The 72,089-nt window shown below is 37.4% G+C and overlaps 2 non-coding genes and 2 gene segments (V, D, J or C); 2 read left to right on the top strand and 2 right to left on the bottom strand.

The window, feature by feature from the left end:
- Positions 1-1,704: 1,704 nt before the first annotated feature.
- LOC119532283 lies at positions 1,705-2,538 on the bottom strand. The segment is given in 2 exon segments: positions 1,705-2,005; positions 2,453-2,538. Coding segments are annotated over 2 exon segments (336 nt in total).
- A 13,700-nt stretch (positions 2,539-16,238) lies between these two features.
- On the top strand, positions 16,239-16,378 carry LOC119533754. Its single transcript, XR_005216861.1, has one exon. It is a non-coding gene; the product is annotated as a U4 spliceosomal RNA (small nuclear RNA).
- A 7,845-nt stretch (positions 16,379-24,223) lies between these two features.
- Positions 24,224-25,111, bottom strand: LOC119532282. The segment is given in 2 exon segments: positions 24,224-24,524; positions 24,979-25,111. Coding segments are annotated over 2 exon segments (336 nt in total).
- A 6,005-nt stretch (positions 25,112-31,116) lies between these two features.
- LOC119533755 lies at positions 31,117-31,261 on the top strand. Its single transcript, XR_005216862.1, has one exon. It is a non-coding gene; the product is annotated as a U4 spliceosomal RNA (small nuclear RNA).
- Positions 31,262-72,089: the final 40,828 nt, after the last annotated feature.

Raw genomic sequence — 72,089 nt, 5'->3', positions numbered from 1 at the left:
CAAAACCAGCTTGGTTGGGTGCCACAATCCATTCCAACAAGTTTTCCTCTTGTTACTGAATTCAGGAAGGCAATAGGGAGGGGTTTGCACTAAATCCTAAGGAGGTAGTGAACTATTAAACATTTTGAAAATTGTGTGTTTTACTTTTAACACGGTTTGATAGTAGTTCTTACTTTCCAAGGTTGTTATGAGGATTAAAAAAGGTAATGAAATTGAAGATCTTAGTTAAGAGTTTGGCATGTAATAAATATTAAAATTATTTTGGTTACTTATCATCATCATTATTATTGACAGGGCTCACTCCATTTCTGGAAAATACTCCTTGGAGGGTAGCAATAATATCATCATGTTCCAAGAAAATCAAGAAAATAGAATAAAAGTCCAACAATTATAAGGAGGTATTGTCAAAATACTGATTCCCCACACTCAGACTGACTAAATGAACATACATTAGTAGAAGCAAATATAGGAGTTTAGGTTTATCAATTTGGAATGGGGATAGTCTTACTTAGAAGGCTCAGATTTGACAACATAAAAATTAAGGATCACACCAATAAAAGTTGAATAAAAAATTTAAAAGATACAATATACTAAGAAAGAGTATGTGCAATGTATATAACAGGCAAAGTAATATTCATGTTATTAAAAGAAATTTTCCATAGAGAAAAAGGCAAAAAACCTAATAGGAACAAGTTAAATGATATTATTAGGCATGCTACAAAGGTAGAATCACAAAGGGCCAACATGTATGGGGAAAGCTGTTCAACTGCACTAGTAATCAGGGAAATACAAATGAAATACTTTAAGTTATCCAAAATATAACGAGATTGAGAATAGTGCTAACCAAGATTCAGGAAAATAGTTTCCCACATCCTGATGTTGGGTGTGGATTGTTAGAATCATTTTGGAAGCAACTTTTCAGTACCTATAAAAATGTGAATAAGGCTTATCCCCTGAACCAGCAATCCCCCTTCCAGGTTTCTTTTTCATAACACACACACACACACACACACACACACACACACACACACACATACACATTGAGTTCTTTTACAAGAAAGGATTGTATATTTCTTGTGCAATAATAAAATATTTCAACATAACTTTTAAAAATCAAATTAATTTCCATGTATTGATCCCTTTTTATCTCCTTCCAAATATCATGTATATTCCAAGTGTATGTGCTAGAGATGAACAACAAAGAGCATTTCAGACTTTCTCAAGAGAAAATGTATCTGTTTCCGAAATTCATTTCAATTTTAGAAAGGTTGGAAGGACTAACATGATGGACAGTCTGGAGCCTGGGCATTTCCCTGGGTCAAATGAAGGAAGCCTTTGTACAATCAAAGGGTGTTCCCTCCCCCCCCTTTTTAAATTGAGACCTACACAGAAGGCAACATTTGGTTAACACAAAGCACCATAAGTTTTCATTTGCTTTTTCTGTTATGGAAGGATTATAATTGTGATCCTTGTTCTCCATCAAGCTTCTCAATCCCTTCAACAATGAAAGTCCTTCTTCCTCACTCTCCTCATCTTCTTTGTCTTATTGATTTCCTCCCTCTCTTCTCTTTCTTTTTATTTCTCTTCTTCACTTTTCCTTCTTCTTCTATTGAGCCTCTGTGCATTTTTGTGCAGTGACTTCTCTGAGTGGCTGTCACTGCTCCCTTCTGCCTGCAGGGAGATACTGCACAGGTGCTGCCCCGCCTGGGTCACTGTGTGTCTCTCAGGATGCAGTAGTACACAGCAGTGCTTCTCAGAGTAACACGGGGCAGGACCAAGGTACTGGACTTTCTGTCAGCAGGGATGGTTAACGAGGCCATTTCATTAGTCATATTGGTTTTAAAACCATGAATCACATACTCCGGGCCCTGGTGGAGAATCTGTCGATACCAGTATATGTAATCTCTTCCACTGATTGTGGGGTGATTACAAGGCAAGTTCACGGTTTCTCCTTCTGTGCTTGCCATTGAATCTGGCTGTGTGGTCTGGGCATCACCCATAATACCTGAGGAGTTGAGAAACAACAGATTAGATCTTACCTGTCAAATCAGAGTGCATCTAAAGGTCAGGGACACATTCCCAGAACTCTCCTCTCCAGCCCTGCCCCATATTCAAGTATATTCATGTGTGTTACACAGGATGAAAGAAATATTACTGGTACCTATTACTGAGATAGCCAGAGCTAAAGATAAATTGCCCACTTTCTGTGGGTCTTGGGCTCAGTGGACCCTCAAACTCCTTACATCCTGGGAGCCATGAGACTCAGAGTTTCTTCTGTGACGGTGGGTATGACTAGCCCTTTACACAGATGCCCACACTCCCTAGAGAAACACATAGGTACAAACTCTTTCTAGCAGTTTGGTAAAGCACACTGGGAGAAGTGGAGATAACAGATATCTTTCCTGTGTCCTTTGCCACAAAAGCCATCCTTTCTTAACCTCACAACACTTACCCAAAGTTAAGAGAACAGTCATCCTTGTCAACAACCTCATGGTGCAAGCAGAAACTGGAGTACCAGGCCCAGGAGCTCAGACTCTGTGCTTGATCCTAGGCTAGGGGAGGTCCCAAGCTACAGAGCAAACAGCAGCCAACAGCACAGCCCTCACCAGGCAGCTTTCGCTTTGTGAGCTCCACAGCCAATCAGTCAAAGGCAGAGGAGCCTCTTGGTTGGGTTTACCCACACCTCCAGGTTTAAACATAAATTTTAAAAGAGAGTAAGAATGCTTATCCAATGTCCAACCATAATTCAGAGGACTTATATTGAGATCATTTTCAAGTTTCAAATTCAAACAGGCTGCATATGAATGAGAAGATACCATACATACAGACAAGGGAAAACCCTTCACTAATTAATTGGTTGTCTGATGTTCCATTGAGCTGGTAGGAAATGTCCTTTCATATGTTGGGACCTGTGCTGTAAGGGAGGAGGAGAATTCCTAGCCACATGCCCAGCCACAGCAAATAAGTCTCAGAAGCAGTAATAAGTAGCTTAACTCCAAAAGTTACAAACTTCTTTATGGAATTTTTTTTACCATGATATAAGTTTAAAATTAAATGACATTGTGGGAGAAAATATTTGCAACATATATAACAGAAAAAGAAATAATTTCATAATTGTATAATATTGCTGTACTTGGTGTGACAGGAAAAGATACAGCAAAACTCAGGCTAAAAGCCAAGTTGCCTGGTAGTCAGGTCTCCCACCTGGGCTCCTGGAATTAAACGTCTTCTGCATGTGCATAGTTGGATGCCTCTTGTCTTGAGGCAGGAACCAATGATTTGGATGTTACTTATTTCTGTCCCATTTGAGCCCCTCTTTAACACATATTTTCTCATCTCCATGTCCATGCCTAATGGTGGCATGCACTGGGGAAACTAAGGAGAATAGAAGAAAAGGAAGATATGGGAAGAGAAGATTTGAAAAAGGAAATTTAGGGAAGCCATTCAATGAGAGAGGTAAAAGTAAATATGAAGGAATTTCTCCAGTTGTTTTCAAAAGTGGTTATTAAAGAAATGGAATGGGAGGCAGGGCAAGATGGTGGAGTGGTGAGGAGCAGAATTTCGTCTCTCCTTTAGAGCAGCTGGCAATTACCCAAGAACTATATGAAACAGTGTTTTCGGGGTCTCCAGTAACCAGTCACACATTGGACACAAGTTTGGAATTGGAGGAAAAGCTGAGATTACAGCAAACATTGTAAGTTCCCTGGACCAGGGGTCTGGCGCCCCTCCCCACCCAGGCCTCACAGACTGTCTTGCTGCCGGCTCCCTGAAAGGGGGGAAAAAAGAACCAAAAAACAGCAATCTGCTGAGGGCAAGAAGGGAGGCTCAAACCAGCCTCAACTGCAGAATTAATTAACAAATTAATTAACTAACTTTGGGAGCTGGGGTGCTAAAGAAGGGCTGGGCTCCAAGAAGTGGGGGCACGTAAAAGCGGGCACCCATTTCCAGACTCCAAAAAAGCCATTTTTTTTTCCCTTACATTTTGTCCCTTCTGGCTTTTCACTGATCCCTTATCTTTTTGCATTTCAATAGCCCCCGGAAGGGGTGGAACTGAAGCGGTTGGAGAGTAATTATCAGACAATAGCCCAAAGCATATCTTTAAATGCTCTATTCTGACACTGACAAAACTTCCAGGCTGGGGAAAGACGTTTAAAAGAGACTCTTTTTTTTTTTTTTTTTTTTTTTTTTTAAATCTAAAAGTAATATATGTGGTTATTTTCTATCGGAAAGCCCAGGTTGAGGGACTAGTCTGGGCTTGAGGGGAGACAGAGTACCCACAGTGTCTTTGAATTCCTTATTCACTACTGAAGGCCTCCACCCCCGTCTTTAATTGGCAACTCAGGCTGACCAAGGAATCTACCTGGAGAGGCCCCAAAGAGGAGAGAGGAGAAGGGAATAGTGCCCCTGAGAGACAACTGGAATTCTGAGGATTGGGAGAGTGGAGGGAGGCCCAGCTCAACTGTCAGTCCTCCTTCTGGGAATTCAGACCCCAGGGGCTGGAATTCAGATTCCAGCTTCAGTCAGCCATGCCCCTGACAGGATCAGAGTTACCAGGAGAACTAAAGGCTCCATACCTCCTTACACTGGTGGGGGAGCTGCGGGTTGGCCAGCGCCACCTGCTGGACAGGAGAGGAAAAGCACCAATTCTAATGGCCTCATAGGAGGGTCTCATTCTCAGGAAAACTCCATACCCTCCCAATGAGACCTGGGCCTCACTAGACTGGGAAAATCTGACTAGGGTCGACCATATCTGAGGAGACCCACTCACAAAAAGGTTACATAGAGGCAGAGCAAGGAACAGAAAAAACAAGAGGGGAAAAATTCCGATCAACTAAATAGAACCTAAGTTAGAGGTCTAGAATAAGTTGAATGGAATAACAGAGGCCAAAAAACAAAGCCAACCAACAAGAAAACCACTAGGTAAAAGACAGAAAACAAGCTCCAAAATAAACTAATCAAGAGAATCAGATGCCTAGACAACTTAAGATAACAAGCCATACCAGGAAACATGAAAACATGGACCAGCCAAAGGAACAAACTAATAGCTCAGCTGAGACACAGGAGTGGAGGCAACTAATGCTAAATAAATTTGATGAAATGAAGGAAGATATAGCAAAGGAGCTGAAGGATATAAAGAAGACACTGGATGACCATAAAGAAGAATTCATAAACTTAAAAAAACAAAGGGCAGAACTCATGGGAATGAAGGCCACAATGGAGGAGATGAAAAACACAATGGAGGGACACAACAGTAGATTTGAACAGGCAGAAGAAAGGATCAGTGAACTGGAAGACAGGTCATTCAAATTCATACACACAAAAGAACAGATGGTGAAAAAAATGGAAAAATATGAGCAGGGTCTTAGGGAGCTGAGTGACAACATGAAACGCACAAATATATGTGTTATGGGTATCCCAGAAGGAGAAGAGAGGGGAAAAGGGGCAGAAAGAGTAATAGAAGACATATTCACTGAAAATTTCCCAACTCTTATAAAAGACAGAAAATTAGAGATTCAAGAAGTACAGTGTACCCCAAATAGAATAGATCCCAATAGACCTACTCCAAGACACTTACTGGTCAGATTGTCCAATGTCAAAGACAAAGAGAGGATTCTGAAAGCAGCAAGAGAAAAGCAATCCATCACATACAAGGGAAAGTCAATAAGACTATGTAGAGATTTCTCTGCAGAAACCATGGAGGCAAGAAGACAGTGGCATGATATATTTAAGATACTGAAAGAGAAAAACTGCCAACCAAGAATTCTATATCCAGCAAAACTTTCCTTCAAAAATGAGGGATAGATTAAAACATTTTCAGACAAACAGACACTGAGAGAGTTTGTGAATAAGACACCGGCACTACAAGAAATACTAAAGGGAGTGCTACAGGCTGATAGGAAAAGACAGGAGAGAGAGAGTTGGAGAAGAGTGCAGAAATGAAGATTATCAGGAAAGGTAAAAGGAGAGGAAAAAATAAGATATGACATATAAAGTCCAAAAAACAAAATGGTAGTAGAAAGTACTGCCCTTACAGTAATAACACTAAATGTAAATGGATTAAACTCCCCAATAAAAAGACACAGACTGGCAGAATGGATTAAAAAACAGGACCCATCTATATGCTGTTTACAAGAAACTCACTTTAGACACAAGGACAAACATAGACTGAAAGTGAAAGGTTGGAAAAAGATATTTCATGCAAACAACAACCAGAAAAAAGCGGGAGTAGCTATATTAATATCAGACAAGTTAGACTTCAAAGCAAAACAATTAAAAGAGACAAAGAAGGACACTATATATTAATAAAAGGGTCAATTCATCAAGAAAACATAACAGTCATAAATATTTATGCACCAAACCAGAATGCTCCAAAATTCATGAGGCAAACACTGCTATCACTGAAAGGAGAAATAGATACCTCTACAATAATAGTTGGAGACTTCAATACACCACTCTCATCAATGGATAGAACATCTAGACAGAGGATCACTAAAGAAACAGAGATGTTGAATTGTATGATAAATGAACTAGACTTGACAGACATTTATAGAACACTACATCCAACAACAGCAGGGTACACTTTTTTCTCAAGTGCTCATGGAACATTCTCTAGGATAGACCACATGTTGGGTCACAAAGCAAGTCTCAACAAATTTAAAAATATTGATATTATACAAAACACTTTCTCAGACCACAATGGAATGAAGTTGGAAATAAATAAAAGGCAGAAGGTCATAAAATTCACAAACATATGGAGGCTAAACAACACCCTCTTAGAAAACCAGTGGGTAAAAGAAGAAATTACAAGAGAAATTAGTAAATACCTCGAGGCAAATGACAATGAAAACACAACTTATCAAAACTTATGGGATGCAGCAAAGGCGGTGCTGAGAGGGAAATTTATTACCCTAAATGCCTATATTAAAAGAGAAGAGAGAGCAAAAATTGAAGAGTTAACTGCTCACTTGGAGGAATTAGAGAAAGAACAGCAAACTAACCCCAAAGCAAGCAGAAGGGAAGAAATAACAAAGATTAGAGCAGAAATAAATGCAATTGAGAACAGGAAAACAATAGAGAGAATCAACAAAACCAGAAGTTGGTTCTTTGAGAAAATCAATAAAATCGATGGACCACTGGCTAGGCTAACAAAAAAAAAGAGAGAGAGCAGATGCAAATAAATGCAATCAGAAATGGGAAAGGAAATATAACTACTGACCCTGCAGAAATTAAGGAGATAATGAGAAGATACTACGAGCAACTATATGCTAATAAACCAGACAACTTAGATGAAATGGACAACTTCCTAGAAAAGCATAAACAACCAACATTAACTCAAGAAGAAATAGATGACCTCAACAAACCAATCACAAGTAAAGAGATTGAGTCAGTCATCAAAAAGCTCCCAAAAAGGAAAAGCCCAGGACCAGATGGTTTCACATGTGAATTCTACCAAGCATTCAAGAACAAATTAGTACCAATCCTGCTCAATCTCTTCAAAAAAATTGAAGAAGAGGGAAAGCTACCTAACTCTTTCTATGAAGCCATCATCACCCTAATACCAAAACCAGGCAAAGATACTACAAAAAAAGAAAATTATAGACCAATTTCTTTAATGAATATAGATGCAAAAATCCTCAACAAAATACTTGCAAATCGAATCCAGCAGCACATTAAAAGAATTATACACCATGACCAGGTGGGATTTATTCTAGGTATGCAAGGCTGGTTCAACACAAGAAAATCAATTAATGTAATACACCACATCAATAAATCAAAGCAGAAGAACCACATGATCATCTCGATTGATGCAGAAAAGGCATTTGACAAAATTCAACATCCTTTCCTGATGAAAACACTTCAAAGGATAGGAATAGAAGGGAACTTTTTCAATATGATAAAGGCAACATATGAAAAACTCACAGCTAACATCACACTCAATGGGGAGAGACTGAAAGCTTTTCCTCTAAGATCAGGAACAAGACAGGGATGCTCACTATCACCATTGCTATTCAACATTGTGGTGGAAGTTCTAGCTAGAGCAATTAGGCAAGAAAAATAAATAAAAGGCTTCCAAATTGGAGAGGAAGAAGTAAAACTTTCACTATTTGCAGATGACATGATTCTATATGTAGGAAATCCAGAAAAATCTACAGCAAAGCTACTAGAACTAGTCAATGAATACAGCAAAGTAGCAGGCTCCAAGATCAACACGCAAAAATCTGTAGTGTTCCTATACACAAGTAATGTGCAACAAGAGGAGGAAATCAAGAAAAAAATCCCATTTACAACAGCAACCAAAATAATCAAGTATTTAGGAATAAACTTAACCAAGGACACAAAAGACCTTTACATAGAAAACTATAAGAAACTGCTAAAAAAAATTGAACAAGACCTGAAAAAATGGAAGAACATACCATGTTCATGGATTGGAAGATTAAATATAGTTAAGATGGCAATTTTACCTAAACTGATTTACAGATTCAATGCAATACCAATTCAAATCCCAACAACTTACTTTACAGAAATAGAAAAACCAATAACTAAATTTATTTGGAAGGGAAGGTGCCCCGAATAGCCAAAAATGTCTTGAGAAAGAGGAGTGAAGTGGGAGGTCTCACACTACCTGACTTTGAAGTATATTGCAAAGCTACAGTGCTCAAAACAGCATGGTACTGGCATAAGGACAGGTATACTGATCAATGGAATCGAATTGAGTGTTCAGAAGTAGAGTCTCACATCTATGGACAACTGATCTTTGATAAGGCAGTGAAGCCGAAGCAACTGGGAAAGAGTAGCCTGTTCAATAAATGGTGTTTGGAGAATTGGATATCCATTTCCAAAAGAATGAAAGAGGATGTCCATCTCACACCTTATACCAAAATTAACTCAAAGTGGATCAAAGACCTAAACATTAGCACCAAGACCATAAAACTCTTAGAAGAAAATGTAGGGCAATATCTTAAAGATCTTGTGAAAGGAGGTGGTTTCTTAGACCTCACACCCAAGGCATGAGCAACCAAAGAACAAATAGAGAAATGGGATCTCCTCAAAATTAAACACTTTTTTACATCAAAGGACTTTGTCAGAAAAGTCAAAAGGCAACCTACACAATGGGAGATGATATTTGGAAACCACATATCAGATAAGGGTTTAATATCCCGAATATATAAAGGAATCCTGCATCTCAATAACAGAAAGACAAACAATCCAATTAAAAAATGGGCAAAAGACATGAACAGACATTTTTCTGAAGAGGAAATACAAATGGCTCAAAAGCATATGAAAAAATGCTCAACTTCACTGGCTATTAAGGAAATGCAAAGCAAAACCACAATGAGATATCATCTCACACCTACCAGAATGGCCATTATCCAAAAAACAGAAAATGACAAGTGCTGGAGAGGATGTGGAGAAAGAGGCACACTTATTCATTGTTGGTGGGAATGTAGAATGGTGCCACCACTCTGGAAGACAGTATGGAGGTTCCTCAGGAAGCTAAATATAGATTTGCCATATGACCCAGCTATTCCATTGCTGGGTATATACTCAGAGGAACTGAAACTTAAGACACAAACAGACATTTGTAAACCGATGTTTATTGCAGCATTATTCACAATTGCCAAGAGATGGAAACAGCCCAAATGTCCATCAAAGGATGAGTGGATAAACAAACTGTGGTATATACACATGATGGAATATTATGCAGCTGTAAGACAGAACAAAGACATGGATCATGTAATAATGTGGATGAACCTTGAGGACATTATGTTGAGTGAAGTTAGCCAGAAACAAAAGGACAGATTCTGTATGGTCTCACTAATATGAACAGACATTAATGAACAAACTTTGGGAGTTAAAAGCTGACAACACAGGCTACTAGGAGATAGAAAGAGGGCAGAGACCAGCCATTTGATGCTGAAGGACTACAGAATGTTTAGGATTGATTGCATAGATCCAGAAATAGATAGCATAATACTGTGTGATGGTAGCACGGTATTGTAAGTACACTGAACAAAGATGTCTGTGAGTAAAGCTGAAAGAGGTGGGATAGGAGAATGTATGACACCAGAGGTAAAGATAGATGATAAAGACTGGGACTGTATAACATGGCAAAAACTGGAGTGGCCAATGACTATTACTAAATATACAAATATAAAAATGTTTTTGCATGTGGGAAAGCAAATGAATGTCAACCATGTAGAAATTTGAAAAAGGGATGGTATTCAGGAAAAAACATAATCAAAGCAAACTGGAGTCTATGGTCAACAGTAACATTGTAATATACCTCCATTAAATGTAACAAAGGCAATACACCAATGCTAAATGTTTATGAGAAGGGGATATAGGGGAGTAATATGGGATTCTTGGTAGTGGTGTTATTTGCTGTCCTTAGTAGTATATTGTATTGTATGACATGTTATTTTTCTTTTTATCATTTTTTCTTATTGCTAAAAAAAAAAAACAATTTTTCTTTTAGTAATCAGTATGTTCAAATGCTGATTGTGGTGATAAATGTACAACCTTATGATGATACCATGAACAACTGATTGTACACTGTGGATAAATGTATGGTATGTGAATATAACTCTATAAAATTGTAGGAAAATATATATATAGGAGCAAAAGTGTTGGAGAAATCATGGTGAGAGGGATGATGCCTCACCAATATGGACTAACTACAATGTGTAAACTCAGAACTGAATCTTAGAACATAGCCTAACGTGGACACAATAATTGTAATAGTCCCTAGATTGTAAGCTCTTACAGCAGTTAACTGTATCCCTGAATTGTAAGGCCTATCTCTAAACTTTGAGATACTGATCTAGCGTATGTTGTCACAAACATTGGGACTGGTGGTTTGATGTGCTGAGCCCTCGAGCATGGGACTTGCCCTTATGAAGCTCATTACCACAAAGGAGACTCTGAAGTTGTATGTAATGGTGCCTAAGAGTCTACCCCTGAGTGCCTCTTTGTTGCTCAGATGTGGCCCTCTCTCTCTCTAACTGAGCCATCTCAACAGGTGAACTCACTGCCCTCCCCCCTACATGGGACCCAACTCCCAGGGGTGTAAATCTCCCTGGCAACGCAGAGTATGACTCCCGGGGATGAATGTGGACCCGGCATCGTGGGACTGAGAGTATCTTCTAGACCAAAAGGGGGATGCAAAATGAGACAAAATGGTTTCAGTGGCTGAGAGATTCCAAATGGAGTCAAGAGGTCACTCTGGTGGACATTCTTATGCACTATATAGATAACACCTCTTAGGCTTTAATGTATTGGAATAGCTAGAAGTAAATACCTGAAACTGCCAAACTCCAACCCAGCAGTCTGGACTCCTGAAGACAATTATATAATAATGTAGATTACAAGGGGTGACAGTGATTGTGAAGACCTTGTGGATCACACCCCCTTTATCTAGTGTATGGATGAGTGGAGGAATGGGGATAAAAACTAAAGGACAAATGGGGTGGGATGGGGGGATGATTTGGGTGTTTTTTTTTCACTTTTATTTTTTATTCTTGTTCTGGTTCTTTCTGATGTAAGGAAAATGTTCAGAGATAGATTGTGGTGATGAACGCATAACTATGTTATCATACTGTGGACAGTGGATTGTATATCATGGATGATTGTATGGTGTGTGAATGTATTTCAATAAAACTGAATTTAATAAAAAAAAACAAAAAGAAATGGAATGGAGTAAAATTAAAATTACTCATTATCTTAAATTGCCATCTCACTGCGGTATCAAATATTTGGCCACTGAAAATTGGACTATGTATTTATCATCTCTCTCCTTTCTTCCCAGGTGGAGTCAACTCTGCTGTGTGTTTGGGAAGGCACTTACCCACGCCCGTGAAGCTGTGCACACTCAACAAGAAGCTAGAAAGTATAAGGTAAGGAAGCGGATGAAAGTAATTTCTTTGCACAACTTAATGATGATTTCTCTTGCGCCCTTGGAAGGAGCTTCAGTTTGCAGCTCTAAGAGCTCCCTCTGGTGACCACATAAGTGAAATCCCTTACTTGGAACTAGGAAACTAGCCAGTCAGCAATCTTTCAAGAGATTTGGGTGTCAGTCTGAAGATAGATACCTCAGTTATGTTACCGCCCTCTAGCAGCAAGGCTCAGGGGCTCGTCTTTTAGTGAAGTGCTTCCTACCACAAAGCTCTAAGATCTAATTTATTCAGTCATGTCAGGATTTTAGAACTGGTGATGTGGTGTTTTCTTAATTGTTGAATTCCTCTTACTTTTCTTCATATCTTACATTTCCCATATTTGCAGAAAGTTGTCAAAGCCCACACTGTTTATTGTTTAGCCTAGGATTTGGCACAGACAGCACACGTGTTGGATGAATGTGTTAATTTTTACCCATAACATTCCTGGGAGAAGTGGTAAGGAACAACTCTTTAAATCATTCCAAATAAAAGCTTCCAATTTTCTGGAAAACAAATTGAACTAAAATATCCAAAAGTAAATGTAAAGGCAAGATTAGACTTGCAGGTAAAATTGAAATGGGCAACATACCAAACCCCACTCTGAAATAAGAAAACTTCAAAAATCTAGTATGAAGAAGGCCTGGTTATGAGAATATGGCAGTTTATGGCATTGTTATATTGATTCAACAAATATTCACTGTGCATGTTCTGTGTGCCAGATTAAAAAATGACAGTAGCAATTCAATGCTGGGGGTCACTTTTATGTAGTTATATTGTGCCAAAGTCAGATCAACATTAGAACTTTTGTATAGACTTCCTTATTGCAATGTTCAAATAATGTGGCAAATCCAGGCAGAATTCAGAGAAGAACAATTAATGTTGTGATACTTATTGTTTTTGTTTTATGCAACACTTCATTGAAATATAATTCTCATACCAAACAGTTCACCCAATTTAAAATGCACAATTCAAGGATTTTACTATTTCCACCAAGTCAATTTTAGATAATGTTATCACCTCAGAAAGGAAGCCCATAGTCATTAGAATCATTCTCCATGTCCCTCATTCTGTCTCCCATGCTAGGATCTACTAATCTATTTCTACAGATTTGCCCATTCCATGCATATTATGTAATGGAATTACATAATATGCATCTTCTTGGTTTTGGCTTATTTCACTTACCATAAAGTTTTCAAAGTTTATCCATATTGTAACATGTATCAGTATTACATTTCTTTTTATTGTTGAATAATATTCCATTTTATAGATATATTACATTTTATTGTCTGTTGATCAGTAGATGGACATTTAAGTTGATTCCACTTATTGTCTATTATGAATAATGTATGAACATTTGTGTACAAGTTTTGGGGTGGACACGTTTTCATTTCTAATGGCTATATGTGTAGAAGTGGAATTGCTGGATCATATAACTCCATGTTTAACTGTTTTAAGAGCTGCTAATCTGTCTTCTGGGATACTTCTCTCTTTGGAACTAGAAAACAGGCAAGTTAAATTAAAGGAGAATGTTGGGAATCTCCAGCTTTGTGTCTTTCAAATCTTTGATGGTGACCCTAATCTTTGCAATTCTTCCAGGGATGTGTACTGTGTTTGGTTTATTGTCATGTTAGTGGAGGAAGTTCCAGGGGTTTCCAGTTAGCTCTTTATACCATGGAAAGACTCATTGTGTGGGTCAGGCAGCCAATATTGGTATTCTGTCCACTCCTAAGAGCACTGTGCCTTCCCCTGATATATTCTGAGATGGAGGAATTCACTATGACCTCAGGGAACCACTGTGAAATGCACATCAACCAACCATCACAAGTTACCATTTTTGAGTAGACCATGGTAGTGTTTCAGGTTCCTGGGGATTACAGTGAGTTCAGTGCCAGATTCTAATGGCTCCTGGAAGGTCTGGATGTTTCCCTTTTCCCGGTGTACAGGCACTCTAGTCAAGTCCCTCTGGGGAAAGATTTAGGGAATAATCACAATATTTCTTTGGCTACATAGCAGAATCTTTCTCAAATGAATTTGGCCTTCTCTTCAGTTGATGAGTTCTAGGCCTATCAGCTGGCTTAAGTCTGTAACTGAATAAGAGGTTATGAATCCCTACTATAGTAATTCAAGTTATGCACACACACCATGCCTCTCTCTTTTATTTTTAGGTACCCCATGACTAATTGGCCCTCTCCAAAGATTTCTGAAGGTCAAAACACTCTGATTAACACTCTGTCCCAGTCGATTTATTTTGACAGCTCACCTCTTCAAATGTCACCTGTTCACCCTGTCAAACCTCAAAACCTGCCAGTTGAAATCAGGAAAACAAGTGACAATATAATATCATCCTTCTCTGCAGAGCTCCCCACCCTTCCCACCTTGTCATCTTCAACCTACAGAACATTGCCTCCAAACAACATGTTAAAGATTCTGATGACCCACTCAACAATGCATTTCTTGATTTCTGAGTGATGGGATTGGCCTCTAGGATTCCTAAGGGAGTTTGGCTAACAAGCATCTGTTCAGGTTGCACTTAATAATTCTATTCCAATATCCCCATTCCCCTGAACCTTTGAACTTCTTCCTCTACAGATTACCCAGGCAGTGTCTGTATTTCAATCTCATTAGCTGTAGGCCAGTGGAGCTCTTACTCTCCCTAGGTCTGAAGAGTGAATGGGAAAAAGGGAATATTGTAACTTGAAAGGAGATGATCATGTAAAGAAAGCCAACTTAAAAGGAGCAGTGTGATTTTTGAACGAATGATGCAGCCTGCCCAAGGAGATGCCCCAGGAGATCTTCCCTTTTCCCTTGGGGATCCCTCAAAGGTGCCAGAGGAATAGGTGCTCTGGTCACACCGTGATACCTCTCTGAGATCTTCTGCAGGAGACCCCTCATTCACAGAAATCCACTAGATTAAGGTAAAAGAGCCTGACTGCTGTGGACCCTTTGTATATCACCCACACCTCCCTCCTGAGGCAGACAGCAGGGAGGAGAAATGTGGAGAATGGATATGGGACACAAGTGGAAGACAGTCAGCTGACTGGGCCTGTGTCTAGGTGTGTATCCTTTCAGTAATACTGCACAGTTTAATGCGTAGGTTTAATATTAGGCAGAGGAAGTTCTCCTATCTTCTTCTTCTTTCAGAGTGATTTGCATACTCTTGACCTCTTTCATATATATCTTAGAATTGGCTTGTCCAGGTCCATACACACGTGCACATGTACACACACACACACACACACACACACACAATTGAGACATTGATGGGGATTTATTTACCAAATGTGTGAAAATTGACGTCTTTGCAATGTGCATCTTCTGAATCATGAACGAACATAGTGTATTCTATTCATTTATTTTTTGCCTTCTTGAATTTATTTTAGTAATGTTTTATAGTTTTCTGAGTTCTGGTCTTGCAAATCCTTCTAAAAAATTTAGTTCTAATTGGTATTGCTATGTAAAGGGTATTTTTAATTTAATTTTTATCTGCTTGTTGCTTGCAAATAAAAATGCAACTTTTCAATATTACTTTTGCTAAACTGATTCAGCAGTGTAATTTATTTGTAGATTCTTTGGGATTGTCTACATCACAATCATAATCTTATTTCTTTTTCTCTCCTCCTTATTCTGGCTAGGAATCCCCATACAGAGTTTAATAGTACTACTATCTGGCTTCCTTGCTTTGCTCCAAATCTCAAAAGAAAGCTTTTAATATTTCACCATTAAGTTTGATGTTTTATCTATGCTTGTGGCATATACTCTTTACCAGAACAAGGAGGTATTTTCCTATTCCTAATTGTTTAGGGGTGTATTTCTTTATCATGAAGGAATGTTTCTTCTTTATAAAATACTTTTGTTTTCAATTTTGATTTATGTTTTCCTTTCTGCTAACACAACAGAAATCATCAGGCTTTTTCATAAAATAACCTTTGCAGTCTTCACACTTAGTCAACACCTGCTTCAAGCTATTCATCTCTAGATTTAATAGTTTGACATTGCCATTTTCACACAGTCTGAGACTTTAAATTAAATCTTAATAATCTGGCCACATGAAAATGAGATTTTTACCTCAAACTCTTTTATGTATCTATTCAGATAATTAAATTATATTTATTAATGTGGTTTATTACTTTGATTGGTTGTCAAGTGTTAGATAAACCTTGCATAAAACCCAAGTTGGTTGTGATATATTGTTATTTTTTATATACTACTACTGTTTTCTGCTAATATTTTGCTTAGAAGTTTTGAATTTATGCTCATTGAATGAGGTTGTTTTGTAAGTTTTCTTTTTTTTAAAAAATGTCTTTGAGCTTTGTGCAATGGCGGTATGGTAGCTAATGAGTTTTATCCAAGGAGCGATTATTGCTAATTGAAAACTTTTCCCAATACTCCACCATGACGATTTCAAATACAGTCGGCATTGGCGAGTTTTGACAGTCTCTAGGAGACTGAATTTTTAAAAAAAAAATGTCTTTGGTCAGATTTTGTTATCAAGATCATGCTAGCCTCTTAAAATGAATTGGGGGAATGTTGTTTCTTTTTCTTCTTTAGGTAAAATTGGTGCTTAGGTCATGTCATGATATTTTATGCTTCTATAATGATCAACCCAAAATTTCAGTGGCTTAAAAAAAAACAACTGTTTATTTCTTGCACATGCATAGTTCATTTTGAATCAAGGCTATTCTCCACAGTATCCATACTATGTGTGATGGCTGAGGTTTGAACTTCCATATCAACACACAGTTTCGTGTTCATCACAGATGGAGAAAACAAAGATTAAAAATTAAGCTCAGGAAGTTAAATGCTTCTATCATGAAGTCATACATTCCATTTCTACTCACATTTCTTTGCCAAAGTAAGTTATTTGACCCTGCCAATTGTTAGGGGAGCAAAGACGTCCAATCTTCCCCAGTGCCTAGAAGGAGAGGAGAGATGGATGTGGTTGAACGGCCATTGTGTGCCATAGTCAGCCTTCTGCCTGGTCACTAAGAATTCACTTTCCTCTCCTCCCCACTTGCTGGACACATGTAATCCTCCAGGAGTGACAACTGAGAAACCGTTTTCAGTGGCTCTTCTGGTGAAATCCTAGAGTCCCTTCCTTGGGCTTTGTGTTGCTCCTCTTGATCTGGAGACCTGTGAATTAACAGACAAGCAGAAAACAAATAACAAAAAACAAGTAAACTTAACTCCCTACACCCCAACATCCAATATACAATGATGGAAAAGCAACAGGATAATTTCAGTACAAAGCCCTATTGCAAAAGGGACCCACTTGGTGTTGGTCCGAAGCAATTCTTCCCTCAGGTAAGACTGGTGCACCCCCAGGTGGTGCCTGCCTTGGGGAAGCTCTTGTGTCTGCTGCAAGGAGCTCTCTTTCCTACTGTTTTCCACGTTCTGTGTCTCAGTCCTCTGGGATAGTTTCCTTATCCATTATCTTCCTTGCCCACATATTGGGGGAATATGGTCTCCTTGGGGTTTAATTTAAGTAGTTTTCATTGTCACTTTCTGTCTTGGTTGATTAAGAGACCAAGAATTATTTTGAATCACTAATGACCATAGTTTGTTTTAGTCAAAGCTGATTTTGGCTATACAGCTCTTTCAAAAGATAAGTTGCCTTCTTACCTGTTTCATTCCAGTTACAACAATGTATTTGCACACTAAAATACATAAAAATAAATTTATGTATTGTATAATATTTATTTTTTTATAAAATTTAAATGGATAGAATGCATTATTATATTTTTAGAACTGTTAATATCAGCATAGTCTTAGAGGAGAAAATGAATGATTATTAGTGTTATTTCAGATCTGAAAATCAAAAAACTTCAAAATAAAAATCAGCTAATTGCTCCTGAATTTCCTGAAATAAGATTATGTTCAATGTAATTGTTTATAAACAATTTGGAAAACTCTCCTTTGTTATTTATTTAATCCAAGATAGAAAGATAATACCTGAGCATTTCAGGGAAGAATGATCTTATGTACACAAAGCTCAAATACGGGGATATTTTCATAGAATGAAAATTTACATGATAAGGTCCCAACTGTGCTACCATTATACTCTCCTTCTTCTTGTCTGTGGTTTGTGGGTTTTCTCCAAGCCACTGAGCAGGTGGCTGTTCGTTATGGAGGGCTAAGTTTTTTGATTATCCTTCACTGTCATTTATGTTACTGTGGGATCCCAGAGAGCACAGAGGTACTTTGCTGAATCTGACAGTTGTAAGGAAGAGATGGTGAGGCTGATGGATTTGCTTGCCTTCTGTAAGTTCACAGAATAGCGATCTTGTTTTGCATTTGGTTGAGAAGAGTCCTGATGAACAAGGTAAACCATCCTTCCTCTGGGAGACTGTTTGTACCAGTACAAACTATAAACACTCCTTCTGGTTTCATAGATGTAGTCCAAGGTTTCAACTTCCCCCTCCTGCATCATCACTATGATCCCAGCTTGGGTTACATTCTCAGCCATGCTGAATCCTAAGGGAAAGAGGAGAAAACAGGGTTGGTTCTCCTAAATATCTCAGGTGGGTCATAAGGAATAGATTAATCTATGGCATGGGGACACATTAAAAAATCATGCAATATTCCATCCTTCCTCCTTTCCTCTTAATTACCCCTGCCAGTTGTTACTTGCATAGTCCCATCTTTGAGCTCCAGGAGGAGCCATACGTACTGAAGCCAAAGGAGGCCAAGAATGTCCAGAGCAGGCCAGTGCAGAGCATGATAAAACTTCTTCTCTTGTTGAAATTTGTCTGATTCAAGCCCAGAGATCAACCCTCTCTGAATGTCTGAGAGGGCGGGTACAGGGTTCCTGGGGCTGCTAGATGTTTCTGCCCCCAGACAGGAAGTAAGGTTGACAAGGTTTATGTCACACTATTCTATCTACAGACTGAAAAAGGTACCCCACTCCAAATCCTTGCCTTGGTGTTTTTCTGTTGCAGTACATTTGGAAAATGATGATTATATCTAGCTAGTTATAGAAGCAAAGTTTAATAATTTTTTGTTGTTATTGAATTCTTGTCTGTTATTACTGTGGTCAGAGACTATATTCTGTACGATTTAAATCTTTTGAAATTGATTAAGGCTTACTCTATGACCTAGAATATAGTCAATTTTGATAAATATTCCATGTGTCCTTGGAAAGAATGTGTGTATTCTGTTGATTTTAGGTGATGTATTCTGTATATGTAAATCAGGTAAAGAATACTGATTGTATTGGTGATATTTTACATATGGTTCTACTGAAAGATGTGTGATAATTCCTACCACCATGGATATATATTTATTTATTTCCCTTTAATCATTAATTTCTATTGTTTTTGTTCTGCTATTAGGTGCATCTAGAAGGAGAAACTGCTTTATCTTCCTGGCAGGTGTGCATTTAATCATTTTGAGAGATGCTCTGTATCTCTAGTGATAATTCCTGATGTAATATCTATCATTTCTAATATTAGGATAGCTACTCAGATTTCTTTGGTTAGGGATTCCAAATGTCTTTTGGCTAGGTTTATATAGTATATTTTATTCCATCCTTCTATTTTCAACTTTTCTATATCCTTATATTTAAGATGAATACCTTAAGTAGATTATTGTGTTTTCTAAAAAAATACTTTCTGTCTGTTACTTAAATGAACTATTTTAATCTATTTCCACTTATTGTAATTGCCAATAATTTTGGTTTATATCTAAAATCTTACCTTCTATTTTTGATTTAACCCAGCTTGTTTGTATCTCTCTCTCATTTCTTGTCTTAATTTGGAATCATTTTTTCCATATATGCACTTTTCTTTCTACAAATTTGCTAGTTATGAATTTACTTATTATTACTTTAGAGGCTAACCTGGGGATTAAAACATTCATCCTAGACTTATAACCATATTCACACTGTTAGTTTTACCTTTCCCTATTACTGCTAAAACCTTGGAACACTATAACAGTTCCCACATTTTGCATTAACTTTAATTCTATTTCTATTTTAAACTGATACTGCATTACTATTGTTAATTTTAAAAGTGACTATTCATCTATATTGTCCAAATAGTTACCCTTTTCTTTCATTAATGTCCATTTCTTCCTGCATTCCGGAGTTTCTGTTTGGAATCATGTTTTATTGTCACAAAAATGCCCTTCCTTCGTTTTTTTTCATTTTTTAGATTGTAGAATATAGCATATATACTTAAAAGTGACAACTTTCCTAGTGCAATTTAACAAGTAGTTAAGAGAGCAAATTTCAAAGAATATTATATGTTACAATTCCCTTTTCTGTTATTTCCTTATTATGAAATATGAGATATATACAAAAAGTTAATATCTTTCAAAGTATGATTTAACAAATAGATACGTAGGAAATTTCCAAAGTTATTATGGGTTATAGTACCATAGTTGCACTTATTTCCTTATTGTGAAATACAACATATATACAAAAAGGTATGGCTTTCAAATTACCATTTAACAAGTAGCTATAAAACAAATTTCAAATGATGCCATGGGTTACAGTTCCACTATTTCGATTCTTTCATTCTCACTATTCTAATATTCTAGGAATTAAGAAAAATAAAATTATTTAAAGACTCAGTATTCATAATCCTTTGTTAAATTCCATCTTGTCTGTTGCTCCCTCTTCCTCTAGTTTAATCACTTTCCTGATCTTCAGGGATGCCTGGGCAATGACCACCCGAACCTGTTCATGTTGAAAAAGGGTGTCAACTTTATGAGCAAAGGGGACACATCTACTTGATGTTCTTGAAGAGCCTATTGCCTGCAGGTTTTGGGACTTAGCTGGCAAAGGAGTACTCTGAAGGAGCTGTTTCTGATGCATAAACTTAGCAAGTGAATCTTCCCTCCCTTTTTATAAAATCTAATAATATCTTTATTAAGCATTCATACTTGGAGGATTTTTTCATTGAGTATGGAATTCAACAAGTGCTTTTGATAAAATTTAACATCCCTAGCAAGCCAGGAATATTCTTCATATCCTTAAAAACACCTTTAGCAACCACCATGCTTATGGTGAATTAGTGAGGACTTTCCCACAAGTTTGAAATTAGGCAGGTTATCTATTATTTACTATTTATAATTAAATTTGTATTGAAGGTCATAGGACAAAAAGGGAATAGAATTAAAAATTCATAGATATTCAAAAAGGAAGAAATATAGCATTTATTATTTGTGATGACATAATTATGTAAATAGAAATCCAACAAAAATCTATTAATATGCACAAGTGAATTCAGCAACTTAATTGGATAAGAGGTCCTCATACAAAAATTTTACTTTGTCTTTATATATATCAGAACAAAAAATAGAACATGAAAATTTAAAAATTATGCCATTTTCTATAGCATTAAAAAACCAAATAGTGAGTAATATATCTAAGGAAAAATGCAGAAGAACTCTACACAGAAAACTATAAAACATTGTGCCAGTTTGGATGTATTATGTCCCCCAAAACACCATGTTCTTTGATGCAATCTTGTGTGGACAGATATATTAGTTGTTGATTTCAGGTTGGAACTTTTTGATTGAGTGTTTTCATGGCGATATGACTCAATCAACTGTGGGCAAGACCTCTGATTGGATAATTTCCATGGAGGTATTACCCCACCCATTTAGTGTGGGTCTTAATTGAATAACTGGAGCCATATAAAAGAGCTGACAAACAGAAGCAACTTATTGCTACAGCCAGGAGAGACATTTTGGAGACAACCATTGAAAGCAGATTTTTGTTGACACTTTGCTCCAGAGAAGCTAAGAGAGGACAAAACACCCCAAGAGCAACATTTTGAAGAATGCACAGGAGCTGAGAGAGGAGCTGGAACAGCAGATGCCAGCCATGTCTCTTCCCATCTAACAGAGGTTTTCCAGATGCCATTGGACTTCCTTCAGTGAAGGTATGTGTGTGGTGATGCCTTAATTTGGACATTTCCATGACCTTCAGACTGCAAATTTTAACTAAATAAACCCCTTTATAAAAGCCAATCCATTTCTGGTATTTTGCATGATGGTAACATTATCAAACTGGAACAAACATTATTGAGAAAAATCAATGAAGACCCAAATAAAGAGAAGACTATATCATGTTCATGAACTGTAAGATTCATACCTGTAAAGATCCTAGTTCTTCCCAAAATTAATCTACAAATCTCATGCAATTATTACCAAATCCCAAAATTTAAAAACTGAATCAGTGAAAAAAAACTTTATTGTTCAGGTGGTATTATATTTCACTTTGTTGAAAATACAGCATCTAAACTGAGATGTGCTGTAAGTGTAAAATACACACTGAGTTTCAAAGACTCTGTATGAAAAGAAGATTGTAAATATCACGATTACACATTGAAATAAGATTTTAGACATACTGGGTTAAATACTTTTGAGTATTAAAATTAATTTTAACTGTTGCTTTTAACTTTGTTTTTTTCATGCAACTATCAGAAGATTTAAAATTGCATTTGTGGCTCATACCATGGACGGCACTGCTCTATAGGGTTAACGGGCTCTTCTTTTTCTCAACTTAGACCTTATTTTTCCTACCCCTTGACTTTCTTAATATTTTGCTCTAAGATGTGCAATACCAGTTGGGTTGGGGGCCATGATCTATTCCTGAATATACCACTGTTCATCAATTTTTATTCATTGTGTTGGAGTTTTTCTCTTGTTACTGAATTCAGGAATGCAATAGGGAGAGGTTTGTTCTAAATCCTAAGGAAGTTGTGGACTTCTAAACATTTTGAAAATTGTGTGTTTCATTTTTAACATGGTTTGATAGTAATTCTTACTTTCTAAGGTTGTTATGAGGATTAAAAGAGGTAATGAAATTAAGGATCTTAGTTAAGAGTTTGGCACGTAATAAATATTAAAATTATTTTGGTTATTTATCATCATCATGATTACTGACAGGGCTTACTCCATTTCTTGGAAATACTCCTTGGAGGGTAGCAAGAATATCATCATGTTCCAAGAAAATCAAGAAAATAGAATAGAAGTCCAACAATTATAAGGAGGTATTTTCAAAATATTGATTCCCCACACTCAGACTGGCTAAATGAATATACATTAGTAGAAGCAAATGTAGGACTTCAGGTTTATCAGTTTGGAATGGTGATAGCCTTACTTAGAAGGCTCAGATTTGACAACATAAAAATTAAAGATCACACCAATAAAAGCTAAACAAAAAATTTAAAAGATACAATATACTAAGAAAGAGTATGTGCAATGTATATAACAGGCAAAGTAATATTCATGTTATTAAAAGAAATTTTCCTTTGAGAAAAAGACAAAAAACCTAATAGGAACTAGTTAAATGATATTGTTAGGCATGCTACAAATGCAGAATCACAAAGGGTCAACATGTATGGGAAAAGTTGTTCAACTGCACTAGTAATCAGGGAAATACAAATGCAATACTTTAAGTTATCTAAAATCTAAAGAGATCGAGAGTAGTGCTAACCAAGATTCTGGAAAATAGATTTCCCATATCCTGTTTTTGGGGCGTGGATTGTTAGAGTCATTTTGGAAGCAACTTTTTGGTACCTATAAAAATGTGATTAAGGCATATCCCCTGAACCAGCAATCCCCCTTCCAGGTTTCTTTCTCATAACACACACACACACACACACACACACACACATTGAGTTCTTTTATGACAAGAAAGGATTATATATTTCCTGTGCAATAATAAAATATTTCAAAATAACTTTTAAAAATTAAATTAATTCCCATATATTGATCCCCTTTTATCTCCTTCCAAACATCTTGTATATTCCAAGTGTATGTGCTAGAGATGAACAACAAAGAACATTTCAGACTTTCTCAAGAGAAAATGTATCTGTTTCTGAAATTCATTTCGATTTTACAGAGGTTGGAGGGACTAAAATGATGGACAGTCTGGAGCCTGGGCATTTCCCTGGGTCAAATGAAGGAAGCCTTTGTACAATGAAAGGGTGTTCCCTCCCCCCCCTTTTTAAATTGAGACCTACACAGAAGGCAACATTTGGTGAACACAAAGCACCATAAGTTTTCATTTGCTTTTTCTGTTATGGAAGGATTATAATTGTGATCCTTGTTCTCCATCAAGCTTCTCAATCCCTTCAACAATGAAAATCCTTCTTCCTCACTCTCCTCATCTTCTTTGTCTTATTGATTTCCTCCCTCTCTTCTCTTTCTTTTTATTTCTCTTCTTCACTTTTCCTTCTTCTTCTATTGAGCCTCTGTGCATTTTTGTGCAGTGACTTCTCTGAGTGGCTGTCACTGCTCCCTTCTGCCTGCAGGGAGATACTGCACAGGTGCTGCCCCGCCTGGGTCACTGTGTGTCTCTCAGGATGCAGTAGTACACAGCAGTGCTTCTCAGAGTAACACGGGGCAGGACCAAGGTACTGGACTTTCTGTCAGCAGGGATGGTTAACGAGGCCATTTCATTAGTCATATTGGTTTTAAAACCATGAATCACATACTCCGGGCCCTGGTGGAGAATCTGTCGATACCAGTATATGTAATCTCTTCCACTGATTGTGGGGTGATTACAAGGCAAGTTCACGGCTTCTCCTTCTGTGCTTGCCATTGAATCTGGCTGTGTGGTCTGGGCATCACCCATAATACCTGAGGAGTTGAGAAACAACAGATTACATCTTAACTGTCAAATCAGAGTTCATCTAAAGGTCAGGGACACATTCCCAGAACTCTCCTCTCCAGCCCTGCCCCATATTCAAGAATATTCATGTGTGTTGCACAGGATGAAAAAAATATTACTGGTGCTTATTACTGAAATAACCAGAGTCACAGGGCCAAAGATAAATTGCCCACTTTCCATGGGTCTTGGGCTCAGTGGACCCTCAAACTCCTTACATCCTGGGAGCCATGAGACCCAGAGTTTCTTCTGTGACAGCGGGTATGACTAGCCCTTTACACAGATGCCACACTCCCTAGAGAAACACATAGATACAAACTCTTTCTAGCAGTTTCATAAACCACAGTGGGAGAAGTGGAGGTAACAGATATCCTTCCTGTGTCCTCTGCCACTAAAGCAATCCTTTCGTATCCTCACAGCACTTACCCAAAGTTAAGACAACAGTCATCCTTGTCAACAACCTCATGGTGCAAGTGGAAACTGGAGTTGCAGGCCCTGGAGCTCAGACTCTGTGTCTGATCCTAGGCTAGGGGAGGTCCCAAGCTACAGAACAAACAGCAGCCCACAGAACAGCCCTCACCAGGCAGCTTTCACTTTGTGTGCTCCACAACCAATCAGTCAAAGGCAGAGGAGCCTCTTGGTTGGGTCTACCCACACCTCCAGGTTTAAACATAAATTTAAAAAGAGAATAAGAATGCTTATCCAATGTCCAACCATAATTCAGAGGGTTTATATTGAGATCATTTTCAAGTTTCAAATTGAAACAGGCTACATATGAATGAGAAGATACCATACATACAGACAAGGGAAAACCCATCACTAATTAATTGGTTGTCTGATGTTCCATTGAGCTGGTAGGAAATGTCCTTTCATATGTTGGGACCTGTGCTGTAAGGGAAGAGAATTCCTAGCCACATGCCCAGCCACAGCAAATAAGTCTCAGAAGCAATCATAAATAGCTTAACTTCAAAAGTTAGAAACTTCTTTGTAGAATTTTTTTACCATAATATAAGTTTAAAATTAAATGAAATTGTGGGAGAAAATATTTGCAACATATATAACAGAAAAAGAAATAATTTCATAATTGTATAATATTGCTATACTTGGTGTGACAGGAAAAGATACAGTAAAACTCAGGGTAACAGCCAAGTTGCCTGGTAGTCAGGTCTCCCACCTGGGCTCCTGGAATTAAACATCTTCTGCATGTGCATAGTTGGATGCCTCTTGTCCTGAGGCAGGAACCAATGATTTGGATGTTACTTATTTCTATCCCATTTGAGCCCCTCTTTAACGCATATTTTCTCATTTCCATGTCCATGCCTAAGAGTGACATGCACTGGGGATACTAAGGACAAAAGAAAAAAAGGAAGATATGGGAAGAGAAGATTTCAAAAAGGAACTTTAGGAAAGCCATTTTATGAGAGAGATAAAAGTAAATATGAAGGAATTTCTCCAGTCGCTTTCAAAAGTGGTTTTTAAAGAAATGGGGTGGAGTAAAATTAAAATTACTCATTAACTTAACTTTCCCTCTTGCTGTGATAAATATTTGGCCATTGAAAATTGGACTGTGTATTTATCACCTCTCTCCTTTCTTCCCAGGTGGAGTCAACTCTGCTCTGTGTTTGGGGAGGCGCTTACCCACGCCCATGAAGCTGTACACACTCAACAAGAAGCAATAAAGTATAAGGTAAGGAAGGAGATGAAAGTAATTTCTTTGCACAACTTAACGACGACTTCTCCTGCCCCCCTGGAAGGAGCTTCAGTTTGCAACTCTAACAGCTCCTTCTGGTGACCACATAAGTGAACTCCCTTACTTGGAACTAGGAAACAAGCCAGTCAGCAGTCTTTCAAGAAATTTCCGTGTCAGTCTTAAGATAGATACGTCCGTTATGTTACTGCCCTCCAGCAGCAAGGCTCAGGGGCTTGTCTTTTAGTGAAGCATTTCCCACCACAATTAAGATGTAATTATATTCAGTCATGTCAGGATTTTAGAACTGTTGATGTGATGTTTTCTTAATTGTTGAATTCTTCTTACTTTTCTTCATATCTTATGCTTCCCATATTTGAAGGCAGTTGCCAAAGTCCACACCATTTATTGTTTAGCTTAGGATTGGCACAGACAGCACATGTGTTGAATGAATGTATTAATTTTTACCCATAAAATTCCTGGGAGAAGTGGTAAAGACCAACTCTTTAAATCATTCCAAATAAAAGCTTCAATTTTCTGGAAAACTAATTGAACTATAATATCCAACAGTAAAGGTAAAGGCAAGATTAGACTTGCAGGCAAAATGCAAATGGGGAACATACCAAACCACACTCTGAAATAAGAAAACTTCAAAAATCTAGTGTGAAGAAAGCCTGGTTCTGAGAATATGGCAGTTTATGGCATGGTCATATTGAATGAACAACTATTCACTGTGCGTTTTCTGTGTGCCAGATTATAAAATGACAACAGCAAATCAATGCTGGGAGTCACTGTTATGTAGTTACATTGTGCCAAAGTCAGACCAACATTAAAATTTTATCTGGAGTTCATTGTACCAGTGTTTAAATAATGTGGCAATTCCAGGCAGAATTCAGAGAAGAACAATTAATATTGTGATACTTATTGTTTTTGTTTTACGCAACACTTCACTGTGATATAATTCTCGTACCAAACAGTTCACCCATTTAAAATGTGGAATTCAAAGATTTTTAATATTTTCACCAACAGCCAACTTTAGATCATTTTATCACCTCAGAAAGGAAGCCCATACTCATTAGAGTCATTCTCCATGTCCCTCATTCTCTCTCCCATGCTAGGCAACCACTAATCTACTTTCTGTTTCTATAGATTTGCCCATTCTAGACATTTCATGGCATTATATAATATGTTTTTAATGGAATTATATAATATGTGTCTTCTTGGAATTGGCTTCTGTCACTTACCATAAAGTTTTCAAAGTTTATCCATATTGTAACATGTATCAGTACTACAGTCCTTTTTATGGCTGAATAATATTCCATTTTATGGATATACTGCATTTTATTATCTGCTGATCAGTTGATGGACATTTAAGTTGATTCCAGTTATTGTCTATTATGAATAATGCATGAACATTTGTGTACGGGTTTTGGGGTGGACATATGTTTTCATTTCTCATGGCTGTATGTGTAGAAGTGGAATTGCTGGATCATATAACTCCACATTTAACTGTTTTAAGAGCTGCTAATCTGTCTTCTGGGATACTTCTCTCTTTGGAACTAGAAAACAGGCAAGAGAAATTAAAGAAAGAATGTTGGAAATCTCCAGCTTTGTGTCTTTAAATCTTTGATGGTGACCCTAATCTTTGCAATTCTTCCAGGGATGTGGTACTACTTTTAGTTTATAGACTTGTTAGTGGAGGAAGTTCCAGGAATTTCCAGTTAGCTCTTTATACCATGGAAAGACTCATTCTATGGGTCAGGAAGCCAATACTTGTATTCTGTCTACTCCTAAGAACATCGTCCCTTCCCATGATATATTCTGAGATGGAGGAATTCACTATGATCTCAGGAACCACTCTGAAATGCATATCACCTGAACATCTCAAGTTACTATTTTTGAGTAGGCTATGGTAGTGTTTCAGGTCCCTGGGGATTACAGTGAGTTCAGAGCCAAAGTCTAATGGCTCCTGGAAGGTCTTGGTGTTTCCCTTTTCCCAGTGTACAGGCACTCTAGTCAAGTCCTTCTGGGGAAAGATTTAGGGAATAATCACAATATTTCTTTGGCCACATACCAGAATCTTTCTCAAATGAATTTGGCCTTCTCTTGAGTTGATGAGTCCTAGGCCTATCAGCTGGCTTAAGTCTGGTAACTGAATAAGAGGTTATGAATCCTTTCTATAGCAACTCAAGTTATGCACACACACACCACCCCTCTCTTTCATTTCTAGGTACCCCATGACTAATTAGCCCTCTCCTAAGATTTCTGAAGGTCAAAACACTCTGATTAACACTCTGTCCCCATGGTTTTATTTTGACAACTCACCTGTTCAATCATCACCTGTTCACCCTGTCGGACATCACAACCTGCCAGTTGAAATTAGGAAAGCAAGTGACAATGTAATATCATCCTTCTCTGCACAGTCCCCCACCTTCCCACCTTGTCACCTTCAACCTACAGAACATTGCCTCCAAGAAACCTGTTAAAGATTCTGATGACCCACTCAACAATGCATTTCTTGATTCCTTAGTGAAGGGAGTGGCCTCTGGGATTCCTAAGGGAGTTTGGCTAACAAGCATCTGTTCAGTTTGCACTTAATGATTCCATTCCAATATCCCCATTCCCCTGAACCTTTGAACTTCTTCCTCTACAAGTTACCCAGGCAGTGTCTGTATTTCAATCTCATTAGCTGTAGGCCAGTGGAGCTCTTACTCTCCCTAGGTCTGAAGAGTGAACAGGAAGAAGGGAATATTGTAACTTGAAAGGAGATGATCATGTAAAAAAAGCCAACTTTAAAGGAGCAGTGTGATCTTTGAATGAATGATGCAGCCTGCCCAAGGAGATGCCCCAGGAGATCTTCCTTCTTTCCTTGGGGATCTCTCAAAGATGCCAGAGGAATAGGTGCTCTGGTCACACTGTGCTATCTCTCTGAGATCTGCCGGAGGCCCCTCATTCACAGAACTCCACTAGATTAAGATAAAAGAGACTTATTGCTGAGGACCCTTTGTATATCACCCACACCTCCCTCCTGAGGCAGACAGCAGGGAGGAGAAATGTGGAGAGTGGATATGGGACACAAGTGGAAGACAGTCAGCTGACTGGGCCTGTGTCTAGGTGTCTATCCTTTCACTAATACTGCACAGTTTAAAGCATAGGTTTAATATTAGGCAGAGGAAGTCCTCCTGTCTTGTTCTTCTTCATTCAGTGACTTGAATGCTTTTGACCTCTTTCATATATATCTTAGAATTGGCTTTTCCAGGTCCATACACACATGCACATGTACACACATACACTATTGAGACACTGATGAGGATTTATTTACCAAATGTGTGAAAATTGACATCTTTGCAATGTGCATCTTCTGAATCATGAACGAACATAGTGTATTCTCTCCATTTATTTTTTGTCTTCTTTAATTCCTTTTAGTAATGTTTTATAGTTTTCTGTGTTCTGGTCTTGCAAATCCATTTAAAAATTTTAATTCTATTTGGTATTGCTATTTTAAGGATATTTTTAATTTAATTTTTATCTGCTTGTTGCTTGCAAATAAAAATGCAGCTTTTCAATATTACTTTTGTTAGACTGATTTAGTGGTGCAATTTATTTATAGATTCTATGGGATTATCTATACCACAATCATAATCTTTTATTTCTTTTTCTCTCCTTCTTATTCTTTCTAGGACTTCCCATACAGAGTTTAATAGTACTACTCTCTGGCTTCCTTGTTTTGCTCCAGATCTCAAAAGAAAGCTTTTAATATTTCACTGTCCTAGTTTGCTAATGCTGCAGAATGCAAAACACCAGAGATGGATAGGCTTTTTTAAAACAGGGGTTTATTTCGCTACACAGTTACAGTCTTAAGGCCACAAAACGTCCAAGGTAACACATCAGCAATCGGGTACCTTCACCGGAGGATGGCCAATGGCGTCCGGAAAACCTCTGCTAGCTAGGAAGGCAGCTGGTGTCTGCTCCAAAGCTCTGGCCTCAAAACGGCTTTCTCCCAGGACGCTCCTCTCTAGCAAGCTTGCTCCTCTTCAAAGCATCACTCCCAGCTGCACTCCCTTTCCTCCCCGCCCCGAGTCAGCTCATTTATATAGCTCCACGGATCAAGGCCCACCCTGAATGGGCAGGGCCACGCCTCCATGAGAACATCTCATCAGAATCATTACCCACAGCTGGGTGGGGCACATTCCAAGCAAAGCAAATCTAACCAGCACCCAAACATCTGCCCCACAAAACTACAAAGATAATGGCATTTGGGGGACACAATACATTCAAACCGGCACATTCACCATTAAGTTTGATGTTTGAGCTATACTTGTGGCATGTACTCTTTACCAGAGCAAGGAAGTATTTTCCTATTCTTAATAGTTTAGGAGTGTATTTCTCTATCATGAAGGAATGTTTCTTCTTTATCAAATACTTTTTTTTTCTTCAATTTTGATTTATGTTTTCCTTTCTCATCACACAACAGAAATCATCAGGCTTTTCCATAAAATACCCTTCGCAGTCTTCACGCTTAGTCAACACCTGATTCAAGCTATTCATCTCTAGATTTAATAGTTTGACATTGCCATTTTCACACAGACTGAGTCTTTAAATGTTAATAATCTGGCCACATGAAAATGAAATTTCTCCTCCAAGCACTTTTGTGTATCTATTGAGATAATTAAATTTTGTTTATTAAGGTGGCTTATTACTTTGATTGATTTTTAAGTGTTAGATAAACCTTGCATAAAACCCAACTTGGTTGTGATATATTGTTATTTTTTATATACTACTAATCTTTCTGCTCATATGTTGCTTAGAATTTTTGAATTTATGCTCATTGAGTGAGGTTTGTTTGTAAGCTTTCTTTTTTAAAAAAAATGTCTTTGAGCTTTGTGCAATGGAAGTATGGTAGCTAATGAGGTTTGCCCAAGGCACAGTTAATTATTGCTAATTGAAAACTTTTCCCAATTCTCCTCCATGACAACTTGAAATACAGTCTGCATTGGTGAGTTTTGACTGTTAGGAGACTGAATTTTTAAAAAAAAAATGTCTTTGGTCAGATTTTGTTATCAAGATCATGCTAGCCTCTTAATATGAATTCAGGGAATGTTCCCTCTTTTTTATTCTTTAGGTAAAATTGGTGCTTAGCTCATCTCATGATATTTTATGCTGCTATAACAATCAACTCAAAAATTTCAGTGGCTTAAAAAAAAACTGTTTATTTCTTGCACATGCATAGTTCATTTTGAATCAAGGCTATTCTCCATATCATCCATACTATGTGTGAGGGCTGAGGTTTGAACTTCCATTATCAACACACAGTTTCATGATTATCCCAGATGGAGAAAGCAAAGGTTAAAAGTTAAGCTTAGGAAGTCAAATACTTCTATCATGAAGTCATACATTCCATTTCTACTCACATTTCTTTGGCCAAGGTAAGTTATTTGACCCTGCCAATTGTTAGGGGAGCAAAGGTGTCCAATGCTCCTGAGTGCCTAGGAGTGGAGAGCTGGAGATGGTTGAACAGCCGTTGTGTGCCATAGTCAGCCTTCTGCCTGGTCACTAGGAATTCACTTTCCTCTCCTCTCCACTTGCTGGACACATTTACCCCTCCTGGAGTGACAACTGAGAAACCCCTTTCAGTGGCTCCTCTGATTGAAATCCTAGAGTCCCTCCCTTGGGCTTTGTATTGCTCCTCTTGCTCTGGAGACCTGAGAATTAACAGATAAGCAAAAAACAAATAACAAAAAAACAAGTAAACTTAACCTCCTACACCCCAACATCCAATATACAATGATGAAAAAGCAACAGGATAACGTCAGTACAAAGCTCTATTGCAAAAGGGACCCACCCGGTGTTGGTCAGAAGCAATTCTTCCCCCAGGTAAGACTGGTGCACCCGCCAGGTGGTGCCTGCCTTGGGGAAGCTCTTGTGTCTTCTGCAAGGAGCTCTCTTTCCTATTGTTTTCCACATTCTGTGGCTCAGTCCTTTGGGACAGTATTCCTTATCTATTATCTTCTTTGGCCACGTATTGGGGGAATATGGCCTCCTTGGGGTTTAATTTAAGAAGTTTTCATTGTCACTCTCTGTCTTGGTTGATTAAGAGACAAAGAATTATTTTGAATCATTAATGACCATATTTTGTTTTAGTCAAAGCTGATTTCGGCTATACAGCTCTTTCAAAAGATAAGTTGCCTTCTTACCTATTTCATTCCAGTTACAACAATGTATTTGCCTACTGAAGTATGTAAAAATAAATTTATGTATTAATAAAATTTATTTTTTATAAAATTTAAATGGATTGAATGCATTATTAAATTTTTTAGAACTGTTAAGATCAGCATAGTCTTAGAGGAGAAAATTAATGATTATTAGTGCTATTTCAGATCTGAAAATCTGAAAACTTCAAAATGAAGATCAGCTAACTGCTCCTGAATTTCCTGAAATAAGGTTATTTTCAATGTAATTGCTTATAAAAAGTTTGAAGAACTCTTCTTTATTTTTTATATAGCCCAAGATACAAAGAATATGCCTGAGCATCTCAGGGAAGAATGTTCTTCTGTACACAAAGCTCAAATATGTGGATATTTTTCATAGAATGAAAGTTTACATTATAAGGTCCCAACTGTGCTACCATTGTACTCACCTTCTTGTCTGTGGTTCGCAGGTTTTCTCCAAGCCCCTGAGCAGGTGGCTGCTCGTTATGGAGGGCTAAGGTTTTTGATTATCTTTCACTGTCATTTGTGTTACTGTGGGATCCCAGAGAGCACAGAAGTACTTTGCTGAGTCTGACAGTTGTAAGGAAGAGATGGTGAGGCTGATGGATTTTCTTGCCTTCTGTAAGTTCACAGAATAGCGATCTTGTTTTGCATTTGGTTTAGAAGAGTCCTGATGAATAAGGTAAACCATCCCTCCACTGGGAGGCTGTTTGTACCAGTACAAACTATAAACACTGCTTTTGGTTTCATACATGCAGTCCAAGGTTTCAGCTTCCCCCTCCTGCATCGTCACTGTGATCTGAGCTTGGGTTACATTCTGAGCCATGCTGAATCCTAAGGGAAAGAGGAGAAAACAGGGTTGGTTCTCCTAAATATCTCAGGTGGGTCAAAAGGAATAGATTAATCTATGGCATGGGGACAAATTAAAAAGTCACATAGTATTTCATCCTTCCCCCTTCCCTCTTAATTACCCCTGCCTGCTATAACTTGCATAGTCCCATCTTTGAGCTCCAGGAGGAAGTATGTTTGAGGCCATATGTACTGAAGCCAAAGGAAGCCAAGAATGCCCAGAGCAGGCCAGTGCAGAGCATGATAAAACTTCTTCTCTGGTTGAAATTTGTCTTGTCTGATTCAAGCCCAGAGATCAACCCTCCCTGAATGTCTTAGAGGGTGGGTACAGGTTTCCTGGGGCTGCTAGGCGTTTCTGCCCCCAGACAAGAAGTAAAGTTTACAAGGTTTATATCGCACTACTCTACCTAGAGACTGAAAAATGTACCCACTCCAAATCCTTGCCTTGGTGTTTTTCTGTTGCAGTACATTTAGAAAATGATGATAACATCTAGCTAGGCAGAGAAGCAAAGTTTAATAATTTTTTGTTGTTATTGAATTCTTGTCTATTACCACTGTGGTCAGAGACTATATTCTGCATGATTTAAGTCTTTTGGAACTGATTAATGCCTACTCTATGACCTAGAATATAGACAATTTTGATAAATGTTCCATGTGTCCTCAAAAAGAATGTGTATTCTGTTGATTTTAGGTGATGTATTCTATGTATGTAAATCAGGTAAAGAATACTAATTGTATTGGTCATATTTTACATCCGGTTCTACTGAAAGATGTGTGATAATTCCTACCACCATGGATATACATTTGTTTATTGCCCTTTAATCATTAATTTCTACTCTTTTTGTTATGCTATTAGGTGCATCTAGAAGTAGAAACTGTTGTATCTTCCTGGTGGGTCTGCATTTAGTCATTTTGAGATGTTGCTCTGTATCTCTAGTGATAATTCCTGATGTAATATCTATCTTTTCTAATATTAGTATAGCTACTCAGATTTCTTTGGTTAGGCACTCCAAAAGTCTTTTGGCTAGGGTTTATATACTGTATTCTATTCCATCCTTCTATTTTCAACTTTTCTATACCCTTATATTTAAGATGAACATCTTAAGTAGATTATTGTGTTTTCTAAAAAATATTTTCTGTCTGTTACTTATTTTAATCTATTTCCACTTGATGTAATTACCAATAATTTTGGTTTGTATCTAAAATCTTACCTTCTATTTTTGATTTAAACCAGCTTGTTTAAATCTCTCTTTCTGTCATTTCTTGTCTTAAATTGGAATCATTTTTTCCTTATATCCACTTTTCTTTCAACAAATTTGCTAATTGTGAAGTCACTTATTATTATTTTAGAGGCTAACCTGGGGATTAAAACATGCATCATAGACTTATAACCATATTCACACTACTAGTTTTATCTTTCTCTATTATTGCTAAAACCTTGGAACAGTATAAAAGTTCCCACATTTTGCATTAATTTTAATGCTATTTATATTTTAAACAGATACTGGATTACTATTGTTAATTTGAAAAGTGAATATTCACCTGTATTGTCCAAATAGTTACCCTTTTCTTTCATTAATCTCCATTTCTTCCAGCATTCCAGTGTTTCTGTTTGGTATCATGTTTTATTGACATACAAATACTCTTTCCTCCCTTTTTTTCATTTTTTAAATTGTAGAATATAGCATATATACTTTAAAGTGACAACTTTCCAAGTGCAACTTAAGAAGTAATTAGAGATCAAATTTCAAAGAATATTATATGCTACAATTCCCTTTTCAGTTATTTCATTATTATGAAATATGATATATACAAAAAGGTAATATTTTCAAAGTATGATTTAAGAAGTAGATATACAGGAAATTTCCAAAGTTATGATGAATTGTAGTACCATTGTTTCACTTATTTCCTTATTGTGAAATACAACATATATACAAAAAGTTATAGCTTTCAAATTACCATTTAACAAGTAGCTATAAAGCAAATTTCAAATGACGCCATGGGTTACAGTTCCACTATTTCGATTCTTTCGTTCTAACTATTCTAATACTCTAGCAATAAAGAAAAATAAAATTATATAAAGACTCAGTATTCATAATCCTTTCTTAAATTCCATCTTGTCTATTGCTACCCCTTCCTCTAGTTTAATCACTTTCCTGATCTTCAGGGATTCCTGGGCAGTGACCACCCTAACCTGTTCATGTTGAAAAGGGGTGTCAAATTTATGAGCAAAGGGGATACATCTAGTTGATGTTCGTGAAGAGGCTATTACCTCTAGGTTTTGGGACTCACCTGGCAAAGGAGTACTCTGAAGGAGCTGTTTCTGATACATAAACTTAGTGAGTGAATCTCCCCCCCCTTTTTATAAAATCTAAAAAATATCTTTATTAAGCATTCATATTTGGAGGATTTTTTCATTGAGTATGGAATTCAACAATGCTTTTGATAAAATTTAACATCCCTAGCAGCCAGGGATACTCTTGATAGCCTTAAAAGCACCTATAGCAACCATCATGCTTATGGAGAATTAGTGAGGACTTTCCCACAAGTTTGAAATTAGGTAGGTTATCTATTATTTACTATTTGTAATTAAATTTGTATTGGAGGTCATAGTCAGGGCAAAAATGGAAGAGAATTAAAAATTCATACATATTTAAAAAGGAAGAAATATAGCATTTATTATTTGTGATGACATAATGATGTAAATAGAAAATCCAACATAAATCTACTATTAACATTCATAAGTGAATTCAGCAACTTAATTGGACAAGAGATCCTCATACAAAAATTTTACTTTGTCTTTATATATATCAGAACAGAAAATAGAACATGAAATTTTAAAAATTATGCCATTTTCTGTAGCATTAAAAACCAAATAGTGAGGAATATATCTAAGGAAAGATGCAGAAGAACTCTACACAGAAAACTCTAAAACATTGTGCCAGTTTGGATGTATTATGTCCCCTAAAACACATGTTCTTTGATGCAATCTTGTGTGGACAGATATTTTAGTTGTTGATTAGGTTGGAACCTTTTGACTGAGTGTTTTCATGGAGATATGACTCAATCAACTGTGGGCAAGACCTTTGATTGGATAATTTCCATGGAGGTATTACCCCACCCATTTAGTGTGGGTCTTAATTGAATAACTGGAGCCATATAAAAGAGCTGACAAACAGAAGCAACTTATTGATACATCCAGGAGAGACATTTTGGAGACAACCATTGAAAGCAGATTTTTGCTGACTCTTCGCTCTAGCAAAGCTAAGAGAGGACAAAACACCCCAAGAGCAACATTTTGAAGAATGCACAGGAGCTGAGAGAGGAGCTGGAACAGCAGATGCCAGCCATGTCTCTTCCCGTCTAACAGAGGTATTCCAGATGCCATTGGACTTCCTTCAGTAAAGGTATATGTGTGGTGATGCCTTAATTTGGACATTTCCATGACCTTCAGACTGCAAATTTGTAACTAAATAAAACCCTTTATAAAAGCCAATCCAGAGGAGGCGGGGCAAGATGGCAGACTGGTGAGCTGTATGTTTTAGTTACTCCTCCAGGAAAGTAGGTAGAAAGCCAGGAACTGCGTGGACTGGACACCACAGAGCAATCTGACTTTGGGCATACTTCATACAACACTCATGAAAATGTGGAACTGCTGAGATCAGCGAAATCTGTAAGTTTTTGCGGCCAGGGGACCCGCGCCCCTCCCTGCCAGGCTCAGTCCCGTGGGAGGAGGAGCTGTCAGCTCCAGGAAGGAGAAGGGAGAACTGCAGTGCCAGCCCTTATCGGAAACTCATTCTGCTGATCCAAACTCCAACCATAGATAGACGGAGACCAGACACCAGAGAATCTGAGAGCAGCCAGCCCAGCAGAGAGGAGACAGGCATAGAAAAAAAACAACACGAAAAACTCCAAAATAAAAGCGGAGGATTTTTGGAGTTCTGGTGAACATAGAAGGGGGAAGGGCAGAGCTCAGGCCCAAGCTCAGGCCCTGAGGCGCATATGCAAATCCCGAAGAAAAGCTGATCTCTCTGCCCTGTGGACCTTTCCTTAATGGCCCTGGTTGCTTTGTCTCTTAGCATTTCAATAACCCATTAGATCTCTGAGGAGTGCCCTTTTTTTTTTTTTTTAATCCTTTTTTCTTTTTCTAAAACAATTACTCTAAGAAGCCCAATACAGAAAGCTTCAAAGACCTGCAATTTGGGCAGGTCAAGTCAAGAGCAGAACTAGGAGAGCTCTGAGACAAAAGGCAATAATCCAGTGGCTGAGAAAATTCACTAAACACCACAACTTCCCAAGAAAAGGGGGGTGTCCGCTCACAGCCATCATCCTGGTGGACAGGAAACACTCCTGCCCATCGCCAGCCCCATAGCCCAGAGCTGCCCCAGACAACCCAGTGTGACGGAAGTGCTTCAAATAACAGGCACACACCACAAAACTGGGTGTGGACATTAGCCTTCCCTGCAACCTCAGCTGATTGTCCCAGAGTTGGGAAGGTGGAGCAGTGTGAATTAACAAAGCCCCATTCAGCCATCATTTCAGCAGACTGGGAGCCTCCCTACACAGCCCAGCAGCCCAGAACTGCCCTGGGGGGACGGCACTCACCTGTGACATAGCACAGTCATCCCTCAACAGAGGACCCGGGGTGCACAGCCTGGAAGAGGGGCCCACTTGCAAGTCTCAGGAGCCATACGCCAATACCAAGGACTTGTGGGTCAGTGGCAGAGACAAACTGTGGCAGGACAGAACTGAAGGATTAGACTATTGCAGCAGCCTTAAAACTCTAGGATCACCAGGGAGATTTGATTGTTAGAGCCACCCCCCCCCCGACTGCCCAGAAAAACGCCCCATATACAGGGCAGGCAACACCAACTACACACGCAAGCTTGGTACACCAATTGGACCCCACAAGACTCACTCCCCCACTCACCAAAAAGGCTAAGCAGGGGAGAACTGGCTCATGGAGAACAGGTGGCTCGTGGACGCCACCTGCTTGTTAGTTAGAGAAAGTGTACTCCACGAAGCTGTAGATCTGATAAATTAGAGATAAGGACTTCAATTGGTCTACAAATCCTAAAAGAACCCTATCAAGTTCAGCAAATGCCACGAGGCCAAAAAAAACAGAAAATTATAAAGCATATGAAAAAAACAGACGATATGGATAACCCAAGCCCAAGCACCCAAATCAAAAGATCAGAAGAGACACAGCACCTAGAGCAGCTACTCAAAGAACTAAAGATGAACAATGAGACCATCGTACGGGAGACAAAGGAAATCAAGAAGACCCTAGAAGAGCATAAAGAAGACATTGCAAGACTAAATAAAAAAATGGATGATCTTATGGAAATTAAAGAAACTGTTGACCAAATTAAAAAGATTCTGGACACTCATAGTACAAGACTAGAGGAAGTTGAACAACGAATCAGTGACCTGGAAGATGACAGAATGGAAAATGAAAGCATAAAAGAAAGAATGGGGAAAAAAATTGAAAAAATCAAAATGGACCTCAGGGATATGATAGATAATATGAAACGTCCAAATATGAGACTCATTGGTGTCCCAGAAGGGGAAGAAAAGGGTAAAGGTCTAGGAAGAGTATTCAAAGAAATTGTTGGGGAAAACTTCCCAAATCTTCTAAACAACATAAATACACAAATCATAAATTCTCAGCGAACTCCAAATAGAATAAATCCAAATAAACCCACTCCGAGACATATACTGATCACACTGTCAAACACAGAAGAGAAGGAGCAAGTTCTGAAAGCAGCAAGAGAAAAGCAATTCACCACATACAAAGGAAACAGCATAAGACTAAGTAGTGACTACTCAGCAGCCACCATGGAGGCAAGAAGGCAGTGGCACGATATATTTAAAATTCTGAGTGAGAAAAATTTCCAGCCAAGAATACTTTATCCAGCAAAGCTCTCCTTCAAATTTGAGGGAGAGCTTAAATTTTTCACAGACAAACAAATGCTGAGAGAATTTGCTAACAAGAGACCTGCCCTACTGGAGATACTCAAGGGAGCCCTACAGACAGAGAAACAAAGAAAGGACAGAGAGACTTGGAGAAAGGTTCAGTACTAAAGAGATTCGGTATGGGTACAATAAAGGATATTAATAGACAGAGGGGAAAAATATGACAAACATAAACCAAAGGATAAGATGGCTGATTCAAGAAATGCCTTCACAGTTATAACATTGAATGTAAATGGATTAAACTCCCCAATTAAAAGATATAGATTCGCAGAATGGATCAAAAAAAATGAACCATCAACATGTTGCATACAAGAGACTCATCTTAGACACAGGGACACAAAGAAACTGAAAGTGAAAGGATGGAAAAAAATATTTCATGCAAGCTACAGCCAAAAGAAAGCAGGTGTAGCAATATTAATCTCAGATAAAATAGACTTCAAATGCAGGGATGTTTTGAGAGACAAAGAAGGCCACTACATACTAATAAAAGGGGCAATTCAGCAAGAAGAAATAACAATCGTAAATGTCTATGCACCCAATCAAGGTGCCACAAAATACATGAGAGAAACACTGGCAAAACTAAAGGAAGCAATTGATGTTTCCACAATAATTGTGGGAGACTTCAACACATCACTCTCTCCTATAGATAGATCAACCAGACAGAAGACCAATAAGGAAATTGAAAACCTAAACAATCTGATAAATGAATTAGATTTAACAGACATATACAGGACATTACATCCCAAATCACCAGGATACACATACTTTTCTAGTGCTCATGGAACTTTCTCCAGAATAGATCATATGCTGGGCCATAAAACAAGCCTCAATAAATTTAAAAAGATTGAAATTATTCAAAGCACATTCTCTGACCACAATGGAATACAATTAGAAGTCAAAAACCATCAGAGACTTAGAAAATTCACAAATACCTGGAGGTTAAACAACACAATCCTAAACAATCAGTGGGTTAAAGAAGAAATAGCAAGAGAAATTGCTAAATATATAGAGACAAATGAAAATGAAAACACAACATACCAAAACCTATGGGATGCAGCAAAAGCAGTGCTAAAGGGGAAATTTATAGCACTAAACGCATATATTAAAAAGGAAGAAAGAGCCAAAATCAAAGAACTAATGGATCAACTGAAGAAGCTAGAAAATGAACAGTAAACCAATCCTAAACCAAGTAGAAGAAAAGAAATAACAAGGATTAAAGCAGAAATAAATGACATAGAGAACAAAAAAACAGAGAGGATAAATATCACCAAAAGTTGGTTCTTTGAGAAGATCAACAAGATTGACAAGCCCCTAGCTGGACTGACAAAATCAAAAAGAGAGAAGACCCATATAAACAAAATAATGAATGAAAAAGGTGACATAACTGCAGATCCTGAAGAAATTAAAAAAATTATAAGAGGATACTATGAACAACTGTATGGCAACAAACTGGATAATGTAGAGGAAATGGACAATCTCCTGGGAACATATGAACAACCTAGACTGACCAGAGAAGAAATAGAAGACCTCAACCAACCCATCACAAGCAAAGAGATCCAATCAGTCATCAAAAAGCTTCCCACAAATAAATGCCCAGGGCCAGATGGCTTCACAGGGGAATTCTACCAAACTTTCCAGAAAGAACTGACACCAATCTTACTCAAACTCTTTCAAAACATTGAAGAAAATGGAACACTACCTAACTCATTCTATGAAGCTAACATCAATCTAATACCAAAACCAGGCAAAGATGCTACAAAAAAGGAAAACTACCGGCCAATCTCCCTAATGAATATAGATGCAAAAATCCTCAACAAAATACTTGCAAATCGAATCCAAAGACACATTAAAAAAGTCATACACCATGACCAAGTGGGGTTCATTCCAGGCATGCAAGGATGGTTCAACATAAGAAAATCAATCAACGTATTACAACACATTAACAAGTCAAAAGGGAAAAACCAATTGATCATCTCAATAGATGCTGAAAAAGCATTTGACAAAATCCAACATCCGTTTTTGATAAAAACACTTCAAAAGGTAGGAATTGAAGGAAACTTCCTCAACATGATAAAGAGCATATATGAAAAACCCACAGCCAGCATAGTACTCAATGGTGAGAGACTGAAAGCCTTCCCTCTAAGATCAGGAACAAGACAAGGATGCCCGCTGTCACCATTGTTATTCAACATTGTGCTGGGAGTGCTAGCCAGGGCAATCCGGCAAGACAAAGAAATAAAAGGCATCCAAATTGGAAAAGAAGAAGTAAAACTGTCATTGTTTGCAGATGATATGATCTTATATCTAGAAAACCCTGAGAAATCGATGATACAGCTACTAGAGCTAATAAACAAATTTAGCAAAGTAACGGGATACAAGGTTAATGCACATAAGTCAGTAATGTTTCTATATGCTAGAAATGAACAAACTGAAGAGACACTCAAGAAAAAGATAACATTTTCAATAGCCACTAAAAAAATCAAGTACCTAGGAATAAACTTAACCAAAGATGTAAAAGTCCTATACGAAGAAAACTACATAACTCTACTAAAAGAAATAGAAGGGGACCTTAAAAGATGGAAAAATATTCCATGTTCATGGATAGGAAGACTAAATGTCATTAAGATGTCAATTCTACCCAAACTCATCTACAGATTCAATGCAATCCCAATCAAAATTCCAACCATCTACTTTGCAGACTTGGAAAAGCTAGTTATCAAATTTATTTGGAAAGGGAAGATGCCTCGAATTGCTAAAGACACTCTAAAAAAGAAAAACGAAGTGGGAGGACTTACACTCCCTGACTTTGAAGCTTATTATAAAGCCACAGTTGCCAAAACAACATGGTACTGGCACAAAGATAGACATATAGATCAATGGAATCGAATTGAGAATTCAGAGATAGACCCTCAGATCTATGGCCGACTGATCTTTGATAAGGCCCCCAAAGTCACTGAACTGAGCCATAATGGTCTTTTCAACAAATGGGGCTGGGAGAGTTGGATATCCATATCCAAATGAATGAAAGAGGACCCCTACCTCACCCCCTACACAAAAATTAACTCAAAATGGACCAAAGATCTCAATATAAAAGAAAGTACCATAAAACTCCTAGAAGATAATGTAGGAAAACATCTTCAAGACCTTGTATTAGGAGGCCACTTCCTAGACTTTACACCCAAAGCACAAGCAACAAAAGAGAAAATAGATAAATGGGAACTCCTCAAGCTTAGAAGTTTCTACACCTCAAAGGAATTTCTCAAAAAGGTAAAGAGTCGGCCAACTCAATGGGAAAAAATTTTTGGAAACCATGTATCTGACAAAAGACTGATATCTTGCATATATAAAGAAATCCTACAACTCAATGACAATAGTACAGACAGCCCAATTATAAAATGGGCAAAAGATATGAAAAGACAGTTCTCTGAAGAGGAAATACAAATGGCCAAGAAACACATGAAAAAATGTTCAGCTTCACTAGCTATTAGAGAGATGCAAATTAAGACCACAATGAGATACCATCTAACACCGGTTAGAATGGCTGCCATTAAACAAACAGGAAACTACAAATGCTGGAGGGGATGTGGAGAAATTGGAACTCTTATGCATTGTTGGTGGGACTGTATAATGGTTCAGCCACTCTGTAAGTCAGTCTGGCAGTTCCTTAGAAAACTAGATATAGAGTTATTATTCGATCCAGCGATTACACTTCTCGGTATATACCCAGAAGGTCGGAGAGCAGTGACACGAACAGATATCTGCACGCCAATGTTCATAGCAGCAGCATTCACAATTGCCAAGAGATGGAAACAACCCAAATGTCCTTCAACAGATGAGTGGATAAATAAAATGTGGTATATACACACGATGGAATACTACGCGGCAGTAAGAAGGAACGATCTCGTGAAACATATGACAACATGGATGAACCTTGAAGACATAATGCTGAGCGAAATAAGCCAGGCACAAAAAGAGAAATATTATATGCTACCACTAATGTGAACTTTGAAAAATGTAAAACAAATGGTTTATAATGTAGAATGTAGGGGAACTAGCAGTAGAGAGCAATTAAGGAAGGGGGAACAATAATCCAAGAAGAACAGATAAGCTATTTAACGTTCTGGGGATGCCCAGGAATGACTATGGTCTGTTAATTTCTGATGGATATAGTAGGAACAAGTTCACAGAAATGTTGCTATATTAGGTAACTTTCTTGGGGTAAAGTAGGAACATGTTGGAAGTTAAGCAGTTATCTTAGGTTAGTTGTCTTTTTCTTACTCCCTTGTTATGGTCTCTTTGAAATGTTCTTTTATTGTATGTTTATTTTCATTTTTACTTTTTTTTTCATACAGTTGATTTAAAAAAGAAGGGAAAGTTAAAAAAAAAAAAAAAAAAAAGGAAAACAAGGAAAAAAAATGATGTTGTGCCCCCTTGAGGAGCCTGTGGAGAATGCAGGGGTATTCGCCTACCCCACCTCCATGGTTGCTAACATGACCACAGACATAGGGGACTGGTGGTTTGATGGGTTGAGCCCTCTACCATAAGTTTTACCCTTGGGAAGATGGTTGCTGCAAAGGAGAGGCTAGGCCTCCCTATGGTTGTGCCTAAGAGCCTCCTCCCGAATGCCTCTTTGTTGCTCAGATGTGGCCCTGTCTCTCTAGCTAAGCCAACTTGAAAGGTGAAATCACTGCCCTCCCCCCTACGTGGGATCAGACACCCAGGGGATTGAATCTCCCTGGCAACGTGGAATATGACTCCCGGGGAGGAATGTAGACCTGGCATCATGGGACAGAGAACATCTTCTTGACCAAAAGGGGGATGTGAGAGGAAATGAAATAAGCTTCAGTGGCAGAGAGATTCCAAAAGGAGCCAAGAGGTCACTCTGGTCGGCACTCTTATGCACACTTTAGACAACCCTTTTTAGGTTCTAAAGAATTGGGGTAGCTGGTGGTGGATACCTGAAACTATCAAACTGCAACCCAGAACCCATGAATCTCGAAGACAGTTGTATAAAAATGTAGCTTATGAGAGGTGACAATGGGATTGGGAAAGCCATAAGGACCACACTCCACTTTGTCTAGTTTACGGATGGATGAGTAGAAAAATAGGAGAAGGAAACAAACAGACAAAGGTACCCAGTGTTCTTTTTTACTTCAATTGCTCTCTTTCACTCTAATTATTATTCTTGTTATTTTTGTGTGTGTGCTAATGAAGGTGCCAGGGATTGATTTGGGTGATGAATGTACCACTATGTAATGGTACTGTAAACAATCGAAAGTACGATTTGTTTTGTATGACTGTGTGGTATGTGAATATATCTCAATAAAATGAAGATTAAAAAAAAAATATGTTCAGAATTGTTTTTTAAAAAAAAAAAAAGCCAATCCATTCCTGGTATTTTGCAGAATGGCAGCATTAGCAAAGTGGAACAAACATTATTGAGAAAAATTAATGAAGACCCAAATAAAGAGGAGACTATATCATGTTCGTGGACTGGAAGATTCATAAATGTAAATATCCTAGTTCTCCCCAAAATTAATCTACAAATTTCATGCAATTATAACCAAATCCCAGAAGGATTTTTGGTGAAAATTGACAGGGTGATTTAAAAATGTATATGGGAATCTGAAGAGTAAAGTATATTCTAGATAATCCTGAATAAATACAAACCTGTAGAATTTAAACTATCAGATTGTACAAACTATTATAATGACATGGTAATTCAGACAGTTTGGTAGCCAATGATTAACACATAGACCAATGGAACAGAATAGAATATTGAAATAAATCCACAATGTCACTTGTATTGTTACAATGGTGGCACTGTAGAGCAGTGAGGAAGGGATGATCTTTGCACTAAATGACACAGATTCAATTGGATATCCACATGGAAAAGTAAATCTATATGCCCCGTCTTCACAACTTAAAAAACTCTAATGCAAATGTTTTGTAGATCTTAATGTGAAACTAAAACAATACAACTTGAAGAAGAAAATAATATAAAATATCTTTGAGACATTGAAGTTAGTAATGATTTCTGAAACAGTATGCAAGAAGGGTTAGCATCAATAAAATAAAATGATTAATTGGATTACATTGACATTAAACATTTATGTTCTTTAAAGGACACCATTGAAAGTAGGACAATTTTTTTTGAAAGGCATAAATCTGACATAATTTATTTAGAATAAAGAACTTTAATGATAGAATAAGCAAAATCTGTCAAAACTATAGAAAATGGTCAAGAGACATAAGCAGAGTAGATACTTCAGGAAAGAAGTACCTAATGGCAAGGATACATATGAAAAGATGCTCAGATTCATTAATCTTTGGAGAAAGACAACCAAATGATATCCAAATACATACCAAAAACAATGGCTAAAATAAAAACAAGACAGATAAGACCAAGTTTCAAGAGAATGTGGACCAACTAAAACTCTCATAAACTACTGATTGGAGTACAAATTGTTACAACCACAGCAGAAAAAGTTTTGGAAGCGTCCGCCAAAGTTGAACATATGCATACCAGCATACATATATATATATATACATACATACATACACACACACACACACACACATATATATTTATGCACACATATTAGAAATAGATACATACATTCATCAAAATACATATATATTTTTGCACTATTTGCAATAGCCAAAATCTGAAAACACTCACTCATATCCCCATCAACAGTAGAATAAATGCAATTTGTGTTATATTCATTTAATGGAATATTATACAGCAATGAGAATGAATAAACTACAGGTATGAGCCAAACTTGAATTACTCTTTAAGACATAATGTTGAGCCGAAGAATCCAGAATACATAATTTATGCTTCCATTTATATAGAGTTAAAAAAAAATCTATTTGTCAGAATATTGGTCAGCTTTAGGTTAAGTAATTGCTGACTGGAGAGAGTTTATAGGATTCTTGTAACAGCACTTACTTATTTTAATTCTGGTTATATGAGTGCACTCATTTTGTTAAAATTTACTGAGCCCAATACCTTTTGTACACTTTTTTGGAAGTGTGTTATACTTTGATAAGAATTTTACATTTAAAAAACACTATGATACTATGGTAGCCCATTCAAATATATATAAAAACAAAGAAACAAAAAAAACAGAAACTACCAAGTGTTGACAAGGATAGTGTGGTAGAATGATTGCATAAATGGCCCTAATTACACACACTTCTGTATATCCAATCCCTTTGAATTGTGACTGCAGGTAATCTTGCAAAGGGTTTTGTGCATGCCCAGGGCCATGAGTATCCTCAGGAAAATCCTGAGAGGGCCCAAGGTCTCACATCTGGATAAACTTGAGGTCCTATGCAAGCAGGAAGTGAAGGCTAAGGCAGAGTTGCAAACTACCTGGCTGAATGTTGAAGTGTTCCTCAACATGTACACAGATTATTAAAACAAACAACAACAAAAACAAGCCCTGGAGAGGGGGTGAAAATGATTCACAAGTTCCAAAATTATATTATAAAATATCATTTTTTCAACCAAAACATATGAGATATGCAAAGAAATAAGAAAGTATGTCTCATGCACAGGAAAAAAAAAAAAGATAATCACTTGAAACTGTCCCTAAGGAAGCCAAGTAATTGGACATATAAGACAAAGATTTTAAATACGCTATTTTAAATGTGTTCAAAAAGTTAAAGGAAAGCATGTTTAAAGAAATAAAAGGAAGTCTGAGAATGATGCCTCACCAAATAGAGGATAGTGATAAAGGATAGAACTGATAAAAAAAAAAAGAACCAAAGTAAAATATTGAAGTTGAAAAATGCAACAATTGAATGAAACATTCACTAGAAGGACTGAATAGCAGATTTCAGCTGGAAGAAGAAAGGACCAGCAAACTTGAAGATAGGCTGAGACTGAGATTATTGAGTCTGAGGAACTGAAGGCAAAAAGAATGAAGAAAAATGAACAGAGCACAGAGACCTGTGAGACACCAAGAATATCAACATACACATAATGAAGTCCCAGGAGGAAAAGGGAGAGAGAAAGTTGCAGAAAGAACATTTGAAGAAATAATGGCTGAAAATCCCAAATGATGAAAAATCATGAAACCACAAATCCAAGAATCTCAACAAGCTCCAAGTAGGAGAAATTAAAAGAGATTCACAAACCGGACACATTATAATCAAATTGCCAAAAGATAAAGTAAAAAAAGGAGGATTTACTTACGAGTAAAACTATCATTCAAAAATGAAAGAGAAATTAAAATATTCTCAGGTTAGAAAATAAAATTGGTAGAGTTCATTGTTGGAAAACTGGTCCTCTGGGAAATGCAGAAGGGAATCCTTAAGCTAACATGAAAGGACACTAGACTATCTCAAATTCATATGAAGAGCACTTGTAAATGTTAGACAAAACTCCCCACTCCCAACACCTACAAAACACACTCTTAGAAGCTCTCCCACAACAGACATGACTGTTTACATAAAACCCACTCTTAGCTAATGTAGCAGTCTGAACAAGAACATAAACAAAAATTTTCCATAATATAATAACCTCCCTGACATCAACTCCTTATCTTACCCTAACATCAACTCCTTATCTTAATCTAAACACCTCTAGCATCAGCTCCTTATCCTCCCCTGAGCAATCCAATCCCCTGACTCAACTCCTTACTTCTCTATCTTACCCACCAACAATTATTCTCCCAACCACCTTCCCAAAAAGCTATAAAACTGTACTCCCACCTTTGTTCTGGGCTGCTGCCACTCTTAGTTTTCAGCTTGCCTGTGCAAGGCTACAATAAAACTTTCTCCAGTTGAGCTTTGATCTCTTCTCTTCCTGGTCAAAAAACCTAACAAAGGTAACTCCGTAAGTAAATATGAAAAATATAAATTTATTTTTTGTTTGTAACTCCTTTTTCTCCTGTTTGATTTCAAAGATAACTGCACAAAGCAATGATTATAAAACTGTGTTGATGGGCATAAGATGTATAAAAATCTATTATTCTGAACTAGATGGTTATAAATTAAGATGCTAATTGTACTACCCAGGGAAACCACTAAGAAAATAATTCACAGGAATATGGTGAAAGAAACAGCAAAGGAACTAAAATGATACACTCAAAAATAATTAACACAAAAGGCAGTACTTAAAAATAGAGGGAAAAAAAGATATGACTATAGAAAAAAATAGCAAAATTACAGATTTAAATCCTGCCTTATAATTACTTTAAATGTAAATATATTAAACACTCCAATTAAAAACCAGAAATGGACAGTGGTTAAAAAACATGATTCTGACTATATGCTATCTGCAAGAGACACATTAAAGATTCAAAGATACAAATAGGTTGATAGTAAGCAGAAGGAAAAAGACACACCATGCAAGCATAAACCAAAAGAGAGCTGGCTATACTAATATCAGAAATAAAATCGACCTAAAAATTGTTACTAAAGATGAAGAAAGAAGTTTTATAATGATAAATGTCAACACATCAAAGTGATATAACAATTAAAAATATATAAGCAAGTATTAATAGAAAATCAAAATACAGGAAAAAAACCCTGACAGAATTGGAGGAAAAAACATATAATTTAACAACAACATTTGGAGAGTTCATTACCCCACTTTCATAATGGATAGAAAAACTAGAAAGAAAATTAATCAGGAAATAGAAGACTTGAATAATATTGTAAACCACTAGATTCAGACATACAAAGTACACTCCATCCAATAATGATGCATCTTCTTCTCAAATGCACAGGGAAACATTCTCCAGAATAGACCAGATGTTATATCATAAAACAAAAGAAGACTTAATAAATTTAGAAAGATGGAAATCATATGAAGTATGTTCTCTGACCACAAAGGAACAAAATTAGAAGTCCTTAACAGAAAGAAATTTGGGAAGTTCACAAAAATGTGAAAATTAGCAGCAAACTCATAAATAAATAATGGTTTGATCAGCATTTAAAGTGGCCAATAAGTATATGGAAAATATACTGAACATCATTAGCTATTAGGGAATTGCAAATCAAAACCACAATGAGATATCACTTCATACCCACTTGGATAGCTAGAATAAAAAATACAGACTAACTTGTTGGTAAGGATTTGGAAACATTGGGACCCTCCTACATTATTGTTAGTAACGTAAGGTGGTGAAGCTACTTTGTAAAACAGTGTGATAGTTCCTCAAAAAGTTAAAACACAGAGATACTATATGACCCAGAGGTTCCACTCCTAGAGATATACTAAGATAATTTAAATATATGTCTCCACAAAATCTTGGATATGTATGTCTATGCTTAAAAGCATTATATTAAGTGAAAAAGCCAGGCATGAGAGGTTACATATTATAAAATTCCATTTATATGGAATAATTAGAATAAGCAAATGCATAGACACAAAGTAGATTACTGGTTGCCAGGGGCTGGTAAGAGTAGGGGGATGGGAAATGACTCCTAATGGGCACAAAGTTTCCTGGTTTCTTTTTGAATTAATGAAAAGATTTTGGAATTAGTGGTGATGTTCATACAACTTTGTGAATATACTCAATACCACTGATTGTGAATTTTATGGTATTTTATGGAGAATTACACATTGATTTATAGAAAAGAACAGGCAAAACTATTTTATGGCTTTATATAAATAACAATGCTTTCTTCAGTGGGGGTATTGACTGGAAAGAGGCATGAGAGATTTTTCAGGGTCATGGAAATGTTCTATAGCTTAGTTTGGTGATGGTTACATGGGTAGATGCATTTGTCAAAATTCATTGAACTATACTCTTAAATTCTGTGCATCTTACTGCGCATAAAATATGCCTCAATAAAGACAAAATTTGTTCATTCATTTGGACACTATCCAAGTGTCCATCAATATGGAATTGATTGAATAAAACATGGTACATCCATGTAATGGAAAACTTTGAGTCCCTTAAAAAGAATGAGGCCATAAGTTGATTGGTAGCTGAATCTGAATGGTAGATATTACCATTATATTATATATCCTATCTAATGATACATATTATTACATTATTCTCCCTTTTTTATGTACTTTTGAAAATTTTAATTAAAAATAAGGAGGCAGCTCTCTCTATGCAGTATTCTTAAAAGTTTTCCCAGTTAAGTGAGAAAAACATGGGGACAGAAGTGTGAATGGTAGGCTACAATTAAATTATACGTGTGTGTGTATATATATATAGATATCCAATATGGGAAATTTACTTTTCACTATCTAGCCTTTTGTATGTTTTTGAGTTTTGCACACTTGTGCATTTTTTACTGATTTGAAAATAAGCTATTTTGACTACTCTTAACCATCCTTTATAATTTTTTATTAGGTTTTTTGTTTTATAAAGTACCTGGCCTCCCTTTTTCCCTCTACTTTGAAGAGTGTGACGATGATAGTTATTATCTTTGTTTCCTGAAGGGACATTGAGCAACACTGAGAAAGTTCACCCTGTTACTGATGTGTATACAGCCCTATGAGGTATGGAGGAGTTGGTAGCACACTTTTGGCAAAATCCCAGAACTCCTGAGTAGTGCCATCAAACTCTGGGGAGTGTACTGTCATTGAAAAACCTGATGTCCTTCCCAGCTATTTTTGATGAGTATACATCCATCATAGGAGAGAGACAAACTAGTGTGAAATGTTGCCATCTCTTTCTATCCATCTTGGTTAATGTTCAGCACCAATAACGGCATCTGACTCATGGCAGGCAATCAGTAATTACGTTTTGAAAGTAGAACAGATGCACCAGGAAAAGCTTTTCAGGAATTCCTCTAATTTTACTTGAACTGTATTTTTGTGACCAACCATCCTTAAAAGATGGACTCTGCAGAGGAAAATGGACATAAATGTTACAAGAAAAATATATTTTATAGGTTAAGTTGATGTAAATTAAGAAACATCTGGAATGAAAATACAGTAAATGTTTATCTACAGATAGTGGAATTTTGAATGATTTTAATTTTCTTCCATTATATTTTCCATATTTTCAAAATTTTTCAGAATGTGTATGTATTGATTTATACTAATTTTTAAATAAATCTTTTATTTTTCCTGAAGGCCTGTGAATTGCTACCAAGAAGAATATTAAGTAACCTTACTGCATTATGGAAGATCTATGATTTCAATGAGACGATCTCAATTACTCCAGTGAGGCTATCTTTATGACTTAGATTATCTACTTACCCTATTTCTGTGGGATACATTGGAGTTAGTACAAGCTGTACTAAGTCATCATGAGTCATTTTAAAATGGAAATTTTCATAATCACCATTACTAGTTCTTTACATTCTTCTCAATTTGGAAATAAGTACATTGTGGCAAAGCATTCTAACCAAAAACCTGGTCGAGGACAAAGAATGTAGCTGCAGGTTAGTGCAGTCTGCAGGTGCCTGGAGAGATCTGTGTGTTTGCTGCAGAGAGGTACAAGGCTGAGTCTTCTGGCTGGGTGGCTTTAATATGCAGGGAGACAAGTTTAGCTATTTTATTTAACCATATTGTGAATCTTCTGTCCTGCTTTCTATCCACATTTGAATGAATTTCTATCAGCAGATTAGGGCCTTTCCCTGCTTCTTTCTTGCACCAAGGGAAATAACTCCAAGCTCCATCCCTGTAAGTGCAGTTGAGAACAGCCATCTCTCTCTCCAGACATTCAGGATTGAAGGACTTTGTACCGCATCTTTTTCTTGGCCACTCATCACTGTTGAGAAAATGACAATGGGTTACAGGGTCATTTTGAGAATTTACATTTTACTTTGACAGTATCTATGAAGCTTGGAGAGAACCAGAACAACTCTCTTCTCCTCCCCCAGACTTGTGATGTGGTCCCTTTTAGAATCCCCTGGACTTACCATTCAGCTTGATAGAAACTCTCAAGGGCTTCTCTGTTCTCCCTGCCATTGGAATCACTAATGGATTTATACCTTCTGGAAAGGAGAGCATATTATTTTCTCAGTTGTCTACTCCTTCTCAGTCTGGGTGAGACCAATGGGAGACAAGCTCTGCTCTGCCCAGTGATCCACTAATACTCTGATTCTCTGCAAGTGAAAATGAAGTCCTGCCATCCTGTGCCCAGATCTCTAATTGCCATCTTGCACAGTGCTCACTCGTTCTGGCTTTAGCAGTGCTGGCATTTCTGTCTGTCCTAAGGGAAACACATCTTATTTTAGAAATAGGAAATTTTTAGTTAAGTTCCAAAGTGTATATATTTCCGGTAATTATATTCTATAATTTGTATTTAAAGTTTTTGTCTTATTGTTTTGCTTCACAGGACCAAAGGTCTGGAAACAACTTGTCTGGCAGCACAAAGTAAGAACATAAGAAGATCAGACTCAGACATAGCATTTGTCCTTCATTGATGCCTTCTGCACCCTGTTTATACAGAAGCAAGTAGATATTCATTTATATAGAGGCTGTCTTCTGTTGTGTCCTAGTAAGGGAAAGTTTGTATTTTAAGCAAGCAATGTTGTTGCTAAGTTTCAGAATTACTGAGAAATTTCCTGCTGTAAATGTGTCCTTCTGTATCTTCAATGAAGATAAAATAAACTGAGTAGGAAGATTTGAGGAGTTGAGTTAGAATAAATATTAGAGAAATGGTCACACCAGGCTCACTTTCTGTAAAGTCTAGGAGAAAAAGACAAACATTTCATCAAGGACCCAGATTCCTTATTTTCGTAATATGTTTGAAGAAGGGACAGTGCAGAAACACTTAGAGAAACCATTGGAACAACTTGTCTGCACTACTGAGACCCTTCCTCGTTCCAAAGAGTCCAGACCAAGTATATCTCTAGTTGCATTAGACATAAGGGATCCAGCAAGAAAAATAAACTCCAAGGTAAAGAAAGGAAGTGATTCACAGCCTTTGATTTCATTTTTCTCATTGAACTCTAACAGCTAGACCCCAGTCAGTGAGACAGAAGCAGAGATCATGGCTTGGAGAATCTATATACAGTGACCACCCCTGGGCTAACTTCCTTTTGATAAACGCTATCCTACTAATATGTGTTTCTGACTCAAAATTCTGAGGATTATTGTTCCCAGGTTCTATTATCAGTTGCAAATTCTATTCTGGAAATGTAGTTCTTGCTGTGCTGAATTTTCTATTCTTTGCTTTCAGCAAGTTTACCAGGAAGAAAAGAGAGATGGAGTTAACATAAAAGGGCTAAAGCAGACTTACATATCCAAAACGCTGAAATAAAAAAATTTCAAAAGCAGACCCACATTGAATTTCACTTTGAGTAAGTGAATGAACTGGCATCTAAATGTAACACAAGCATTCCAGTTCCCTGATGTATTACAAGTAGACTGATTCACAAAAACATTGGAGATGATTTGTAAGGAAAACCGAGAGCATCTTAGGAGCAACATTTGCCAAGTGTCTAGTGATTAACATCAGAGACAGTTTGGAAAAGAATTGGGGAAAATATTACCTCCCGAAATCTTTGGAGCTGGTTGCCTATTTCAGTCAGAAAGAGACAAAAGTAGCAACTTTATGAGGTAGGAAACATGATTTAAAGCAGGGAAATCCATCCAGGCTGGGGAATTGTCTGCTGGCTGGCATCCCTCCCTGCCTAATGGTCCCAAAAGCATGGGATAATACTTTATATGTTTTCCTTATACCAAATACATACTGGACTCTGATGTAAAAGGAAGATCTTTTCTCCTGACAGTTGAATATATATTGTGAACTGTATAAATTTAAAGGTAAATGCGTCCTGATGTAGCAAGACTTCAATCCATAGACTCTTAGAGTATGTCACACATGAAAGTTTTTGTTCCCTTATCTCCAAGTTCATCCCCCTTCTATTGGTTTCTAAACCCACAACACCTGGTGCACCTGTGAGCTGGCACCTCAGGACATATCACTCCTTCCTCCAGGATGATAAAGCTCAGGTCAAGTCTCTTTTACTGTCTTGTAAGTTTTGTAGCCTCCACCCTCGCTTCTATTAGATGTCAATGGACTCATTGTCTGCTTAAGCTATTACTGACCTTGCAAGATGGGGTTAGCTCTGTTGCCCTGTATGAGGTGTAGCATAGGGGAATTGTCACCACTTCAATTCTAGTTTGTTTTCTCTGTACCAGTAGAACTATAGCCAGGATCTGTGTCTGTGGGCACGTGACGAGCCCAGCTTAACACTCAGAAAGATAATTTTTCTTTGAGAGGCTGATCAGTCTAGTCTACCTGAGGAATGTGTGCACCCCTTAGTATTTCTATTTGTACCTACTCTTTGTGAAATTACAACACCATCATTATTGTATTGCAGTAAAGACAATTGCATCTTCCTTCCTAGCTGTTTTTATCCAATATTAAGGGTCCCCAGATTACTGTCAGTGACTGCCCAAGTCAGCCCATTGACTAGAGTCAAGCTCATATGTTTCTCTAATCCCCAAGTTTATCCTCTGATGTCAAGAGTGAGGGATATTCATCCCTCCACAACCAGATGTTTATAAACTATAATTTCGGTGGAGCTAGTTCCTGAAACCCCTGAAATTTGTTTCTTAAATCAGCCACTTTGAAGTGTGAATGAATTTCTAGTATTCTAGCAGCATGTTCCTTGTAATATACTTTGTATCATACTTCCATGGGGTGAGAGTTCACTTATACCAAAATAACACATACTGCAAGCAGATGTCTCACATAAGCTAACTTTATTCAAGTTCCCGGAAGACCTGTATGATAGTCCTCAAAATGTTAGGCATCTAGACATTTTTCCTGACACACTCAATATTCTTCCACAATTGGCAAACCTAAGCAGAAGGAGATTTTGGGGACTCCAGATTTCAGCAGTGTACTTTGCAAAGCCAGATGCTGTGAACTTGAGTTTCATTCTAGAGTCTCCTGGATGTCCCTATCAAGGGAAGGAATAGAAATATGATGATATTTGAGGAGCTTGGCTTTTATTCATGGTCCTGTGTGGTCTCTGAGCCAGCTGTGGGAGAAGATTCCCTATAATAAATTCAATGACTTCCTTTCTAGATGCTATCTTATGCATCCTGAACCACTAACAGGGTAAGGTTTATGAATGTCCCCTGGGAATAATCAATTAACTTAGATTAAGTTTTCATTTCTTTGAGACCACAGACCACAGAAATATGTCGCCAAGTCTTCTAACTGTGCTGGAAATATGATGAACCTGGTAGTTTTATCTGGTTTCTGGAAGCTAACAGAATATTGATCCTTTGTTGCATTTTTACTGTGTCTGTATCCTGAAGAATGAGGAAAATCATCTCTTCATGGGAGGACTTTTGTAACAACACAATACATAATATTCAACACTTGTGTTATATGAACAGTCTAGTTCTGTGGTCTCACCCTCCTGCATTGATATTGCTGGTTGGGACTGAATGACCCTTTGGGACATGCTGGATCCTGTAGACAAGAAGAAATAACAATGTTGATCCTCTGAGCTGACCTTAAGTGAGTTGCCAAGAACTGCTGGGACAGGAGCTAAACCTGTCTCGTTCTTCCAGACAGGAGTCAAAATCTGATTCCTTTCTCTCTCCTCTTATCCCTGAGTATTTGCCACATTGTCTATATGTTCATTCCCTCTCCTCTCCTCACCACCTCCCCCTGTCTAGACAGCATATGGAGTCTTAGCTTCCCATTAGCAGCTATCCCTTCCAAGGCAGACAGATGTCATCACTGCACGTAATATGTGAAGGAAAGTCATATTGTCACCTTGGTCTCTAGGAAAGTATCTCCTGCCCTTAGCCTGGGACTCAGGCTTGTTCAGTGTTTGCATAAAGCTCCACCCAGAATTACTGGACTTGGGCAATGAGTTGTTTCAGAAGAGGAAATTTGTTTGGTGGGGAAGGGGTGGGACAGGTTGTCAGATCGTATCCTGCTCATACTTGTATAGATTAAATTGAGCCACTAGATATTTTTAACATAGTCTTTTTTCTCTGATAAAGACTGTTAGGTTATTCTCAAGTGATTTGTGGGACACATAAATTTATCCCTTTAACATCTTTACTATTACCCAGATTTAGATATACATTTAAAAAAAGTATTCCTAAACATAATCTTGATATTTTCTTTTCTGAATGAATAAAATATGTTTTAAATTAAAATGCAGATATAACTCTGCATTCTTGTTTGGGGATAGATATACATCCTTACACCTGAAATTTCCTGGAAGGACTGGAACCCATTCTTTCCTGTCTCTTTTGTCTTTCAATTCATGCTTTTGTATACTTTTCTTTAAAGTCTACCCTATTTTCTGGTTATTTTAGGCTTCTGGTTGTCCTTCCAATGGAAGATCTAGGTGACATATTTTGTTAGAACAGAAAAAAAAAAAACCCATTCTATTAAATTTCATTTGCCATGGGATCAGCTATAAAAGAAGATCACCTCCATGACTAGATATTATTTCTCATGATGCCAGGTTACTAGGTGGTTTCTGGAGTAGAAGACAATTATCTTTTTTTTTCTCCTCTCTCATTCCCACTCCTCTCACTACCCAACTAAAAGAAAAATTCCTGGAGCCACCAATGCCATGTTCATTTATTTAGAGAACTTAGCTCACTTGAAATGACCACTTTTGGTTAATAACAAAAATACTACCTAGATTCACCGAACACTTACCATGTTCCAGGAACTTCGTGTATATAATCTTACTTAATCCTCACCTTGTGGGAAAGTTGAACCTTGTGAGAGAGGATTACCATCCTCCACCCCACCCACAACCCCATTTTACAGAGAAGAGACAGAGGCTCAGAAAGTTAAATAAGTTCCTCCAGATTGTAGAGTTAGTAAGTGGAGAATCTGGGATGTAATGGATCTCTAATATAAGAGATTGAATTTTAATCACTACATACTACCTCTTATTATTTTCCTCCTTCGCTTCCTCCTCCTCTGCTTCTGCTTCTCCTTTATTTTTATTTCTTATTTTTATTTTTTTTTCAAATTAAAACAGAAGGATTTCTTCTTTGGTATTAAAAGATGTGTTATAGATTTTCATGAGATCTAGAACATAAACTCTTAACCAATTTAAAATCAATTTTATTGGGGTATAGTTTACATCAAATAGTATATCACATTTCAAGTTAACATTTAAAGTGTTTTGACAACTGTATACACTTGTGTGACCACTGCATCAGTCAAGTTATAGAATATTTTCATCAGCCTAGAAAGTCCCCTTGTCAGTGATCTTCCACTCCCAGCCCTGGGCAACCATTAATCTGATTTTTGTCACCATAGATTGGTTTGCCTTTTTCCATAATTTCATATATATATGAAATGATATGGTAGGTACTCTTTTTTTTATATTAATTTAATACATTTATTATGGAGCCACAGTCTTACATTCATTACATACCACAAATAATGAAGAAGTCATTTTACTGTGGGTAAATAGTTGACTAATTATTTTTACTTTTTCCAGCAGACTGAGTTCCTAGAAGAGGTGGACACTGTGTCTTGTTCACCATACCTCCCTAGCACCAAGCATGATCCTTGCCACATAGGCATTCAATAAATATCTAACGAATAAGTCAGGAAAACACATAGCCAAAGAAAGGAAGCCAGGCAGTCAGTTGATCATGGTGGTCAATCAGTGGTTATTCAACATTAGTATGAAGATAAAATAGTAACCAATTTGTAAACTGTGGTATTTTGGAAGTTGTTTATGAATTGGTCTGGGAGAATGCTGAAGCACATTGTCTTATAGAAATGTTAAATGTAATAGATAACTAGCTACCTCTCTAAAAGCTTATCTGATCTATAAGGTAGGTAAATTCTATTACTTAAGTTTCTATAGACTCTTTTTTTTTATTTTTTTATTGAGATTGTTCAGATACCATACAACTATCCAAAGATCCAAAGTGTAGAATCAATTGCCCATGACACCATATAGCTGTGCATCCATCAACACAATTATTTTTTTTTCAATTTTTAAAACATTTTCACTACTCCAGAAAAGCAACAAAGACAAAAAAAAAGGAAACTCACATCCCCCCATACCCCTAAATATGCTCCCCCCTCCATTATTGATTCATAGTTTTGGCATAGTACATTTGTTACTGTTGATGAAAGAATGTTAAAATACTACTAATTGTAATATATAGTTTGCAATAAGTATATATTTTTTCCCTATATGCCTCTCTATTATTAACCTCTAGTTATAGTGGCATACATTTGTTCTAGTTCGTGAGAGAGATTTCTAATATTTGTATAGTTAATCACGGACATTGTCCACCACAAGATTCACTGTTTTATACATTCCCATCTTTTAACCTCCAACTTTCCTTCTGGTGACATGCGTGACTCTGAGCTTACCCTTTTCACCACCTTCACACACCTTTTAACACTGTTAGTTATTCTCATTACATGCTACCATCACCCCTGTCCATTTCCGAATATTTAAGTTCACCCTAGTTGAACATTCTGCTCATAATAAGCAACCACTCCCCATTCTTCAGCCTCATTCTACATCCTGGTAACTTATATTTCATGTCTATGAGTTTACATGTTATAATTAGTTCATATCAGTGAGACCCTGCAATATTTGCCTTTAGGTATCTGTCTTATTTCATTTGATATAGGACCCTCAAGCTTTCTTCATCAACTCATTTCTTTTAAGATGGTTTTGTTCAAACACTATACATTCCATCCTAAGTAAACAATCGTTGGTCTCCCGTATAGTCACATGTTTATGTATTGAGCACCATCACCACTCTCTATATAAGGACATTTCTTCCACAAAGACAGAGGAAGAGTCAAAGAAGGCAGGGAGGCAAAAGAAAACGGAAAGAGAAAGAGAAACAAACAAACAAAAAAACAAAAAAACTTGATAGCTAGAAGGTGACAAAAGGAAAGATAGAATTAACCTAAAGTAGAATAAAGAGTCAGACAACATCACCAATGCCTGAAGTCCCATACCCTTCCCCTATTCCCCACCCCCACATATGCATTTAGCTTTGGTATATTGCTTTTGTTATACTAAAGGAAGCATAATACAATGTTTCTGTTAATTCTAGCCTCTAGTTTGCATTGATTGTATTTTCCCCCCAATCCCACCCTATTTTTAACACCTTGCAATGTTGACATTCATTTGTTCTACCTCATGTAAAAACATATTTGTACCTTTTATTATAATTGTTGAGCATCCTAGGTTTCCCTGAGTTACACAGTCCCAGTCTTTATCATTCGTCTTTTGTTCTGGTGTCCCACACGATCCCAGCCTTCCTCTTTCAACCATATTCACAGTCATCTTTGTTCTGTGTACTTACATTGCTGTGCTACTATCTCCCAAAATTGTTTTCCAAACCTCTCACTCCTGTCTTTTCCTTTCTGTCTGCAGTGCTTCCTTTAGTGTTTCCTGTAGAACAGGTTTCTTGTTCACAAACTTGGTCACTGTCTGTTTGTCAGAGAATATTTTCAGCTTTCCCTCATATCTGAAGGATAGTTTTGCTGGATATAGGATTCTTGGTTGGTGGTTTTTCTCTTTCAGTGTCTTAAATATATCACCCCACTTCCTTCTTGCCTCCATGGTTTCTATTGAGAAATCCACACATAGTCTTATCAAGCTTCCTTTGTATGTGATCATTTCTTGCTGCTTTCAGGATTCTCTCTTTATCTTTGATGTTTGATAATACGATTATTAAGTGTCTTGGCATAGGCCTATTCAGATCTATTCTGTTTGGGGTATGCTTCAATTCTTGGATCTGTAATTTTATGTCTTTCATAAGAGATGGGAAATTTTCATTGATTATTTCCTCTATTATTGCTTCTGCCCCTTTTCCTTTCTCATCTCCTTCTGGGACACCAATGACACACAAATTCTTACTTTTCATTTTGTCTTTAAGTTCCCGGAGATGATGCTCATATTTTTCCATTCTTTTCTCTATCTGTTCTTCTGTGTGTAAGCTTTCAGGTGCCTTTTTCTCCAGTTCCTGAGTGTTTTCTTCTGCCTCTGGAGATCTGCTGTTGGTTGTTTCCAGTGTGTCTTTCATCTCTTGTGTTGTGCCTTTCATTTCCATAGATTCTGCCAGTTGGTTTTTTGAACTTTCAATTTCTACCTTATGTATGTCCTGTGTTTTCATTATACGGTTCATCTCCTTTGCCATATCTTCCCTAAACTTTTTGAATTCAGTTATTATTAGTTGTTTCAATTCCTGCATCACAGTTGACGTGTAACTTTGTTCCCCTGACTGGGCCATAACCTCATTTTTCTTGGTGTAAGTTGTAGTTTTCTGTTGTCTAGGTATAGTTTCCTTGTTTACCCCAATCAAGCCTCCCCAGACCAGAATGGGCTAAGGTCCCAGAAGGAAGAAATATTCAGTATCTGGTTTCCCTGAGGGTGTGTCTTAGAAAATTGGTACACCCTCTGATGCCTCCAGTCACTGTGCTTTTCTGCCTAGCGGGTGGCACCTGTTAGCCTACAATTCTTGACTGGTGTAAGTTCTGAAAGGCAGGTAGTAGAGCTGGGCCCCACCCCTTTCCTCTTAGAGAAAATAGATCCCCTAGGGAGAGGTCATTAGCATTTCAATGGTCTCTCTGTGCCTGTGCTATACCCTTGTCTGGGTCACAGAACTAGGAACTGAAAATGGCTGAGGCTTTCTCCACTGAGTCAAAAAAGGAACAGAGCTAGTCCAAGGTGACCCTTTGGCTCTCCAAGGTCAGTCATCACCCAAAGCCTCTGTCTGCTTTTTGGGGATTCATACCTTGTAGTGAGCAGTTCACACTCGCTAATTGAAACCCCAGTTGGAGCTCAGCTGAGCTATATTCGCTTGCTGTGAGAAAGCTTCTCTCTGGCACCACAAGGCTTTGTAGCTCAGGCTGTGGGGGAGGGGTCTCCCATTTTGGATCTGCAGTTTCTACTTACAGATTTTATGCTGTGATCTCAGGCATTCCTCCCAATTCAGGTTGGTGTATGATGAGTGGACAGTGACGTTTGTCCCCCTGCAGTTATTCCGGATTATTTACTAATTGTTTCTGGTTTTTTTTTAAGTTGTTCCAGGGGGACTACTTAGCTTCCACTCCTCTCTATGCTGCCATCTTAGATCCTCTCCCGGTAGGTACTCTTTTGTGTCTAGCTTCTTTCTTTCAGAATAATGTTTTTAAAATTTGTCTATGTTGATGGATAAATCAGTAGCTTGTTTCTTTTTATTGATGAGTAGTGTTCATTTCTATGAATACACTGTTTATTCATTCACTGACCTGTTCTTCTGCCATCTCCAATCTGCTGTTGAGCCCATCCAATGAATTTTTCATTTCAGTTATTGCACTCTGCAGTTCTACAATTTCCAGCTGTTTCTTTTTTATGGTTTCCATTTCTTTGCTGAGATTTAATTTCTGTTCACCTATTAAGAACATATTTTTCTTCAATTTTTGAATGTATTTTCCTTTAGTTCTTTGTGCATATTTATAATAGCTGCTTAAATCTATTTGTCTGTTAAATTCAACAAGTGGGCTATCTCAGAGTCAGTTTCTATAGATTGTATTTTTCTTGATGGTGAATCACATTTTCCTATTTATTTGCATGTCTTGTAATTTTTGGGTGTATAATGAAGATCAATTGACTATGGTTCCTATGGTGTATTTTAATTTCTCTAATAAAAAATGTTATTTTTTTATTTTTCATTCTAAATTCTTATCAATAAATTAATCAATCAAAACTTGTTGAGTAGTTATTACAGCCATTTTTGTGCTAAGTTTGATGTAGGGAAACAACTGAGGATGGACCTTGACCATCATGTCTTTGGGCAAACTGATAAAAGAAGGTTTCATGCTGCTAACCCAGAGCGCCCTGGGCAAAGCTGAGAATCAGTCAGAATAAAGCACAATGAGAAGGGAGAAGCAGTCTAAAAAATGGAAGTGCTCATCCCAATGCCACTTCCCAAGGACAGATAGATAAAATTTTGGAAAAAATATTGCTTGTTACCTCTCCAGGTAAGTGACAACATCAGCAGTCTAACTACGTGCCTTGTTTAATCCTGATGCCCCATTAGGAACCAGTCAAAAGTTTATTGACTTTTATTATTTTTCTACTGACAAGCTGTGGCCACTTAGCTGAAGAAAGGGAGGTCACTTTTCATTTTCAGACAGGAATACAAGGACACAAAAGTAGTTCACATGTGTAGTTTAAGTTATATAGTAATTCACTCTGGTTTTTGGAAATGAAATGTATGTGATGTTCTTCTCAGTCTAAGTTACCTACCAATCAGGTACAGAATTCTCTACCAAGCAATTATACAGTTACCAGGAAAACAATGTCAAATTAGATAAGAGCATAAAAGTATGGCTTACTTTTTGTTTTATGTTGAAGCAGTTGAATTTTCCCCAGGTTTCTCTTATTCCTGGGTAAGCCCTTCTGGTAGGTGCACTTTGTTGGGTGCACCTGTGGCCCAGCTGAAGGTTTGGGGACAGCCTCTGGAGGCCTGGGCATCACTGTGCTTCTACTCCACAGAAGTAGGTGCCTGAGTGACTGGGCTGGGAGGCTGTCATGGTCAAAGTACTTTGCTGCTTATTTTCATTAAACTTAGCAAGTATATTATCAAGATTCTTCTCTTCTCCACCTTTCAGCAGCAGCATCAAGAAGATGGGCGCTTCACCATGCTTCTGCCTGTACCATTGTAAGGAATATAAAGTCTTTGAGGAATTGCAGTTGATGGTAACATCTTCTCCCTCTTGGATGATGAGGGGCTGAGGACTCTGCTCTGGTTCTTGGCTTCTCACCCCTGATGAAAAAGACAATTGAATGAAATAGGAAGCCCTCATGAAATGTTCAATCTCATAATAGGAAGAGTGATTTTCTCCCCTCTTTCCTTACCCAAAACATAAGCATCATTGCATAATTACAGAACAATTCCCACATTTCCTCTTATGCCTGGCTCTCTAAAGGGGCCTTCCCAGGAGAGGAAGACAACTCAGTCCCTGCCCTCAGAGCACTGTCATCATCACAAGCCTTTCTAGACTTCACCAGATACTCACAGGACAACTGCCAAAATGAGATGCCTAAAAGCACTTTCAGGAGAGTCTCCATCCCTAAGCTCCTCAGAGAATCCAATGGACAAGTCAGCTTCTGGATGGGCTTCCCCCACAGGAGTTGCTCTGAGCTCAGAATGAGACCTGTTGCAGTTGTTTCCAGAGTAGTGCAATTTGGGGGAACAACCAATCAGAGAGACACCACAATACTTTCACTGTTTGCAAAGTACTGTATACATTTGTCAAGGTTATTTTTTAAACAGTGCTCCCTTCTGGCCAGGTGGAGAAATGTTGATTAAAATGTGGATTTTGGCTTTTCTTGAATACATTTAAATCCAAGTTATGCCTTTTTCTTCCTATAAGGAAGGCCCATCAATATATTGTGTAAGAGAGAGTTACTCCAGGATTACTTAAGAGAAATTTTCATATATATATATATATATATATATATATATATATATATATATAACACATATACTGAGTAATCTTTCAAACTATAACATTTCATTATACCATTTGCTTGTTCATATCTCTTTCTGTGCTTATCATTGCCTTCAAGATGATGTACAAGCTGACCACAGACATAGGGGACTGGTGGTTTGATGGGTTGAGCCCTCTACCATAGGTTTTACCCTTGGGAAGACGGTTGCTGCAAAGGAGAGGCTAGGCCTCCCTATGGTTGTGCCTAAGAGCCTCCTCCCGAATGCCTCTTTGTTGCTCAGATGTGGCCCTCTCTCTCTGGCTAAGCCAACTTGAAAGGTGAAATCACTGCCCTCCCCCCTACGTGGGATCAGACACCCAGGGGAGTGAATCTCCCTGGCAATGTAGAATATGACTCCCGGGGAGGAATGTAGACCCGGCATCGTGGGACGGAGAACATCTTCTTGACCAAAAGGGGGATGTGAAAGGAAATGAAATAAGCTTCAGTGGCAGAGAGATTCCAAAAGGAGCCGAGAGGTCACTCTGGTGGGCACTCTTACGTACACTTTAGACAACCCTTTTTAGGTTCTAAAGAATTGGGGTAGCTGGTGGTGGATATCTGAAACTATCAAACTACAACCCAGAACCCATGAATCTCGAAGACAGTTGTGTAAAAATGTAGCTTATGAGGGGTGACAGTGGGATTGGGAAAGCCATAAGGACCACACTCCACTTTGTCTAGTTTATGGATGGATGAGTAGAAAAATAGGGGAAGGAAACAAACAGACAAAGGTACCCAGTGTTCTTTTTTACTTCAATTGCTCTTTTTCACTCTAATTATTATTCTTGTTATTTTTGTGTGTGTGCTAATGAAGGTGTCAGGGATTGATTTAGGTGATGAATATACAACTATGCAATGGTACTGTGAACAATCGAAAGTACGATTTGTTTTGTATGACTGCGTGGTATGTGAATATATCTCAATAAAATGAAGATAAAAAAAAAGATGATGTACAAGCATCTTATCATGGCTTATAATTATTTTCACAGTGTTTTTTGCCTATTGCTGTATGTTCCAGCCATTCTGAATTAGTTTAATGTCATTCTCCTAAAGCTAAATCTTGCTCTTGTGCCTTTATATGTTGTATTCTCTTTTTATATCAGATTCTTTTCCTGACATCATTTTTAACTAACTACTTTACCATCTTAATTTTGATGTCATCTCCCCCTAGGTAAGCTTCCATTATATTCTGTTTCCAGTTTAGATGCCTCTATTAGGTGGTCATATTCTACTCTTCTGTGATAGCTTTTTCTTAATTAGAGAAGTTGGTTTACAGAAAAATCATTCAGAAATTACAGAGTTCCCTTATACTCCCCTTCACACACACAGGTTATCCTATTATTAACACTTTGCATTTGTATGGTGCCTCTGTTATACCTGATGAAACAATATTATTATAAGTATACTATGATGTAGTCTAAAGTTTATATTAAAGTTCAGTGTTTCTGTTGTACAGTTCATGGTGGTGTTTTATTTTTAAGTTTTTCTGCTAAGATATACACAACCTAAAACTTCTGCTTCTAACCACATCAAATATGTAATTCAGTGGTATTAATTACATTCACAATGTTGTGCTCCATCATCACCATCCATTACCAAAACTATTCCATCCCCCCAAACAGAAGCTCTATGCTAATTAATTATCAACTCCTCATTCCCTACCTGACTCCGGCCCTTGGTAACCTGCATTCTTGTTTCTGACTCAAATTAAATTTGCTTATTCTAATTATTTCATATAATTTCATTTTGAAACATGACTGTTATATAATTCACATGTCATAGGATAACTTTTTATTACACTGTATTGTAATACACTTCCCATTAAGGCATGCTCTCTGAAGGCAGAAACCATGACTATTGCTTTCTTTTTGTATCTCCTGTGTCCAAGTACAAGGCACATATTAAGCATCGAATGAATAAGCTCATTACTGGAATCTCAAATAAATAGAGAACACATATGGCTTGAGATATTAGGAAGAAATAATGGTAGACAGGGTAGCATTTCAGATAAGGTTTGAGGGAATGAGCAAATTTCAACAATGGTGTATGCATGGGTGGGAGTAGGGTAAGTGAGTGTACAAAATCATGGGAAAGCAACCTAGCATAAGAAAAAGAGAATGTTCTTAGGAGTTAAGCAGGTGGTTTTAACCACTTAAGGATGACTCTGACACTTTCTAGATCTGTGACCTTGGACAAATTACTTAACACCACAGAGATTATGGTTGTTTATCTGTAAATTTGAGATTACAGCTATTCTGCAGTCTTGCTCTGAGAAGTTTTATCACACAGATATAATTTTTTTGTACCATAAGTAAAATTCAAATCCACTGTACTCTCTGTTGCCTTTTGTGTGCTGTTCATTACTTTAAGGGCACTTCCCCCACTTCTGTCTTTCAACCTGATTAACTCCTACTGAATCTTCATGTCTCAGCTTAGGCATCAGATATTCCAGGTTGTCCCTGACTCACCTCTGCATCTGGGGTGGTGGCAGGACTGGGAGTGGGGGCTCTTTATATGCCTTCATACCACCCTTTGTTTCCTCAATCTTAGTACTTATATCACTTTATTTTGTCTGACCAGCTACCTGCAAAACTAACTAGACTATAGAAATGAGAGATGATATTACATATTTTCTCATAGATATTTTCCCAGCATGTACTATGTATGTAGAATTTAGCAGGTATCCAATGAATAATTGTTGATTGATTGAATGAATAAAACTTGAGAACAATGTTAGCTGGAATTTATTGTCTTTGCATTACAGATGAAGCTGCTGATATAAGATGCTAAGAAGTTGACATACTTGCTCAAGACAATATAGCACATTCATGCCTAGGTCAATACTAGAAAGTAACTTTATCAATGCTGCTTCCCCAGTGTACTAATGAGGAAACGATATAGATAACTGTAGGAAAGAATGAAAAGCTAATGTCAAAGCCCTGTAAGGAGTCAGAACAAAAATAATAGTAATAGGAGAGTATATAGCATTTCCTTTTCTGGTATAACTCTTTATATAGCCTTAGAAGCATAAAGAAGGCACCCATCTATTACTTTATTATAGTCTCCTATCATAAACAGACATGAAATAGGGTAAGTGTAATAGCCATTGAAGTGAAAAATGTCCATTGTAACAGAGCTCTATAATTGAGTTTGAATAATTTATAAATTATGTTAAATATCTCTGAAAATAAGAAAATTTGTTTGATTTATTGACTTAGGATGCTAGAAATGGTTCTGCTAAGAGCAGGGATATAGAGTAACTAGACTGATTATTCATCAAGGTGGCCTTTCTCAGCACCCTGTTAGAAGACAGCAACAGCTCTCATACATATCTTCAGTTCTTCTGCGTTCTGAGGCTGAAGCTTTGAGTTTGGGACCATGACCTGGGTGTCTGGGTGCACAGGGCATCCCCAGCACAGAGGAAGTAACTGAGTCTCTGGATTTGGAGTCTGACATGTGCATGAAACCTCAGAAGAGTAGTACTTTATAGTCCTTCCTCTTTTATTTACTTATTAATATGCATTACCAAAAGGATCTTGGAATATTTCCTACCTCTACTGATGCATCCCATAAAAAACAAATAGAAGAAGTACTGCAGGTGAGATTGGTGCTCTCTTACTCTTGCATATAGAGCAATGAAGGGATCGAATCCACATTGAGCTGGCTTCTCATTTATGTTCAGAAAGATAGAATCAAATATGAGAGATTTTATCAGTATATAGATTTATCATATCTGTTATGCCATTCCCACAAGGAGATCCGGATGAACCAAGCTAATGAAAGCTATATTCCACCTCCTATTCTGTTCAGAAATGTTTTCAGCATCTCCTGAAGTCACTGTCCAAATCAACCCACAAGAGAAGTAATATTTCCAAAAGTTTCCTTATGCTTCCTGAAAAGCAACTGATTTCTTCATTCTCTGACTGTAAAGATCTTCAGTTTCAGAAAATCAGCCCACGATGGTCAAATTCCAACTCTTTATCTGCACATATGATACATACAAATAAAACTATAGTTTCATGGTCCGTGAGGGGTAATCAGACCCCTCTCTGTGTCATTGATGAAGAAAGGTAGAAGTTGACAGCTTTTCGAAAGTATGGATGCCTAGTTGTGAGGCAGCATGTTAGTTTGGATTGTGGGTCCTACAGTCAGCTATTTGAGAATGAACCTATTTTCCAGTCACTAAGTGAGTGACTGAGCAAATTACCGAACCTCTCATAGCATACTTTCTAAAGCATGAATTAGTATAACAGCTATCGTAAAGAGTTACTGAGAAGATTAGATAAGGAAAGACATATAAAATTGGTGGTATAATAGAAGTTCAATGCAAGTTGGCCATTATTACTATCATTCTTGCTAATTTTCCTTCCATTGTCCCTCCTCCTCCTCCTTCTCCTCTTTTTCCTGATGATGTATCAGGAGTTGGAGGCTGGATAGAGTAGACAAGACTCTTGGGCGAGGCTTCTTGTCTCTAACCCAACTGTAAATATTCAGGCCTATTATATAACAGACATTGCAAAGTTTAATGTCTTTATTCCTCACAAATGTTCAACAAAAAGGGTCCTAATAAATCCGGTCACAAGGAGGGAATTTAAGGCAGGAAGAAATTAACTTTTAGGCACATGATTAGTTAATGACAAAGATAAACTTTAAAGACCTTACTTTTAAACTATCTCCAAGATATAGGATTTTTTAAATAGTGTCATTTGTGTTGGACAGAAAGTACTATTTCTGGTATTTATATTGGGATTGTGAAAAATGTTTACATTAACTTGGAGAGAACTGACATCTTTTATGTTCAGTATCCTATTTAGAAACAAGAGATAACTTTCCTTTGATTCAATTCTATTTTTGCATTTATCAGTATCTTAAACATTTAAAAAACTTTTTCATTTGAGATAATTTTATGTTTGCATGCAAAACCATAGCACAATACCACAGCCAGGTAATTGACATTGATATAATCCACTGACCTTATTCTACTTCATCTGTTTTATATGCAATCATTTGTGTGTGTATATTTAGTTCTGTGCCATTTCTTGATAAAAGTATATTAATGTTTTAATAAATAGCAAACCATTGGTTAAAAGAACACAGATATCTTTAAAAGAAAACCAATAGACAGTTAGCTTTACAACAATTTCAGTTTGAAGGACACCAGCTGATGTTACAGTGCTCTGCTAAGCTTTACATTTCCATACCCTACACCTTCAACAGAAGAGTTATAGTGCATACTTTTGATAGAAGGTTGATACACAAATGGACGGCAAACACCCTTAAGATAGCAATGGGAAAATCTTCTACATATACCAACTTTTAAATGAAAGTCAAAATCCAGGGCACAGTAGGATAACTATAATTGGGTTTCTCTCCTTTTAACAGATCCATATAAGTCAATAACACTTGCATAAATTAACTTATATATACTTGTTACTTTTTTTTCTTTTTAATAATTCTTATTATTTTAGAGAGATTGTGGGTTTACTGAAAAATCATGTAAAAAATAGTGTTCCCATATACCCTCTATTGTTGACATTTTGATTAGTGTGATAACTTTGTTACAAGTGATGAAAGAATATTAAAATATTACTGTTCACTATAGTTCATAGTTTATATTAGGTATATTTTTCCCATATACTACTCTATTATTAACACCTTGTAATAGTGTTTTTCATTTGATATAATTCATGAAAGAACATTCTTATATTTTTACTATTAACTCCAGTCCGTCATCCACAACAGGGTTCACTGTTTTATACAGTCCCACGTTTTATCTTTTAACTTTCCTTGTAGAAACATACATGACCCCAAATTTCCCCTTTCAACCACATTCACCAACATACTACAGTGCTGTTAATTACCCTTACAATAATGTGCTACTATCACCACTATTTTGGTTTACTAAAGCATCCAGAATGCAATATACCAGAAATGGGTTGGCTTTTACAATGAGGATTTATTAACTTACAATTTACAGTTCTTCAGCCATGATAACGTCCAACACATGGCATCAACAGTATGATATGTGGACTCTGCAGACAGGCTGCTGGCATCCGGGACACCTCTGTCACATGGGAAGACGTATGCCAGCATCTGCTGGTTCTTCTCTCCCGCATTTCATTGTTTTTTGCTTCTGGCTTCAGTGGTTTCCTCTCTGTCTTCTGTGGGTCCTCTCTTAGCTTGTACAAGATTTTTCTCTGTGAGCTTCTCTCAATTTCATCACAGCTTCTGTGTCTCTTATACCCTTATATAGGACTCCAGTAAGAGGATTATGACCCACCCTAGGGCAGGCTTCAACTGAAATAACCTAATCAAAAGATCCCACCTACAACAGGTCTGCATCCACAGGAATAGATTAAAAGAACATGGCCTTTTCTGGGGTATATAACAGCTTCAATTTACCACAACCTCTAACCATTTCCAAACATTTACAGTCAACCTAAATAAAAATTCTTCACAAATTAAGCATCATTTCCTCTTTCTCTATCCCCATGCTATGTCTTTATCTTTGGCATTTGACATTATGATTAGTATGTGTTTCAGAGTGGGTCGACTAGGATTTATTCTGTTTGGAGTCCATTGTGCTCCATGGACATGTATATTTATGTATTTCATAAGAGTTGAGAAATTTTCAGCCATTGTTTCTTCAAACATTCTTTCTGGCCCCTTTTCTCTTCTGTTCTCCTTCTGGAACATCTATGATACATATGTTTGATGCGTCATGCTGTCATTCAGTTCCCTGAGAACCTGTTCAATATTTTATATTCTTGTCTCTGTTCTTCTGTCTCTGAGATTTCAACAGTACTACCTTCCAATTCACTGATTCTTTCTTCTGCCTGTTTGTCTACTGTTGTATATCTCTAGTATATTTTTAATCTCTTCTATTGTGCCTTTCATCCCCATAATTTCTGTTATTTTTCTATTTATACTTTCAAATTCTTCTTTATGCTTGCACAGTGTCTTCCTAAAATCTTTTCTCTCTTTAGCCATGTTTTCCTTCATCTCCTTAAATTGATTTAGGATATTTGTTTGAACATCTTTGCTAAGTTGTTCCAAATTCTGTATCTCCTTTGAAGTTTTGATTTGTTCCATTGATTGGCCATATCTTCCTGTTTCTTATTATGGCTTGAAATTTTTTGCTGATGTCTAGATATCTGATTATCTTGATGAGTTTACTCTGAAGGTCAGTTTCTCTCTCTTGCCTAAGGTTTTATTGTTGATTGGCTTTGTGTTAAAGTTCTTCTTTGACATTTGGTTCAATTTATTCTAGACCTTTAGAATTGCCTTGTTTAAGTGTTCAGATAGTTTTAGCTCTTCTTCATCTGATTCTTGCTGGGTATGTGGTACAATTTTTATGATTTCATTATTAGTGCAATTGTTTCACCCCCAGGGGAAAGCTTCTTTTCCTCTCTTTCTTCTCTGTGAATCTTGATTTTTTCTGTTTGTTTTTGTTTTGTCTCTATGATTTTTCTACTCTCCTTTCATTACCTCTAGCTGCTTTTTCCTGGAGGAAAAATTCTGGGAACAGGGTTGTGCCGGTTTGAATGTATTCTGTCCCCCCAGAAAAAGCCAATTTGTTGATGCAGTCTTGTGGGGCAGACATTTTGGTGCTGATTAGATTTGCATGGAAATGTGCCCACCCAACTGCAGGTGATAACTCTGAGGAGATATTTCCATGGAGGCATGGCCCCATCCATTCAGGGTGGGCCTTGATCAGTGGAACCATATAAATGAGCTGACGGGTAGACGGAACTCAGTGCAGCTGTGAGTGATGTTTTGAAGAGGAGCTACAGACAAGAGGGACACTTGAAGAAAGCACAGGAGCTGCAGATGAGAGACAGTTTGAAGATGGCCATTGAAAGCAGACTCTTGCTCCAGAGAAGCTGAGAGAGGACAAATATCCCAAGTGCAACTTAGAGTGACATTTTTGAGGAACTGCAGCCTAGAGAGGAACATCCTGGGAGAAAGACATTTTGAAACCAGAACTTTGGAGCAGACGCCAGCCATGTGCCTTCCCAGCTAACAGAGATTTTCTGGACACCATTGGCCATCCTCCAGTGAAGGTACCCTTTGTTGATGGACACTTTATGGCCTTAAGACTGTAACTTTGTAACTAAATAAACCCCCTTTTATAAAAGCCAATCCATTTCTGGTGTTTTGAATTCTGGCAGCATTAGCAAACTAGAACAAGGGTCACCCTGGAGATAACTGTCCTAAGTCTATTTTCCAAAACAGGGCCATGTACCTATTAACAGGGTGCAGACCAGTTCCAAAGAGCCCTGGGGAAAGTGTCAGGAAAGACACTAAAAAAGCCCTTTTGATAGTTCCCCAAAGCTGTGCTTCCTGGCTGGCCCAGCAGATGGTGCTCTTCAGCAAACTATTCCCTGCAAACTTAAGGAGGCCCTGCATCTTTAAAC

Source organism: Choloepus didactylus, chromosome 4 (assembly GCF_015220235.1).
Source record: "Choloepus didactylus isolate mChoDid1 chromosome 4, mChoDid1.pri, whole genome shotgun sequence".
Taxonomy (NCBI): Eukaryota; Metazoa; Chordata; class Mammalia; order Pilosa; family Megalonychidae; genus Choloepus; species Choloepus didactylus.
The sequence above is the reverse complement of the archived record's forward strand: the minus strand, read 5'-3'. Positions and strand labels throughout refer to the sequence as shown.